At 39.3% G+C, this 72,089-nt stretch overlaps 2 protein-coding genes across 2 annotated transcripts; one reads left to right on the top strand and one right to left on the bottom strand.

The window, feature by feature from the left end:
• Positions 1-34,462: 34,462 nt before the first annotated feature.
• Positions 34,463-37,456, bottom strand: LOC104101546 (polygalacturonase-like). The gene is made up of 4 exons (XM_009609020.4): positions 36,968-37,456; positions 36,142-36,431; positions 35,368-35,596; positions 34,463-34,931 (listed from the first exon to the last, which is right to left on the bottom strand). The coding sequence occupies exons 1-4, from the start codon at positions 37,421-37,423 to the stop codon at positions 34,707-34,709; spliced, it is 1,200 nt and encodes a 399-aa protein (XP_009607315.1). The 5' UTR covers positions 37,424-37,456; the 3' UTR covers positions 34,463-34,706.
• A 5,480-nt stretch (positions 37,457-42,936) lies between these two features.
• Positions 42,937-43,644, top strand: LOC138893869 (uncharacterized). The gene has a single exon (XM_070178536.1). The coding sequence runs from the start codon at positions 42,937-42,939 to the stop codon at positions 43,642-43,644; it is 708 nt and encodes a 235-aa protein (XP_070034637.1).
• Positions 43,645-72,089: the final 28,445 nt, after the last annotated feature.

Below are 72,089 nucleotides of genomic sequence, written 5' to 3'. Positions count from 1 at the left end.
CTACGCGCTAAGATGACCACCAAATGAAACTGTCAGATCATGCACATTTAGTGCAGAAGTATAGCATGAATACGTAAATCAATGCGTACCCAGTAAGTTTCTAGCCTAACCCCGGAGAAGTAGTGACGAGGGGTCCACATCGAAACTTACTAGTGGTCCAATAAATAAAATGCAGGAATAATAAGCAGGCATGAAATACAAAATGATCAATAGAATAAGGAACAATAGATAATGAAGTCCGATAATAAATATTATCAGTTTAAATATCCCCAAGTGCCACATGATATCTCAACAAATAAGAACCATCAATTAGATATCTGATCTCAAGTCATAAAGAGAATATCATGTAATTTCCAAGTTTAATTGAGAGGATCCTATAGTGGTTATTCAGACTCCTAGATATTTTACGCATGAATTATGCTGAGGTCGTTCGGCCCGATCCATATAGTCGTTTACATACACTGCCGAGGTCGTACGGCCCGATCCATCGATGCATCTCATATTTATACATATACTGTCGAGGCGTTCGGCCCGATCCCCAAAAAGAGAAGGAACTTACTAAATTACGGGCTACATGTTTGCAATATAAAAATGGGAACATATAGTAATTATGACTTTTACCAATTTTCGAATATCTTGCCAACAACTCAAGGTAATGAGATTCGATCTAACATGATCTTTAATCATATTTCATTTATCAGTCTTAGGAAATTATACAAACAAGTTGAATTCAGATAATACAAATATTGCATTTTAAAGTCTAAGTCTACCCGGACATAAATATGATATTAGCTACGTACGGACTCTCGTCACCTCGTACGTACCTGACCCCCACAACAATTAGCACATAACAAGTACACACCTACAGGGTAGTTTCCCCCTCACAAGGTTAAACAGGAGACTTACCTCGCTCCGAAGTTCTATAACCGGCTCTAATGCCGCTCTAACACCTCAACCAAAGACCATCGATCCGAAGCTAGTCAAACAACGTGCAAATCAATCAAAATATACTCCAATGCTTATAATTTAATAATTTATAACAAATTCTCAACTCCGCTCGAAAAGTCGACAAAGTCAACCCTCAGGGCCACGTGCCTTGATTCCGAAATTTTTGAAGATAAGCATTACCCATAACGCCACAAACTCAAATATATAAGTATTCCCAATTCCATGTCCAATTTCGTGGTCAAACTCAAAAAATACCAATTCTAGGTCTTCTACCAAAAATCTCACATTTTTCACTTAAATTCTTAAATTTACAAGCCTAAATTCGTGTATTTAATTAACAACGTGTATAAATCAGTTACCTCATGATTGATGATGAAAATAGCGCCCAAATATTGCTCCAAAGTTGGCTCCCATGGAAGAAATGAAGTTAAAATTAGCCAAACCTCGATTTCAAAACAACATTGCCCTGCCCGACCTTCCTCACGAACGCGGCAAGTCCCTCGCGTTCGCGAAGTACTACCAGCTTTTGCTTCCTAATTCCTCTATGCGAACAAGAGACATGGACCACGAACACAAAGCTTTACCAGCCTGCCCATTGCGAACGTGGTTGCACATTCGCGAACGCGAAGACCAATTCCCCCACCAAGCCAGCTTCTTCATCGCGAACGCGATCGTGGAAGCGCAAACGCGAAGCCTTGCTGTCCAGAACTTTGTGAACGCAAAAAAAAATCCCAGCAGCCCATGCCCTTCTACGCGAAGAACCAAACCAGACACCAGCAACGGGAAAAACAAAACATGGAGAAGTGATCTGAAACCATTCCGGAACTCACCCGAGGCTTCCGGACCCCGTTGGATCACACCAACAAGTCCTAATACCTTATCCAAAGGCTCAAAATGCCACAGATGGCATCCAAATCATAAATCGACGATCAAAATCCTTCTTTCAACTTTCAAACATTGAAACTTCGCCGAAATCGTCTGAATCATATCTAATCATTCCAGAATGACGCCAAACTTTACGTACAAGTCATGAATCACCGATGCGAACCTATTCCAAGGCTCGGAACCCCAAACGGACATCTATAACACAAAAGTTCACACTTTAAAATGGCTACTTTCCTTAATAAAAGTTGAAATACTCTCGGACCACCCGATACTCAACCCAAACATTCACCCAAGTCAAAAATCATCGTACGAATCTATTGGAACCTTCAAATCTCGATTTCGAGGTCGTTTACTCAAAAGTCAAACTTGGTCAACTCTTTCAACTTAAAGCTTTCGAATTGAGAATTTTCCTTCGGAATCAACTGTGAACTTCCCGAAATTCCGACCAAACGTAAAAGTCAACATGAAGAGAAACTACTCAAGGCCTCAAACTGCCGAACGACGCGCTAGAGCTCAAAATGATCGGTCGGGTCGTTACACAATCATGTGTTAAATTCTCTAATTAGCTTTATTGGCCCTCATAATTCTATAACACATAAATGATAAAAGTTTTATTCATATGTAGGAATATAAAAATTGAGAGTAACTCAAATAACGAGCCATAGTAATGCAATTTAATGGTACATCGTGACAATGAATTTTATTTTAACATTTCTTTGGGGAAAAAATAGCCACAATTTGTATCTTCACTTGTCATTGGCCTTCATGTATTAGATCTATGTCTTTCAAATTTGAAAGTAATTTTTTGTTTAATTGTGAAGGAATAATATTTTAAGTTACAATACTTATGAATTTTATTATTTCTTTTTACTTTTTGGGAGGTAAAATGTGCAGTTTGTTAGTAGTTTTTAAGAAATTATAATTTTAATTACTTAAAACTTAGGTGTGGTTGATTTATATCTCATAACATTAAAACTATTGTAGTATTTATATTTGTAAAAACATGCTAGATATTTTATTTTCAATGAGTTTATTTAATATTTTTTAATTTTATTAGTTTAAATATACTTTTATATTTTTTGTGTTAATATGCTATTTTATTAATTTATAAATTAATAAATTTAAAGATCCATGGGGCTTACACCCCGTGCCTTGGAGATTCATCACGACCCCAAATCTTCCATCGTGTGATGTCGTGATGACACTTAGTCTCTAAGACTAGGTAAGCCTAATATGCATGGAGAAATAACAGAAATAATAATAGAACTTCAAATTTAAACCAACTCTCAAAATAGATAGTTTGAAAACATTTTTTCCGAAATAGCTACACGCACTTTAGCACATCTTATGTCATCGCATGGCTTCAAGTAATTCTCTTACTAGCAACACGCACATAAATCCCACCTCATGTTGTCGCATGCACATTAACCCTTATCCTTATACCGTCGCATGCGCATCAATATCACAACACAATAACAACTCGCACCACAAGTACCCATATGCCATATCTTGCCAAATGAATAAACAATTCCAATGTTTCCACAATAAATAGCCCATGGCTCAACCAATGTTTACAAAAATCTCAACAATAACAAAATAATGATGAATAGCTCAAAGTGATAACGATATCTCAACAATTAATATTTTTGCCTCAAAGTGATAATGACTTTTACAACTTCAACGCTAATAGCTAAATAAGAGATGTTCCGTGAATTAACAACTTCAAGTAAAGTAACTCAACAATTAAGTAATTAACAAGGCAATAAGGAAATAGTCACTTCGACTAAGCATGTTAGGAAAAATAACAAGTAAGATATGGAGCAAGTGTTACCAATGTCAAATAAATCATGTAAGGATAGATTAACACGTGTAAGGGCAGATTAACAATGAAATATATAACATGTTATGACAATTCGATTAAAGGCATGATAAGAGTCAAAATAGCCTAAACCGGTCAAATACCACATATAGCCCATGTACTCACTTGTCACCTTGCGTACACGGCTTTACATATCACAAATAGCACGATCAACCCAAATCCTAAGGGGTAGTTCCCCCACACAAAGTTAGACAAGATACTTACCTCAAACAAGCTAACTCAATCAACTAGTTAGCCTTTCCCACAAATATCCAACTCCGGACGGCTCGAATCTAGCCAAAAAAACTTAATACCACTAATAAAAACTGTAGGAAACTATTCAGGATAATAAAGTTGCAAACTTTAAAGAAAATCAAAAAGTCAACCCCGAGCTCGCATTTCGTAACTCGACTAAACTTATAAAATCAGAATACCCATTCAATAAGGAGTTTAACCATACTAAAATTATCTAATTTCGACCTCAAATCGACCTTCAAATCCTCAAATTATAGCTTAGGAATTTTTCACAAAATTCCCCAATTTTTCCAACTCAAAAGACTAATTAAATGATAAAATCAATGGTGGATTCATGTATAATAATCAAATTTGAGTCAAAATCACTTATTCCCATCAACTCCTTGAAAATCTCTTTCAAAATCGCCCAAAACCGAGGTCTCTAACTCAAAGGATGAAAAATGGAACAAAACCCTCGGTTTGCCCCTTTTCTTCCTAGTGATTCTGCATCTGCGGACCAACAGCCGCTTTTGCGGCACCGTACCTGCGGAAAGTCCATCACAGATGCGGATTTTCATTACGCCCAGGCAAATCCTCTTTTGCGATCAGGAACCGCTTCTGCGTCACGCCTCTGCGGAAAAGTGACCGCTTCTGCGGTACAACACCAAAATCCAAATTCTTCATCTGGGGTGCCTCTCCCACTTTTGCGGATGAGCATCTGCGCGTCTTCATCCGCACCTGCAGAATTGGTGCTCCAGGCAAAGTCTTGCTTTTGCGGCTCTGAAGTGCGCAGGTGCGATTGCATCAGACTCAACAGTTCTTCAGCAATCAACTAAGTCCAACATCGTTCCAGATTCAATCTAAATCACATCCGGGGCCCCCGCCACCCTGTCAAAACATCCCATCAAGTTCCAAAACACATAATGAACCTACTCTAGGCCTAAAATCACATCAAACAACATCCAATATACGAATCACACCCAATTTCAAACCTATTGAATCCATGAATATTCAAATTCTAAAACTAATGCCGATTCATACCAAACCAACTCTGATTGACCTCAAATTTTGCACACTTAATTGACACAACTGACCTATTCCAACTTTTGAAAGTGGAATCCGACCTCGATATAATAAAGTTAATCTCGGTCAAACTTCTCAACCTTCCAATTCTTCAACTTTCAAATTTTCGTCAATTTAAGCCAAAACAACCTATGGACCTCTAAATCAATATCCGGACACACTCCCGAGTCCAAAATCACCATATGAATCTATCAGAACCAACAAAACTCTATTCCAGAGTCGTCTACACAAAAGTCAAACTCTGGTTAACTCTTTCATCTTAAGCTTCCAACTTTGGAACTAAATATTCCAATTCACTTCGAAACTCACATGAAACCAAACCAACCACCCCGCAAGTTATAATACAATATAACATAAAGGAGAAAATAAATCACGGAATGGGGCAAAAATAGTCAAAACGACCAGTCGGATCATTACATCCTCCCCATCTTAAGACAAACGTTCATTTTCGAACAAGTATAGAGACATACCTGAAGTGGTGAAAAGATGAGGATAACGACTACGCATATCATGATCGGTCTCTCGAATCGCCTCCTCAAGTGGTTGAGCCCTCCACTAAACCTTTACTGAAGCAATGTTCTTTGACCTCAACTTTCGGACTTGCCTGTCCAAGATGGCCACCGGCTCCTCAACATAAGTTAAATCCTAATCCAATTGGACTGAGCTAAAATTTAAAATATAGGACGGATCACCGTGATACTTCCGGAGCATAGAAACATGGAACACCGAATGAACCGACGATAGGCTAGGTGGTAATGCAAGCTTGTAGGCACCTCCCCCACTCTCTCAAGGATCTCAAAAGGACTGATATACCTAGGGCTCAACTTGCTCTTCTTCGCGAACCTCATCACACCCTTCATGGGTGAAACCTGGAGCAAAACCTCTCTCCAACCATAAATGCTACATCACAAACCTTCCGATCGGCATAACGTTTCTACCTAGACTATGTTGTACGAAGCCGATCCTGGATCAACTTGACATTCTCCAAGGCATCTCGAACCAAATCTCTTCCCACCAATCTAGCCTCTTCCGTCTCAAACCAACCATATGGAGAATGACATCATCTCCCATATAGGGCCTCATAAGGGGCCGTCTGAATACTCAATTGGTAGTTGTTGTTGTAGGCAAACTCTGTGAGCAGCGAGAACTGATCTCAAGAACCCCCGAAATCCATAACACAGACACAAAGCATATCCTTGAAGATCAGAATGGTGCACTCGGACTATCCATCCATCTGGGGGTGAAATGTTGTACTCAACTCAACCCGTGTGCCTAATTCACGTTGTACAACCCTATAGAAGTGTGATGTAAACTACATGCCCAGGTCTGAGATGATTGATACCGGCACACCATAAAGTCGGACAATCTCACAGATACAGATCTGAGCCAGCTCCTCTGAATAATTGGTAGTCACCAACGGAATGAAATAAGCCGACTTGGTCAAACTATCCACAATTATCACGACCCAAACCGATAGGCCGCGACGGGCACCCGGTACCTTACTTAACCGAGTACCAACGTTACATATCATTCTTACCGTACTGTCATTTGCAAATGGGCCAAACGGGCCGTCATGGGTTAACCAGAATAAACATAAGCGAACACTCAATATAGGACGACCTAATCTAATATAAAAACTTATACATGTGACAAAGGGCCTATAAGACCAAAATTACACTGGACATAGGCCGACAAGGCCGTACAATCTTTCACGTACACGACATATGTCTACAAGCCTCTAAGGTTACATAAATGTCATAAAGGTCGGGACAGAGCCCCGCCATACTAATAAACACATGTCCTAATCATACTGACCAATAACAACTCCAGAGAAAATGGAGCGCACCAACATCTTTCGCTGAGTTGATAGCCTTCTTGGAGGACTCTCGACATGTCTATCGAGACATGCGAGACGTAAGTTAAGATAAAGGAGATAACCCAAGACCGAAGTAGGAAAAATAATCTGTATAATATTCTTGAGAAGATTGCACTGTACTCCCTTATAATTGCAAAATCTCACGTTGCTTTGAATTGTTGAAGATCGTATCTTGCTTATGTGATGTTTGTGACTTATGTTTGTAGCACACAAATATTTACGTTTGAATGAATATAAGAATGAGTTTTGTTTTGACTTATGATTCTTAAGAATGAATATATATATATATATATATATATCTCTTTTATTACATGGGTGTGACTCAGGTTATATGTGTCTTTCCTTTATTAAAAGGAAATGTCTCACATTCTTAAGACTTGCCACATAGTATAGTGACTTAAGAGTCACAATTCATGGATTGCTTTTCTGCCACGTGGGGGATGTTTTATCTTAACCACATTCTTTATTTAATCACCCACAACTCCTTAATTAACTAGGTAATGTCCCATTACCCAATAATTAACCAATTACCCACATAATTAAGAATTATCTCAATTTACTTAAAGTACTACTCATTTTTAACACGCTTTATACACCTCACTATTATGGCCATGTGGTATCTTGTATGGTATTAGTCTATAAATACCGGGTACTTTAGCTCGGGCCGTATTTTATCCCAAAATGTCAAACTTTGACAAAATTCATTTTTTTCGATTTGCTTACCCTCTCTCCTTTACGAATTTACTCATCACTTATTTGAAGTAGCAAAATGCTTATAATCTCAAAATAATCTCATTCCCGAACTTACGTCGATTAACTTAAAACGAAACTGTAACGTACGAAAATACGGGATGTAATATCTCATTTTCGAGCTTTCATCAATATACTTATGGCGTACTTTACGTATGAAAACATGGGGTGTAACAACAATCACCCATACAGCATCAAATTTCGTCTGAGTCCATGGGAGCCCAACGACGAAGTCCATGGTAATACGCTCCCATTTCCGCTCGGAAATCTCAAATCTCTAAAGCAAGCCGCCTGGCCTCTGATAGTCATACTTCACTTGCTGACAATTTAGGCACCGAGCTACATACTCCACTATGTATTTTTTCATTCTCCTCCACCAATAGTGCTGCCTCACATCCTGATACATCTTAGCGGCTCCTGGATGAATGGAGTACCGTGAAATGTGGGCCTCCTGTAGAATCAACTCATGTAACCCATCCACATTGGGCATACATAACCGTCCATGCATTAGCAACACGCCGTCATCTCTGATAGAAACCTCATGGGCATCGTTGTGCTGTACCGTGTCATTAAGGACAAGCAAATGGGGGTCGTCATAGTGACGCTCTCTGATGCCCTTATATAAAGAAGATTGAGAATAGTGATATCATAGTCTTTAAGCAACTATAACCTCCTCCACTGTTACAAATTAAGATCTTTCTGTTTGAACAAATTCTGGAGACTCCGGTGGTCGGTATAGACCTCACGTGGGACACCGTACAAATAGTGCCACCAAATCTTCAAGGCATGAACAATAGCTACCAATTCCAAGTAGTGGACTGGATAATTCTCCTAATGAACCTTCAACTGATGAAACACGTAGTCAATCACCTTACCATCCTGCATCAACACCATGCTAAGGCCAACACGTGATGCATCACAATACATGGTGTAAGACCCCAAACCCTTAGGCAACACCAACACTGGGGTTGTACACAAAGCAGTCTTGAGCTTTTGAAAGATCTCCTCACACTCATTAAACCATCTGAAAGGAGAACCCTTATGGGTTAATTTGGTCATAGGTGCAGCAATGGATGAGAAACCCTCTACGAAATGGCGATAATACCCGGGCAAACAAAGGAAACTCTGAATCTCTGTAGCTGAAGACGGTCTGGGCCAACTCTGAACTGCTTCAATCTTCTTTGGATCTACCTTGATCCCCTCACTCAACACCACATGACCCAAAAAATGCCACTAAATCAAACTAGAATTCACACTTTGAGAATTTTGCATACAACTTCTCTTCTCTCAAGGTCTGGAGCAGAATCATCAAATGTTGCTCATGATCCTCCCGCCTGAAGGAGTACACCAAGATGTCGTCAATAAACTCAATGACGAATGAATCAAGATATGGCTGGAATACATTGTCCATCATGTGCAGAAATGCTAATGGGGCATTGGTCAGCCCAAATGACATCACAAGGAACACATAATGACCATACTGAGTCTCAAAGGCAGTCTTCGGAACATCTGGATCCCGAATCTTCAGCTGATGATACCCTAACTGCAAATCAATCTTTGAGAACACTCTGACACCTTATAACTGATCAAATAAGTCATCAATGCATGGCAATGGGTACTTGTGCATCATTGTAACCTTATTCAACTGCCGATAATCAATACACATGCGTATAAAACCATCTATCTTTTTCACAAACAGAACCGGAGCACCCCAAGGTGACACACTAGGCCGAATGAAACCCTTATCAAGAAACTCTTGCAATTTCTCCTTTAACTCCTACAAATTTGCTGGGGCCATACGATATGGTGGAACAGAAATAGGCTGAGTGATCGACAACAAGTCAATACCAAAATTGATATCTCTATCAGGCGGCATGCTCGGAAGATCTGCTGGAAATACATATGGAAAGTCTCTCACTACCGGAACTGACTCAACGGTAGGAGTATAAGCACTGACATCTCTCATAAAGGCTAGATATGCATCACACCATTCTCAACCATCCGATGTGTCACGACCCAACTGGAGGGTCATGACTAGCACTTGGGCCATACTTGCCGAGCACCAACGTACATTTTATCTAACCTTCCTTATTATCTTTAAGGGCTGACAAGATCAATATAAATGGTAGACATGGATCATGAACATCCAACAATGAAATATTATGTCATGAACATACATAACATGGGACGACAAGACTGTCAAGAAACTATATATAAGGTACGACTTCGAACCATCCAACTGGTGATCTACATCTCCTCACGTACAGTGCCTTATACGGTGCCATTTTAATACTGGAATGGTAGCTATTATTGTAGGCGAATTCTATAAGTGCCAGATGGTCATCCCAATTCCCCTTGAAATCTAGAACATATGCTCGTAGCATATCTTCAAGTGTCTGAATAGTATGTTCAGCCTGTTCGTCAGTCTGCGGATGGAATGCAGTGCTGAGATTTACTTGTGTGCCTAAACCCTTCTAAAAAGACCTCCAAAAGTTAGCCGTAAATTGAGCTCCTCGGTCTGATATAATAGATACCGGCACACCATGAAGCCTAACAATCTCCTTGATATACAACTTTGCATAATCTTCAGCCGTGTAAGTTGTCTTAACTGGCAGAAAATGGGCAGATTTTGTAAGTCGATGAACTATCACCCAGATGGAGTTAAACTTATGATAAGAGCGAGGTAATCCAATAATGAAGTCCATATTGATTACCTCCTATTTCCAGGCCGGAATCTCTATATTCTGAATCAATCCACTGGGTTTCTGATGCTCGATCTTTACTTGTTGACAATTAGGACACTGAGCTACAAATTCTGTAATAGACTCCTTCATGTTATCCCACAAATACTGCTCCTTAACGTCATGATACATCTTTGTCGAGCCGGGATGGATAGAATATCGGGACTGATGAATCTCAATCATAATCTTCTCTCGCAACCCTGCCTCACTAGGCACACATAATCGGCCCTGGTATCTCAGTGTCCCATATCCTCCGATCTTGAAAGCTGTAATCTTACACTGCTGAATTCCCTCTCTCAATCTTACTAAGGTAGGATCTTCATATTGCCGTGCTTTTACCTCGGCTACCAAAGATGATTCTGCTGTATTCTATACAGTAACACCTCCGTCATCAGAGTCCAACAATCTGATTCTCATATTGGCCAGCTGGTGAAGCTCTTTGGTCAACCCTTGTCTACCTGCCTCAATATGTATTAAGCTTCCCATTGACTTACGGCTGAGAGCGTCTGCCATAACATTGGCTTTACCGGGATGGTACAATATCTCGACGTCGTAGTTTTTCAATAATTCAAGCCACCTACGCTGCCTCAAATTCAACCCCTTCTACTTGAAGATGTATTGTAAACTCTTGTGATCTGTGTAGATGTCAACATGGACGCCGTATAAGTAGTGTCGCCATATCTTCAAAGCATATATTACTGCAGCCAATTCCAAATCATGGGTCGGGTAATTCTTTTCATGCTTCTTTAATTGTCTTGATGCATAAGCAATCACCTTCCCACGTTGCAGCAATACGCACCCCAAACCTATACCTGAGGCATCATAATATACCACATAACCTTCTGTTCCTTCTGGGAGAGTGAGCACTGGCGCGGATGTCAATCGATTCTTTAGCTCCTAAAAACTATGTTCACAAGCATCAGACCACTGGAACTTGGTAGTTTTCTGTGTTAACTTAGTCAATGGTGCTGATATAGAGGAAAACCCTTCTACAAACCGCCTATAATATCCTGCTAGCCCCAGGAAGCTGCGGACTTCTGACGGTGTTGTAGGTCTCGGCCAATTCTTCACTGCATCGATCTTCTGAGTGTCGACACTAATACCCTCATCAGATATCACATGGCCAAGGAATGCTACTGAGTTCAGCAAGAATTCACATTTAGAGAGCTTAGCATATAACTTATGATCCTGAAGGGTCTGGGCATAAGCCTGAATACGGGAAATATCCATGCCCTCTACCAAGGAGGCTGTTGTGCACTCATTTATCAGATGTGGTCCCAACCCATTCACGAACAGGTGCACCCTATCACTCATCTCGGCCACCATATGGGGAGTATACCTTGCTAAAGAATCAAACTGTATACTATACTCTCGTAAACTCATATTCCCCTGTCGAAGGTTCAAGAACTTATCAGCTCTAGCTCGTCGTATCTCAGCTGGCAAGTAGTGACGAAGAAAGGCCTCAGAAAATTCCTTCCATACGGCTGGAGGAGCGTTCGGACCCCTAGATCTCTCCCAACTATCATACCATAAAATCGCTAAATCCCGTAACCGATAAGAAGCCAACTCTACTGCCTCCGTATCACTAGCATGCATAACCCGCAATGTACAATGAACCTGATTAATAAATGTTTGCGGGTCCTCCTTGGGGTCTGATCCGGTAAACACTGGAGGTTCTAGATTAATAAAATCACGAACTCTCGCACTAACCGGTTTATCAGCAGCATCGGTATTCTACCTCTGAGCCTGAGCAGCTACCAAGCTAGTTAACAACTGCACCGCACTGCGCATATCATGGTCTGTAGTGCCAGACGGAGGAACTGGATGTACTGGGTGCCTCCTAATATCCTCTGGAGGAGACAGAGAGGTATGAGACGGCATCTCACTCTGAGGCTCACTTTGGCCTGCTATGGCTGGAGGCACCTGAATGTTACCCTCTCCCACAGCTGTATCAAGCCGTTTACTAATCGCTTGCTTCCTAGTCGAAGGCATCGCTAAAAGAAAACAAGGTGAATATTAGATATGAACACTTACGACTCAACTCTATGCACGATCTAGATTCAGGAAGAAGGTAACAACCCTAGATGTCACGTAGTCTCCTGATTATAAATGTGGCGCGCTACACATCCATAATCAAATCTCTACTAGACACGACTCATAGACAACCCCTAGGAAAGACTTGCTCTGATACCAAGTTTGTCACGACCCAACTGGAGGGTCATGACTAGCACCCGGGCCATACTTGCCGAGCACCAACGTACATTTTATCTAACCTTCCTTATTATCTTTAAGGGCCGACAAGATCAATATAAATGGTAGACATGGATCATGAACATCCAACAATGAAAGATAATGTCATGAACATACATAACATGGGACGACAAGACTGTCAAGAAACTATATATAAGGTACGAGCTACCATGAGTCGACACCTGTCTATGAGCCTCTAAAGGAACATAAGTTCTACAACATTGCCGGAACAGGGCCCCGACATACCCATAATGTCTATAACAAAAATGCATACCAAGACCACGGCAAGTCCGGAGAAGGGATCTCGCCGATAACCGCTGAACTGGACAGCCTACTGTGGTGGGGTAGCTGCATCTACCCGTCTATCAGGACCTGCAGCACGACATGCAGCATCCACAAATAAAAGGGACGTCAGTACGAATAAAGTACTGAGTATGTAAGGCAGGAAAGCATAAGTAAGAACAGTAATGTAAACAGGGATATGGAATATACAACCTGTGACATCTGGGTACCTCTGAGGGCTACTGACATGAAACACATGATACATACATATATATATATAAACTTTTAAAATATACGCCTTTGTGGGCATCACCATCATCATATCGTACCCGGCCGTAATAAGCTCGGTAAAACGTACCCGGCCATCATAGGGCTCGGTAGAATCATACCCGGCCACGTGGAGCTCGGTAAAACCCAACTGATCAGTGGTTGCATAATAGGTGCCGTACCCGACCAACTATAGCGCGGCTCGGTAGAGTAAAATAGATACATATATATGATGCATGCTGGACTCATTGGAATCACATTTTGAACCTTTCGGAGTGACGTAAGGTCGGTATCCTTCGTACACGTTATTAGGATTAACTCTTCATCAAGAATCTTATAAGAATCAGGAACTACCAACAACATTGATAATATAAGAATAAGAGAAGTAACATCAATATCAATCGTTTCATAAGAAGGGCAGCAATGTAAGTACTGCTAGCTTCTAAGAGTAGAGTATCTTTGGGAGCTCGTTCATTACATTATGTACAATCGGAGTCGTGCAAAAGAATGAAGGGGATAGCCTCACATACCTTGTATATACTTCCCAACCTCAAGCTATGCAAATGTCACGACTCCTTAGTCTACAATAAGAGAAATGACACTATCATTATCGTTTAAGCGTCGTAACTATTATGTATCGACCGCAACCTATTTTACGATGAAACGGACAGCACCTCCCCTATTTATATGACTTCACACAAGTCAATACAATCACCAAACAGCCCAAACAACATCATTAATAATCATATTGAGCCTCCCAAAACAGTCCACCAACCAACAACATTACTACCAAGCCTTTCGATATATATTTCACAAGTTCTAGCTTCAACGACTTAGCCGCAACTTGGATAATCTTAAATATATATATATAGAGAGAGAGAGTAAGAGGTTCCTTACCTTTAAACAGAAATAACAACTCCAATTTGACCTTAATTTTCCACGAAATATCTCTCCAATTCTGCCACAAGAACAAGGAAGCGAAACTAGCAATCAATTCGGGTTTTTCGGCACTAGAATTACTTTAGAAGACTTGAAATCACCCAGGGTTGATATTAAAAACTTGAAGGAGTATTTACAGAACATAAAACACTTAAAAAAACCTCCCACACGAGCTGAAACAACACAAAAATCAGCAACAACAAGAAGAACAAGAAACTTACTAGCGCCACGGGATTCCCGACACTTGATTTGTGTTGTTTGCCCTTTGTTTGGGTCTTGGATCATGAGAGAACCTTGAGAGAGTATTTTTAGGGTTCTAAGGTCTGAATATACTAAAAAATAATGATTTAAAACGGGGTTGAGGTATCTTATATATATCCATATGTCGTAAACCGCCTATGTGGGGCCCATAGAGAGCTGCTTGGCGCACTCTCACGAAAACGCGAATATCTCTCTATTCCGAGATCGTATTGACGAACGGTTTAATGTGTTAGAAACTAGTCTCATAGATCTTCAATTTGATAGGTAGATAACCCCATAATTCCAAGTATATTTGGATAAAAATGTAGTAACATTTGACCTAAAGTTTAAGTAAAATTATAAACGTAAGTTGCGACAACTTTTATCGACTTTGTTTCATAACTCGCTTGACTTCAAGACATATGATACGGATATTATATGATTCAAATACATTAAAACATGACCTCTTGGGACAATTAATCACCTCTAGTGTTACCCGAAAATACGGGTTACAACATCCTTGATTTGTTTAACTTCTAATACTTGTTAACCACTCTTATACACCCTTGTATCGTTTAAGACCAATAGGATTAACTTCTTATCATCTCAAAGATAATCTCTTCTTGGATTTACGTCGATTAACTTACGGCGTGATCTAAGGTATGCGAATTTGGGTTGTAACACGATGCACCTTAAGGAAGGACACAACCCTACTAGGAATATAATCCAATGTACACCTCCACTCTAACTATAGCAAATCGAGCATAGCTAGAGTCACCATCTTGGCGCGATAATCCAGAATAGTATGATAGGACGACAACCAGTCCATGCCCATGATAACATCAAAATCAACCATATTGAGAAATAATAGATCAACGCTAGTCTTAAAAGCCTCAGTAACAACTAAACACGATCGATACACATGGTCCACGATAATAGAATCTCCCACAAGCGTGGACACATTCATAGGAAAACTCAATGAATCACGAGATATACCCAAATACGGAGCAAAGTAAGATGATACAAATAAGTAACTGGAGCCTGGATCAAATAAGACGGAAGCATCTCTAAGACAAACTGGAAACAATACATGTGATAACTGTGTCTGATGCGACCGCCTCCGTCCTACTTGGAAAAGCATAGTATCTGGCATGGCATCTCCTCTAGGGTGACCCCTACCCGCCTGACCTCCACCCCTACATGGTTGTGCAGGTGGAGCGACAACTAGAGCAGCAACCACGGCCTGAGAAGATTGTGGACTCGATGGAATATGTGGGGCTCGGGTAGTCTATGGAGGTGCACGCCTCATGAGTCTAAGGCAGTTCCTCACCATATGATGGGTATCACCACACTCAAAACAAGCTCTCAGTGGGTGTGGCTGCTAATACTGGCTCAGGCCTGGTCGGCTGGACTGACTGCTGAAAGTACCCCGTGCAAATGGTGCACTAGACAGTGGCGATGCATAATGGGAAACATGAGACCTGGAAGTAGTTGGAGCACCACTAGAAGCTGGAAGAGATAAATGAACTGGATGGGTCACATAGCCCCTGCCATGATGGGCTGTAGTTGTAGCGTGGCCACCACTAAATCCTCCAGTACCTCGAGGCCTCTTGGCCTCCCTGTCCTCTCTCTCATGGCCCCACGTACCCTCCAATCTCTGTGTGATCTCTACTACCTGCTTATATGTGGTATTTGTCTCTAGCTCTCAAGCCATGCTGAATCTAATACCATAGTTGAGCCCCTCTATGAATCGACGGACTTGCTCTCTGACTGTAGAAACCAAGACAGGTGCTTGTTTGGACAACTCACTGAATCTGACAGCATACTTTGATACTATCATAGTACCCTGGCGCAACTGCTCAAACTCCACGTGCCATGCATCCTGAAGGCTCTAGGGAATAAACTCTCTCAAGAACATCTCTGAAAACAGAGTCCATGTGAGTGAAGCTTCATCGGCTTGGCTACCCTCCTCGTAAGCCCGCCACCATTGATACGTTACTCCTGACAACTGGAATGTAGTAAAAGCAACCTCGCTCATCTACACAATACATATGATGCGGTGAATACAATGGCACTTCTCTAGAAAAACATATGCATCCTCTGTAGCTAGGCCGCTGAAAGTAGGATGATGATTCGTATTGAACCTCTCAAGTCTAAGTTGCTCCTCCTCAGATTCTACTGCCCTAACCTTGGGATGAACCGGAATAACAGACTGTGCTGGCATAACCTCGGTGACCTGATCAATATGGACCCGCTGCTCTGGGGTACGAGCCGCGGGAGTCTAAGCTCCTCCCCCAACCAAAGATGTGGTTGGTTCAAGTAGAATCAACCACACATGAGCTAGAGTACCGAACATGCTCAAGAACTGTGGAAGGGTCTAGTGAAATGCAGGGGTGGCAATAGATGCCTCAGGTGCCTGCCCCCCAACTGGAGCTACTGGTGGCTCCTATGTCGCAGCTCGGACACGTGTTCTGGCTGCACCACATGCCCCTCCTCGGCCTCTTCCCCGGCCCAAGCCTCACGTGGCTCAAGCAGGGGGCGCAGGTGCCTGATCGTCAGATCTAGTTGTGTGTGTCCTCACCATCTATGAGAGAATAGAAAGACAAAGATTAAAAATTTCTAAGTCAACAAATTCACATGATAAGGAATCAAAGAAGTGAAGTTTCCTAACAGTTCCATACCTTCTTGAAGATAAGTATAGACGTCTCCATACCGATACGCAAGACTCTAGTAACCCTGCTTATGACTCGTAACACCTATGAACCTAGAGCTCCGATACCAACTTGTCACGATCCCAAATCTCCCACCGTAGGATGTCGTGATGGCACCCATTCTCTAAGACTAGGTAAGCCTAACATGCATGGAGAAATAACAGAAATAATAGTAGAACTTCAAATTTAAACCAACTAGCTATCATAAAAGAACTCAACAACACTACTGACAATAACTCCCAAAATCTTGTGAGACAGAGTCATAAGCTCTCCATGAATATACTAAAATTTCCCCGATACATCACTGTCTAAGTAAAAAGTAAGTAGTAGAAAAACAAGAACAGAGGGTGACTCTGAGGCCTGCGGATGCCAAGTAGGTATACCTTGAAGTCTCCGAGATGTATAGCCAATCACTGATGCCTAATCTGATGTGAGGTACCTGGATCTGCACAAAAAGATGCGCAGAAACGTAGTATGAGTACAGCACAATGATACCCTGTAAGTATCAAGCCTAACCTCGGTAGAGAAGTGAAAAGTCCGGTTCAAGACACCTACTAGGATAAGAAAATAAGATGAATAAGTGTAGTACCGTCTAATAAGGGAAACGAAGAAAATAAGGCAGTAAAGAAATACAACAAGATCATCTACAACTGAATTTAGAGCAATAAAGGCAACAAGGAAAAAACATATGATAAGAACATAAAGCAAACAATGCGGGCAAATAAAAGTAAAGTAAATGAAAGATAACAAGAATCACAACCGAGGTACTGCCTCGTACTCACGTTTCACAATTTCAATCACAATCTTGCCTTATACCATCGCGTGAGTCTTATATTTAGATAGTTTGAAAACATTTTTCCCGAAATAGCTACATGCAGTTTAGCCCACCTTATGTCGCTGCGTGGCTTCAAGTAATTCCCTTACTATCAACACGCACATAAATCTCACCTTATGCCGACGCATGCACATTAACCCCTATCCTTATACCGCCGCATGCGCATTAATATCACAACAAAAAAACAACTCGCTCCGCAAGTGCCCATATTCCATATCTTGCCAAAAGAATCAACAATTCCAATGTTTCCACAATAAATAGCCATGGCTCAACCACAATGTGTACAAGAATCTCACCAATAACAAAATAATGGTGAATAGCTCAACAAGAACGATTATCAATAATTAACATCTTCGCCTCAAAGTGATAATGGCTTTTACGACTTCAACGCCAATAGCTAAACAAGAGATGTTCCATGAATTAACAACTTCAAGTAAGGTAACTCAACAATTAAGTAATTAACAAGGCAATGACGAAACAATAACTTCAACTAAGCATGTAAGGACAAATGACAAGTAAGATATGGACCAAGTGTTAAAAATGTCAAATGAAACATGTAAGGATAGATTAACACGTGTAAGGGTAGGTTAACAAGGAAAGATATAACATGTTATGACAATTTGATTAAAGGCATAAAAATAGTCTAAATAGCCTAAACCGGTCAAATACCATATATAGCCCGTGTACCCACTCGTCACTTTGTGTACACGGCTTTCACATATCACAAATAGAACGATCAACCCAAATCTTAAAGGGGTAGTTCCCCCACACAAAGCTAGGCAAGATACTTACCTCAAACAAGCTAACTCAATCCACTAGTTAGCCTTTCCCGCGAATATACAACTCTGGAAGGCTCGAATCTAGCCAAAATAACTTAATACCATTAATAAAAATCGTAGGAAACTATTTTGGATAATAAAGTTGAAATCATTAAAGAAAATCAAAAGGTCAAACCTGGGCTCGCGTCTCAGAACCCAACCAAACTTATAAAATCTGAACACCCATTCAATAACGAGTCCAACCATACAAAAATTATCCAATTTTGACCTCAAAGCGACCTTTACATCCTCAAATTATAGCTTAGGAAGTTTTCACAAAATTTCCCAATTTTTCCAACTCAAAACACTAATTAAATGATACAAATAATGATGGATTTATGTATAAAAATTAAATTCGAGTCAAAATCACTTACCTCGATCAACTCCTTGAAAATCTATCAAAAATCACCCAAAAACGAGGTCTCTAACTCAAAAGATGATTAATGGAAAAAAACCCTTGATCTGCCCATTTTTTGCCTAGTGATTCCACATCTGCGAACCGACAACCGCTTTTGCAGCTCCGCACCTGCGAAAAATCCATCGCAGGTTCGACTTTTCATTAAGTCGGTGCATATGCGCTTCTGCGGTCAGGAACTTCTTTTGCGGACATGTGACAGCTTCTGCGGTCCAACACCAAAATCCAAATTCTGCATCTGCGGTGCCTCTCCGGCTTCTGCGGATGCGCACCTACGGAACCTGTGCTCCAGACTAAGTCTCAATTCTGCGGATCTGAGGCCGCTTTTGCGGTGCCGCACCTGCGGCCCAAAGTGCGCAGGTGCGATTGCAGCAGACTCAGCAGTTCTTCGGCAATCAACCAAGTCCAAAATGGTTCCAAAGTCAATCTGATTCACATCTGAGGCCTCCGGGTCCCCGTCCAAACGTGCCATCAAGTTCCAAAATACATAACGAACCTACTTGAGGCCTAAAATAACATCAAACAACATCGAATCTATGAATCACAACCCGTTTCAAACCTATTGAATCCATGAACATTCAAATTCCAAATCTAACGCCGAATCAAACCAAACCAACTCCGATTGACCTCAAATTTTGCACCCAAGTCATAATTGACACAACAGACCTTCACCTTTCAAACTTCTCAACCTTCCAAACCTTCACCTTTCAAACTTCTGCCAATTCAAGCCAAAACAACCTACGGACATCCAAATCAATATTTGGATAATTTCCCAAGTCTAAAATCACCATACAGAGCTATCGAAACCATCAAAACACCATTCCTGAGTCGTCTAGACAAAAGTCAAACTTCGGTTAACTCTTTCAACTTAAGCTTCAAACTTTGAAACTAAATATTCCAATTCACTTCGAAACTCACTCGAAACTAAAACAACCATCCTGGCAAGTCACATAACCACAATATAACATAGAGGAGAAAATAAATAGGGGAACGGGGCTAAAATACTCAAAATGACCGGCCAAGTCAATACAGGATTTTGCCTCGCTCCATATTAAGTAAAATGCCCCGCCCTACGCCCTCACCCTTTAAAACACATATCACAATATTTCACCAAAAAACGTTCGGTTAGAGTCAATTCATAGGCATAAAGATTCTAGTTTTATTTAATCATACTTTAATTCTGAGATTTATATAAGGTAAAATATTAACGATTTTAAAGTCCTAACTATAAGAACTTCTTATTTAATTCAAATAAGGAAAGATTAAATAAGTGAAATTTAATTTAATTTCAAACTCCTAAATATTAGCTAGGAGAATAATCACATTACTATTTCATCTTGTGTGAGCTCTATTCTAAAAGAGTAAAAAACGCGAACGACATTTTGCTATGAAATTTCGTGCTTTTAATATAGTATAAATAGATAAAGTGTATTCAACTAATATAAATCTCATAGCGGAAAAGCTATTTTTTAAGAGTTTAATTTTGATATATTTATACTATAATGAATATTTACATAATCATATTACTTTTTAGGTAATTATAAGTAATTTTTATAATAATTACTTGTTCGTAACCTAGTGAATACGATAATTAACTTGCTTTCACATGTTCAACTACACTGATAATGTAAATAAATCTTTGAGAAAATAAAAAAATAGTCACTTATGTTTGGGACTAGGTTCAAAGTTATCACTTAAATATACTCCTACGCAGTTTTGGTCCTTAAGTTTGTCAAAAGTGAGCACTTTTGATATCTGTCAAATATTTAACACACTCTGCCTATTAGATCTACGAAAACTGCAACCTCAGAACTAGGTGCAGTTTTGCAGTTTCTGTTACTTTTGATATATATCTAGAGTTTGTTGTAGGTTTTGTGGTGATATTTATGCCATTTTTAACATATTTCAGGTATCTAATGTAATTATTTATCACAATTTCTAGGAATTAATAGGATTTTTCTGGTGTTTTTCATAGTTTCCGTCAAATGTACAGACAGAGTTTGTTGTATATTTGACTAAGACAAAAATTGCTCACTTATAGGAAGCTTAAAGGTCGAAAACTACTCACGTTCATATTTAACGAACTACTCAATGCATCCCTAAACATAAAGGGCCATTGTATGGGGTAAAATTGATAAATGGTAGGTGGATGCTCATCGAGTTGACACATGGCAGTAAAGATAGGTAGGATACGATTCAACAAATAGCTGGCACTAATTACGAGCATGTGATAGGCGTTGTGTGCGTTTCAAAGGCACTGGATGTAACGACTCGACCGATCATTTTGCTATCTAGATCCATGTTCTCCTATTTAAGACTTTCTGTATATGCTTTTACTGTTTTATGACTTGCGGGGATGATTGGTTTGATTTTGGAAGGGTTTAGATTGAATTCAGACACTTAGTTCCTTAGTAAAGGCCTAAGGTGGCCAGGTTTCACTTGAATCATCATTTTGAGTAAACAACCTCAGAACTAGGATTTGAAAGTTCCAATAGGTTCATATGATAATTTTTAACTTGGACATGTTTTCGGATCGAGTTTCGGGTGATCGAGGAGCATTTCAGCGCTTATTGTTGAAAGTTGTGTCTTGAAGGTTTTAGAGATTTCTATGTTTGGTTTGAAGTAGACTTTGGTGTTCTCGGTATCCAGTTGAGATTTTGAGCCTTGGAATAGGTTTGTTTGGTGATTTGTGACTTATACATAAAATTTGGCATCATTCCAAATTGTCTAAGTATGATTCGTCATGTTCAAAGCTAGTTGAAGAAGTTTGAAGTTCAAAAGTTGACTAATTTTGTTTGAGGGTACGATTCTTGCTTTCTATGTTCTTTTATAAATTATGAGTCTTTGAGTAGGCCCGTATTATATTTATAAACTTGTTGATGCATTTGGACAAGGTACCGAATGGCTCGGGTGTGTTTGGGACCATCCGGAGTTAAAGTCCAAATTACAGATCTTGCTGGTACTTGTTTCCTTCTTCGCGAACGTGGAGAGTGCCTCGCGTTCGCGATGAAGGATTGGGTCTGGGGGAAATTTTGTACTTCGCGTTTGTGAAAGTTGGGGGCTGTGAAGCTTCGCGTTCGCGAAGAGGGGGCCGCGATCGCGAAAAAGGAGTTGAGGCTGGGGGATGGTAGGCTGGTAGACTTCGCGTTCGCGAAGGGGAGCTCGCGTCGCGGAGGGTAGGCCAGGTTAGCCTTCGCAATCTCGAGGCTCCTATCGTGTTCACCATGAATTTCTGGGAGCAATCTGTTTTTGCCTTCTCGGTCGGGAGGGTATTTTCGCGATCGCGAAGAAGGGTCACTGGGAAGAACACTTATTAAAAATCGGGACTGAGGCTATTTTCTTCAAGTCTCACATTTCTTGGCCGATTTTAGAGCTTCTTGGAGGGGCATTTTTACCTAGCAATTGAAGGTAAGTGATTTCTACCTAATGTGAGTTTAATACATAGTTTATGGGTATATTTTAACATAGAAATTATGAAAATTAGGGGATTACATTGAAAAGCCTATGATTTGGTAAAAATGAGATTTTGCCATGAAATTGATGTTAAAATTGGGTATAAATTATATATTTGAGTTCGTAAGGTCATGGGTAAAATTTATCTACAAAAATTCCCGGAATTCGGGCACGTGGGCCTAGGGGTGACTTATATGAACATTCTAAATTGGATTGAGAAATTACTCTAATAGTTAAATTATAAATTTGTGGGCATATATTGATTAGCTTTTACGACCTTTGTCTAGTTTCGGATTGCTCGGCATTGATTTGGGGCAATTAGTTAGGTTGAATGGACGAGTAGTGAACTTGGAAGCAAGGTAAGTCTCTTGCCTAATCTTATCAGAGAGAATTATCCACGTAGGTACTTAAATTGTTATTTGTTACTAGTTGTGGGTGATACATACGCACGAGGTGAAGAGAGTCCGTACGAAGTTAAAATCATGTTTATGTCCGGGGAGACCTGGGACTTTATCATGCAATATTTATATTATTCGAACTCAACGTGTTAGCTAAGTTACTTACATTTTAATTGAAATGTGTTGGTATAAATAATGCTTTCTTTGTGTGCCATCTTTGTGTTGTAGTTGTTTGACCCATAGTTCGAATAGTTTTTCTATTCCAGTGGATCTGGTCGAATGCCTCGGCAGTATATTTGAGATGGATCTATGGATCTACAGCTCGGTAGTGTATGTACAAGATTATTATTGATCGGGTCGTATGACCTCGACATAACTCGTGCTTAGTATCACTAGGAGTCAGAATATACATGATATTTCCTGCTTGACATGAGATTTGATATTTACTTGATGGTTCTTATTTATTGAGATAGAACATGATATTTGGGAATTTTAAACTGTCATTATTTTAAAAGATCATGTTATTTACCATTTCTCATTCCATTGTTACTGTTGTATTTAATGCCTATTTATAGCTCTTGTACTTTATTTATTGACCACTAGTAAGTATCGATGTCAACCCCTTATCACTACTTCTTCGAGTTTATACAAGCTACTTAATGGGTACGCGTTGATTTAATACTCATGTTACACTTCTGCACTAATTGTGCAGGTACTGAGAGGTACATCTGATAGCTATTCAGGCACGTATCCCTGTTATCTGGAGACTTAATGGTGAGCTGTTCTCCATGCTCTGATCATCAGCACACGGAGTATCCTTCATGTTGTATTTTCATTTCTATCTATTTCATTTCAGGTAGTAGCTATAGTGGTTTGTATATTCTACTAGATTGATCGTGCACTTGTGACACCGGATTTTGGAAATTTCTAATATATGGTTATGATTTTTCCTAGTACTGTCACCCTTTTATTTTATGTTTTACTAATAATAATACATCCATGATTTTTTATGCATTAATTTCCTTGTGCAATAAAATCCATGATTCTAAAAGTAATAAAATAAATACCTAAATGAATAGTTTTCCGTTGGCTTGCCTAACAGCAATGTTGTGCGCCATCACGACATATATAGGAAATTAGGTTATGACAGCTTGGTATTAGAGCACTAGGTTTACATAGGTTTCACAAGTCATGAGCAGGCCTAGAGAGTCTTGAGGATGGATGCGGAGACATTCGTACTTATCTTTGAGAGGCTATAGGGTGTTAGAAAACTTCTCTTTCTCCATCTCCTATCATGCAGTTGATGTTGTGCGAAGTATTTTTCTCTTATTCCATACTCCAACACTGTCATAGTACCCTGGCGCTGCTGCTCAAACTCTACGCGCCATGCATCCTGAAGGGTCTGGGGAACAAACTCCCTCAAGAATAACTCTAAAAACCAAGTCCATGTAAGTGAAGCTGCCTCGACTAGGCTACCCTCCTCGTACACTCGCCACCATTGATATGCCGCTCTGGACAGCTAGAAAGTAGTGAAAGAAATTCAGCTCTTCTCCACAAATACCCATAGTGCGGAGAATACGGTGGCACTCCTCTAGAAAATCATGTGCATTATTTGAAGCCAAACCACTGAAAGTATGAGGGTGATACTTCTTAAACCTATGAAGTCCAGGTTGGTCCACCTCATATGCTGCTGCCCTACCCGCGGGCTGAACTGGAACAACAGGTTGTACTGGTATAACCTCTAGGACCTGATCGACCAGGATCCGCTGCTCTGGGGTATGGGCTGTGGGAGTCTAAGCTCCTCCCCCAGCCTGAGATGGGGCTGGTGCAAGTGGAATCAACTTCGCCTGATCTAAGGTACCGAACATGCTCAAGAACTGTGTGAGGGTCTCCTGATGTGCTGGGGTGACAGCTAGAGCACCTGCCAGAGCAGCAACTAAGGATCCACCCAGCAACTCTGATTGGGGGACATGCACCTGAGGCACAAGTTGCTACCCCAGGACTTTAGGAGACTCTAGCGCAGTTCCTAAGCACATTTGGTACGTTGGCTCAGGGGGGATTGATTCCAGTTGCACAGCTACTTCACAGACCGAAGGAGAAGCTCAGACTCCAGTCGCTCGTACACTAGAAAAGCGGGTCCATATTGGTTAGGCTCCTGATGTCATGCTAGCATAACTTGTTATTCTGGTTCAACCTGAAGTCAGCCTAGGGACATCTGAGGAGGAGCAACTGAGACTTGCGAGGTTCAAGAAGTATCATCCTCCTACTTACATAGGCCTAGCTGCTAAAGAAGCAGTTCTGGTATCGGGAACTGTCTCTTGGGTACGGACCTTGTTTACAGATTGAGCTTCGGACGTAAAAGGTTCCGGTCTTAGGATAGTACTAATCACTCCTTTGGGATAAATCCTAATAAAGGCCATTAGAACCGTTCCATTAACTAACAATGAAGCTGAGTATGAAGCATTGGTTACAACACTTGAATTGCCCCGGGGACTAGGCTCCGAGGTGATTGAAGTAAAATGCGACTCTCAGTTAGTAGTAAATCAGATATATGAAATCTTTGATACCAAAGAGGTATGTATGCAGCAATATTTGAATAAAGTTCAAGTTTTACTTTCTCGATTCAAGGAGTGTTCGGTGATTTATATCCCAAAGGAAGAAAATGTGGAGGCGGGTGCATAGGCCATTTTAGGATCATACATGAAAATGAAAGGAATTAATTCTGGTGCAGTTGTTCAGCTGTTGCATTCAGTCCTAGACGTGGATGGATATTGCAAAGTTAACTCAACCAACCTAATCTAGGAATAGAGAAACGAGTTTATAGAATATTTAAGGCATGGAAAGTTGTCTAAAGATCCTAAAGCCTCCAGGGCACAATAAACAAAAATTGCTCAGTATTGTCTTTTTGATGGACAATTATACAGAAGATCTTTCCAAGGACCGTTGGCTCGATGTTTAGGAACATCAGACGTTGATTATATGATGATAGAAGTTCAAGAAGGGGTTTGTGGAAATCACTCCAGTGGAGATTCATTGGTACTCAAATTAATAAGGGTCGGCTATTATTGGCCCTGGATGGAACATGACGCAAAGGCGTTTGTTCAAAAATGTGATACATCAGCCGGCAGAGCTTCTGCATTTACTGGTGTCACTATGGCCATTCATGAAATTGGGGGATGAATATAGCTGGTCCTTTGCCTCAAGGGCCCGGACATGTAAACTTTCTTTTAGTTTTAACTGATTATTTCACGAAGTGGGTTGAAGCATGTGTTTTCAAAAAGATTGGAGAGTGAGAAGTGATTGATTTCACTTGGGATCATATCATTTGCCGGTTTAGAGTACCAAAACAATTGCTTGTGACAATGGGCCATAATTTATTGGTTCCAAACTTACAGAGCTTTTAGAAGGATTGAAGATCAAAAGTATCACATCTTCCACATATCATCCAAGTGCAAACGGTCAAGAGGAGTCAACCAACAGGGTCATAATTCAAAACCTAAAAAAGAAATTACAGGATGCTAAAGGTAGCTGGCCAGAAGAGTTGTCGGGAGTATTATGGGCATGTCGAACAATGGAAAAGTCAAGCATAGGAGAAACACCTTTTTCCCTTGTATACAATGCAAAAGCTTTGATTCTGATAGAGATTGGCAAACCAACCATAAGGTATTCTCAAGCAAACGAGCAGGGAATGATGAAGCAATGTTGATTAGGTCAAACTTGCTTGAGGAACATTAGAACTTAGCTTATATAGGGATGGTGGCACAAAAGCAAAGGATGGAACGTTACTATAATCACATTGCAAATCTTTGATATTTGTCGGAGATTTTGTATTGCGGAAGGTAACTCAAAGTACTTAGGAAATCAATGCTAGAAAGTTGCGACCAACGTAGGAATGGCCTTACCGAATTTCAACTATAACCGGTAAAGGGTCATAGCAACTGGAAAATCAAGATGGGGTAATATTACCAAGTAATTGGAACGTTACTCAACACAAAAGGTATTATTGTTGAAGATCTTTGATGATACTGAAAGTATGTGCTGCACTCTTTTTTTCCTTCGTTCAGTTTTTGTCCCAATTGAGTTTTTTTGGCAAGGTTTTTAATGAGGCAGCAAAGTAAAGCATACTACGAAGAAGGATCGTTGACAACAACAAGAACTCCAGTGTTTGAATTCTCAAACCTGCATCCAAACACTGGGGGGAACTATTGAATATTAGGACACTAAAGTGTCAATGAAACATGGGACTGTTAGAACCGGAAGTTGTATCTTGAAGAACATAATATTTTGAAAGACCTCAAGTCATGACTGGGGGCTGAATGATCAGCCTCGTAAAAATAAACAATACAAGGTAATCATATGTATTGGCAGCTTTATTTGCTTAAGCGAATTTTTGCTCATGTAAATGTAATTTTGAAAATGGAATGAATAAATTAAAGTCCTTTTATCTTTATCTTATGGCTTGTCCAAATGAAATGTCTGACGATCCGATAGGTTATTTTGAGTAATAGCCCTAATTTCTGTGTTCTGAGACCTCTCACAGCTCCATTTAGTATTAAATGATTTGCGTGCGTGGTCCGTGTCGGCTTTCGGAAAGCTTTTATGTAAGATTTTGAAGAAAACGTAATTTTTGACTTAGAATAGGCTAGAGTTGACCCCGGTCAACATTTTAGGTAAACTACCTCGGATCGGAGTTTTGACAATTCCTGTAAATTCATATCATGTTTTTTTACTTATACACATGTTTGGTTGAGGTCCTGGGTGACCCGAGCGCATTTCAGCGCACTATGTGAAAAATTCAAAAAAGAGTTTTAAAGTTGAAATCTTGAATTTCGATGATTGATTCTTGTTATTTGAAGTAGCGAGTAGGTTTGTAGGATGTTATTATACTTGTGTGTAAGTTTGGTTTGGAGCCCGAGGGGCTCGGGTGAGTTCCGGATGTATTGCGGACTGATTTGGATCAACTGATGCATAGTTGTTGTTGGTGTAAACTTACAGGTCTCGCATTTGCGAAGACCTAATCACAATTGCGAGCCTCACATTTGCGATATCAGGCTCGCAAATGCGAACATGGGCTGGGGGCTGGGACTTCGCATTTGCGAAGTATAGTTTTCTTTTGTGAACATAGCTAGGATCGCATTTATGATCTTTGTGTCGTATTTGTGACACTGTGCATGTAAGAACAACTTCACATTTGTGAACCATTTCCCCCGTTTACGATTGGGGGCTATTCGCAAATGCGATGAATATGTCGTAATTGCAACTTCTGAGGTCTGTTGCTTTGGTCGCATTTGCGATCAGTATTTCACAATTGTGGACATCGCAATTGCGAACAAGAGTTCGCAAGTGCGACATCTGAAATTGGGTAAAGTGTGGGGAAATCGGGACTTAGCTCATTTTACACAATTTCTCAATCCTAAGCTCTTTAGAGGCGACTTTTGAAGAATATTTTCTACCCAAATTCATTAGTAAGAAACATTAACTAGTTTTCAATCAATTCCTATTACTTTTCCATGAATTTTAATATCAAATCTATGAATTTCAAGGTAGAAATTAGGGATTTTGGGAAGAATTTAGGAATTTTATAAAATTGAGATTTAGACCTCTAATTGAGGTCAGATTTCGCAACAAATCACATAATCGGGCTAGGGAGTAAGCGGGTAATCGAGATTTGGTCCGAATCTCAGATTTTGTCCAAGCGGGCTCGAGATTGACTTTTTCAAATATGATCAAAATTGAACCTTTTTCATTTGTGGGTAGTTTCTTAAGTTTATTTTGAATTGTATGAACAATAATTGGTTAGATTCGGTTGGTTTGGAGGCTTGTTCGAAAGGAAAAGTCGTGGTCGATTATTGATTTGGTTGCGGAAAGAGGTAAGTGTTGTGGCTAACTTTGACTTGAAGGAATTAGGACTTGTTTCGTTTATTTGCTACGTGAATTATATGTGGGGACGACGTATATGCAAGGTGATGAGTATATTTGCATTGTTTGGGTTAAAGCATGCGGGTGGAATTTGCCTTAAATGTACTATGTTATTTCATTCACTATATCTTCCATGCCGTAGATAGATCGCCTATTCTTTGACTAGTTACTTTCAAGTTATTTCTTACATTGAATTCTTGAAATATTAGGTGTTGAGAATGAGGAACTTGTAATCAGTTGCTGGCTCTAATTGTAGAATTCAAAACTATTGTTGAAGTGTATGTGCTTCCCACCTTGCTCAATATTTATTGTTGTTGTTGTTGTTGTTGTTGTTGTTTGGTGAGGAAGAGTGAAGAGCACGAAATGTGTTGTCGTACCTCGTTTGCATATTGATATCATTGATTGAGTGATTGTGAGGTTAAAATCACGAAGGGTGATATCGTGCACATGCTTATTTATAATATATGGTGTGGATGAGAGTAAAATCACGAAGGGTGATGTTGTACAATTGGTTGATTTTATTGCTTGACTTAAAAATTGAGATATGAACTTGACTTGATGGTTTTGGTGTTTATTTTGAAAGAGGTTTACTGGATGACTTTTGCTTATAGATTTTGCTTATTGTCCTTTTCTACATGTCCCTACCCTATTGTTACTTTTGATGCTTTATTTGCCATCTTGTTACTTTATGTATATAACTCCACAGGTATTAGTAGGTGTCTTGTCTTAGACTAGTCACTACCTCGTCGGAGTTAGGCTCGACACTTACCGAGTAAACTGAGTCGGTTGTACTCATACTACACATCTGCGTTTCTTGTGTAGATCCCAATGTTTGTCCTAGAGGCGCATAGAGGAGATTGGCCGGATCAGATCTATCTAGGAGACTTGAGGTATAACTACACGACATTTGCAGTCCCTAAAGTCCCATTCCTTATCTTGTTCTACTTTTACCTTGTTTCGAATAGTTGTATTTCATTTCAGACTATCTTTGTAGTATTCTAGTCGCTTATATACTTGTGACTCCGAATTTCTGGGATTAGTATAAACCACGTTACTTATGGATTTATTTCATGTATTTTAGAGGATTTCAGCCTTTAACTATTATTATTATTATTCTGCTTTTAAATTGGTAAAATTGGTTAATTTTTTAGCTAACGTTGGCTTGCCTAGCCAGTGTATATTAGCGCCATCACGGTCCCGTAGTTGGAATTTCGGGTCATGACAATATGATATGGGCTTTTTCATTTGATTGTTACTTAAACAGCAAATGCTAATGCCGGAATGAATAGGATACGCCCTCTTCAAGAGCAGCGTAAATATAAGGGCCCTCTCTTATGAAACCCTCATAGTTAAAGGGTAAAAATCATAAGTATGAATGCCCGGTATTAAAGTTGTCGGATTAAAAAACATTCTGACCTTTATCAAAGGAATATGATGTCTTTGCACAGAAGTTATGCAAAAAGATGTCTTTTATTTCACAAAATGCCGAACTCAATAAAGGTTTCAGGATAATTACAAACAAGAAAATAATACATTAATTTGCTTTGTTAGGAGAATCTAGAGGACGAGAAGTCTCTGCTATATCCTTTGAAGATGTAAGTTGTTCAGCATACGGTCCAGCACCTTCATCCTTGTCCTTATCTTTTTCTTCTTCTTCTTCTTCAGCTTCCTCCTTGGTTTTCGAGGACTTAGAACAAGTGCTCGAAGAGATTGAATCAGTGGGCCAGGTTGGAATGTTTTCGAGGGAGGTTGTCTCTAAATTGAGAGCTTCAGCAATACAATCATCTATGTTTGAGATGCCTTCTATGGAATCCTCCAAAGTCTTCCTCCTCATGTGATAAATTCCATGAGTTTTCTCAAGAAGGAAAGAATCATCTTGGTCCTGGAGTTTGGCTTTGAGCTTTTTGATTTTGGACTGCAGCCGATCATTATCAATCTTCAATATATCATAGGTCCGGCAAAGGTGAGTATTGGTCTTCGCATTTTCACGGTTTTTCTCCATGACCCTTTTGAGCCTTTACTCCATTCTTGCCCTCTTCTCCTCGGCTGCAACAACTTCCTCAGTTTTGGAATGTAAGTTTGCTTCTAGGTTTTTGATTTTTTCCATGTAAGCAGACTCGCATTCAGCTGGCAAAGTCACAGTATCTTGCAGCTCAATCCACTTTATCTTTGACTCGGAAAGCTCAACATTCAACTTACTGGCCTATTTGTTATGAACCATTTCTTGACCAGTTTGCTCCAACCAAGCTTCAAGCTCGCCCATTTAAGCAATCCTTGCCTCTAAAGCCGAGAGGCGCTCAGCAAGTTGGTCCTATTTGGAAATAATTTGATCCCGCTCGGCAGCAAGTTCATCTTTGGCTAGGATCATCTTTTCTAAGACCTCGAAGTCGAGAATATTATCATGTAAAATCGACAATTAAAGTTTTTGAAGATAATGATTATCAAATGAGTAGGGAAAAGAGAAGAATATGTTGATATCTGGGCAGCAAAGTGCATGTGGTTATTGATAAGATATTTCATAGAGAGAGCATCCATCTTTCTCTAGTCCTTGTTTGAAGCCAAAGGCTTCAAGTACTTAGCAATCCCCACAGGCTTGGAAAGTAAGTGGCACTTATTCAAAACCAAAAAGGTAATATTGCGTTTACCATTAGGGTTTCGGATGAGTGCCGTAAAAGCGCTTTCAATGTTCCCATGAGGGGAACATACATCTTCCACTTGTTCAATTGGGACCTGTGGTGATGCAGAAGCTGGTAGTGGGGAAACTGGTGTTGATGTTTGAGGTGGAGGAATATTAGAAGTGGAACCCCTCTAACCAGAAGCAATAACTGGGCATGAAAACGGGATTCAACATTTTCAACCATTTCTGACTCTCTAAAGAGTCCTTCAATACCATATGGTTGAGCATCCAGTTGAGCTGGGGAAGTTCCTCTTTTTTTCTTCTCTGAAGAGAAACCTCTTCATCATTATCCTCGGTTCCCTCTTCGTGAAGGACCACTACTGTCGGTCCTATTGGGGTTTCTTCTATTGGAGGCTTCTCTTGAGTCTCAGCCTTGGATGTACGTCTTCTTTTTGATTTTTTTCCCTTGGGCTGGGGACTCAGGGAAGATAGGCCTTCACCGGAAGCAAGAGCGACATCACGAGCCCTCTTCCGATCAAGGGCTGCTTGAATTTGTTGCTCAGCCATCTTCGGGTCATGAGAAACCTCGACGGTGGGACAGACAGAAGACCCCTTCGGAAGGCCTACATGTTATGAAAAGAAGTCAAAAACTTTATACTGCATAAAGTTGAAGATTAAAAAGAAAAAAGGGAAGTTTTACATACCATGGTTCTTGGCCTTCCAGTTGAATATGTGTGAAATTTCCTTCCACTTATGGGAGTCCGATGTGAAAACGTCTCAAAAATTTTGAACCCATTAGGTTAGGTTTGAAACTGCTGGAGGAGCCCAATGGGTAGTTGAACTAAGAGAAGGAAAAATTAGCAAAAAGGGGAATTTTCTTCAACGCTGTAAAATAGGGATATTCGAAAAACTTACGAGTGTAGTTCCAAGATTTGGCGATAGGAGGTTCTAACACCGGTAGAATGTACCGAGCAATAATGACAGCGAACCTCTCCATGCAAACAATCTCATCAACACCGGTGACGATGGCATGGTGGCAGCGTTTGCTGAGTTTGACCATGCCTCTACGAAAAATCTTTGGGGCGTAGAGGTTGATCAAACGAGCAAGAGTTAGGGTTTCGCCTGTTCGGGTACACAAAAACCAAAGGCAAGCTACCGTTCGCCATATTGATGAACCTACTTGAGCTAAGCAAACTTGGCAATTTTGGCAAAATTCTAAAATGATGGGATCGATTTCCCGACCCATTCTTAAAGTGAAAGGGTACGTGTAAATGTACATGTACCCTGGTTTACTGAAAGTTATCCTTTACACTTCATTAGGGGCTAAAACCTCAATGTTGTTCCAGCCACAATCTACTTTTATAACGGGAATACTAGCATGACGAATGGAAAAAAAGATACCTACTAACATCTCTATTTCTGTCATTTTTAGGGTTAGGGGGTTCCTGCTGAACTTAGAGATTCGTCTCACAATTTTGTTGAGTAAATGTGTTAAGAAGGGAAGAAGTTTATAGGCGTCAGAATGCAAGGCCATCATTACCTAGGTAACTGGCGAAAGTATTTGTCGAATCATGGAATAACACATGTTCGGCTCACTAAATGCAAGGAGGCATGCGCCCTTTCAAGTGTCAAAATCGTTCAGAAATTTTCTCGCCAAGAAAAGGAGTCTTATCTACTTCACGGTAACATAAAGTTTATTAATTACTAGAAAGTAAGGGGACTATCTGTATGGGGTAAAATTGATAAATGACAGGTGGATGTTCATCGAGTTGACACGTGGTAGTAAAGACATGTAGGATATGAGTCAACAAATAGCTGGCACCGGTTACAATCATGTGACCGGTGTTGTGTGGGTTCCGAAGACACTAGTACCGCGAACGCAAGTTTGAAAGGAAGATATCGATTGAAGAAGGTAGCATTCAAGGAGCACCCGTTACAAAGAATCTTTGCATTTATACTCAGCCGTTATGCACCTATCAAGAGGGGTCTTTACTCATATTAAAGAAAAGCTTGAGATGGGAATCTTGTCTCCATAAATTTAGCTATAAATCTAGTAATTTGCACTTATTGTAAGCATGAAATACTTGTATGCCAAAAAGGCTAAACTTACTCTTGTTTTATTAACATTATTTCTGCTTTATACTCTGTTCTTGCTCTTGCTTCCGGAAAAGCTCATTTCACAACCAGACTTGTATTTTGTTCAAGTTTCCTTAATTAATTTATTTATGTTCTTATTTATTTTTTATTCTTGGATCAAATTAATTTATGTATCTATAAACCACGTTACAAATTCAACTGTACCGTTTTACGGGTAAGCAACCATTGTTTGTCATTTCTAAAAATAATTACACCATCAATTCTTATAAATTAAATAAAACCCTTCTTAAACGAACATTAAAAAGGACATTCCTTTAACCAGTGTCAAAACTACTCTTCCATCTCCGGCTGAATAGATGGGTAATCACATGGGGATTAACACTAACGATATATGTAATCCCTGAAAATATTATGCTTCACGTGGCCATCATAAAATGGATTTGAAGGAATAAATGTGACCCACAAAAATAAAACACAATAATTGAATATGCTTTATTATACTGTGAATATGGAAGGGGGAAAAGTCAACGTTATCATCCATGAACTATCTACTACTCCGTATCGTACATATAATCCCCCAATCCTTTCTTGAATATGCTTTTATAATATGAATATCTTCCAGGTAAACAGAAAAGGAAGTGAGATCATGCAATTAAATTAATATTTTTCTTTTCGAAATGATGGAACTATTGCTCATGCACCTAATTTGTACAGTAAACTTAAACATATTAATCCTTTTCAATACTCATTTTCAACAATATAAAGGTAGTAGCGAAAGATAACATGTATAAAAAAATGCAAAAAACTAATAAGAACAATTGATCCCGACTAAGAGCAAAATACAAATTATATCACAGAACGGCAGAATGCTTGAGATTAATGAAATTGAATAGATTAATACATCCATTATATTCTGGGGGAGCAGAGATCGTGCAAGGCCAGGCACGACGTCAACAAGGCTAAAAATCTTGCAACCAGGCTCAAGCAAGTCTAATTAATGGTGTTTTAAAATTAAAATTACTACTGTATAATTTTAATCTCCTATGTAAATATAAATATAATAAGAAATGGAGTTTTCCTCTTCTTTTCTTCAAGTTCGTAAGCAGCTATTTGGTTGTTGTAGACCCGAAGCCTTTCCTCCAGCATTAACACATAAAGATTCAGCTGGATGATCTTTAAAATTAAGATTCACGTCTTGTAGCGTTATCTCATTACATGGATTTGTTTTGCTGCAATCGAATTTTACTGCAACTTCTGTGGCCGATGTCCCATGTATGTCGTGGTACTTTATATCGCTGACCTTAATACCAGAGCCCTGAAAATGTTTAACAAGAAATGAAATGAAATTGTAAGTACTTTATAAAGGATTTAAGTTATATATTCTGATGGGATTAAAATTTTAATTACTTAATATGTAATAGCATATTAGTTACTATTTTTATAAGATTATTTAGTGCTTATCAAAAAATTTACATATAATTACCTAATAAGATAAGTGGTCTGATTGTATACGCCGTCAGAGTATAGAAGTTAAACTCTTTTATATAACATTGATAAATGAGGTAAAATAGTATGCATTGACATCGTAAGAAAATTTACACAATTAGGTCACTTATAAAGTAATTCCAAATAAATATTTACGATAGACATTAATTAATAACATGATAAAAATAATATCTAACCTGCTATTACGGATTAAACTACAATGATAAGACAAAATAGTTCTGCTTTTTGTTTTTTAACTAAGTTACCTGATCAGGACAATTTCCACGATCTGGGCAGTAATTTTGATCTATGATGATGGGATTTTCGACACTATTCATCACCGCGTGTTGAAAAAGAACATCCCTCACGAAGCCATTGCTAGGCCTAGCCCATGTTTTGACCCTCACTCCATTCTGGGTTCTAGTAAATGTTGCCGTTTTAACTGTCACGTTTTGAACTCCTGGCTCTTGCATATCCCAACCTAAGCTCCCAATGCTGCACCAATCCACAATTATTAGAATATTTAATAGACGCAATTTATTATAATAAGTCGATCAATTTATGTACTTTGTAAGTGCACAATATACTATAATTATCAAATATAAGTATGTTTGGTATGACAGAAGCCATATTACAAAAAGTATTTTTGGAAAAATATTTTACTATAAAAGGTTTTGGATGTGTGGTTGGAGAGTGAGAAATATTTTCCGAGAAAAACTTCTATCAAAGACAAGATAATAATATTAGCAAACTAAATGGTGTTTTGATGAAACTAATGAGTATTAAAAATAGATAATAACCTCTAATTATTGGTTAAAGTAGTGAATGAAGTTAAGAGTTGATATAATTGTGAGGAAAAATGAATTTCTTCCAAAAATAAGAAAAGTAATTTTCACGAAAAAGGGGAAAAAGTTGTCCGTGGTAATCAAAAACTATTTACAAGAAAATAATTCCCGTCATACGTACCAAAACACACCTAAAATATATTTAATTTCTAGCTAGCTAGTGATATTATACTAAAAATAGTTTTTTTTTTAGACCTTATTCCGTGGCCGGGGCCGCAGGCAATGTTTTCGATCCACAAGTTGGAGTTGCCAGGACCAATTGAGATACAATCATCGCCAGTTCCAATATGAGAATTCAAGATGGTAACATCAGTCGATGACTGTAAATGAATTCCATCAGTGTTGGGACTATTTCCGGGAGCTGAAATCTTCAATCCTTGTAACTTCGCCTTATGGCACCCATCGAACAAAATGTGGAACATTTGGCTGTCTTGTGAAGTTAATCCACTTATTCCAATGTTGTTTGAGTTGTAGAAAGCTAAAGTCTGCACAAAATATTTTTTTATAGTACGAAGATATGTTAATCAAGAAAAAGAACTAGTAGTATGAAGTATAAAAAGGATATCTATGATTGATTTTACAGAATCAGTATTATCTCTTGCCTTTTAATAAAGGAGTTACTGCGAAAACAATGATTTTGTTATCTAGAAAAAGATTTATTCGAGAATAGTTTAGACTCTAAGTTAAACCACACAAAAATAATTTTAAGTGATAAACACATTTTCTATTCTAGCAAAGATTCTTCCCAGCACTTTCCATTATAACAAAGATTCCGGTACGGTTTTACTACTGGATAAGAGAAGAGCGGGAAGAGAAAAATCAATATATTCCCCGTAAAATGCATGTTTTGAACGAATTCAGTGGTTCAAAGTGAGTGATTCTTTTATAAATAAATATTTTAATTTTTTCTTATATATGTATACGTAATTCAAATTGAAAGTATTATTCATTTGTACACAGAATCTTTTGTTTGTGTTTGTATGTATATTTTGCTGTACTTGGAAAGGAGAAGTAGACATACCGTAGCTCCTTTAGGACAACCTTTGCCGGAGTTTTTGCATGCCCAAAGACGGGCACCTTGTCCATTTAGGGTTCCACCAACGATCGAAAGTCCAGTGACTCGTTCGAATTTAATCCAGCTTCCAGATTTCCCAATAACATTATAGTCAGAGGGAGCTATAAGTGTGCCATCAATACGTATAGTAATGGCATTACTCTTGCATGTTTGACCATAGAAATATGCATTACCAAGCAAGTAACTTCCCTTTGGCACGAAAATGGTGGCAGGGCTAGTAGAAGTACATGCTGCAGTCCATGCACTAAGAAAAGCCTTCGACGAATCGGATTTTCCATCAGACTTTGCTCCGTAGTTTAGGACATTATACATGGAATCTGCTGCTATTGACAAGTTGAAGAAGAAGAGGATGATAATTATGACAAATGGGGAAAGAAAAAAGACGCTCATTTTTCTCATCATGTTGAATTTGAGACAAATAGTGAGAGGCTTGAGTTTGGTATGTGGTGAGGAAATGTAGAATTTGAAAAGGATATTTATAAGAGGGCGAAGGGGGGAGGGGGGGAGGGGTGTGAAGAAGAGCTAATTAAGCCGAAACTGCGTCAATATTACTGTTTTTTTCCATTTGGACGTTTTTTTCCATTTGGACGTTTTTTTCTTTTACAACTATCAAACAAAAGCTAGTATTAACTTTGGTAGCGTATCTTTTTCCTACTTTTTTCTAATCTTTCCCTTTTTCATCATCATGGGTGGGTAGTGGGGTTGAATGTGAATGGTAGTAAGGTATTCCCTCCTTTTCAATTTAGATGTGGTAGTTTGATTCGACACGGAGTTTAAGAAAAAATAATAAGACTTTTGAAACTTGTGGTCTTAAAAGCGGGTAAAACCTTTGTGGGGCCATGACATTTGTGTGGTTATAAAAGCTTCTCATTAAGGGTAAAATGGGTAAAATGAAGAGTTTAAAGTTGAATTATTTTTAAATTTTAAAATGTATCATTTATTTTGGAACAGATTAAAATGGAAAGTAACTCGTTTAATTTGAAACGGTGGAAGTAATTTTTTGTTACAAAATCATTTCCTTTCTTTTCTTTTTTGGAATAAAATTATCTTTATTTAGTTATTGGAGAATGAGGAACTTTAAAACGTAGCACTAGAATGCAATATTATATGCAATCACATGGGAAAGATTTTGCCAATTGCTATTTGCTAGCTGACTCCATATTTTAAGGGGATATCCGGCAGAAAAAGGTTCTCAAATACATGGCCATTAATTTTGGGATCCGTATCCTAATTACCCTTGAATAAATTAAAGCATTTAAAGACAATCTAAAAAAATAGAAGAAGCTATCGAAAATTAAAGTACCGAGAGATTGAAAATAAATCGAAAACTACACGAGGTAAGCCTTTAAGAGATCAAATCGAATTAAACACAGAAAATTATTTATAGTGCCGCCCCAGCTAAAGTGGCAAAGCTAAGGTCTTAGATTCAGTTATACCTCATCAATATGACACCTAAGTTTAATAAAAACTAATAACTGCGCTCAATGTTAGCATCAAATCTATAATATATATATATATATATATATATATATATATATATATATATATATATATCATACACATTTTTATCAATTAACAACGATTATGTATTTTTGTTGTGTTTTTTCCGCCCGATATACAATATCTGAATTGGCTTGACAAATCCTAATTCACATTGCATATGGCCCATTAAAGGAGAGATTGCTTTTTACTAGGATTTGCTTTTTTTATTTTTAGGGCTCGAACCCCAAATATTTGTTTTTTTTTTCTTTCTCGAACCCCAAATATTTGTGGATAACATCCACCGGATCTAATGTTACGAACGGAAAAGAGAATTAAAAAGATTACATAAGCAAAAATAATATTAATATGTTTGATTTTCTTGAGGTTTTGAGAGTGTCCAAATAATTTCTGTATTCCCCATTTGTATTTGGTCAACAGCCAATCAGATGACAACACTTGATATGTCCAAGCAGACATGCTCCTTGTCGAACATTTTTCTGATGCACATGCTTGAGGCTTTCTTGATTTATAAGTTGTGAGTTTCTGTTATTTGTTCAAGTTCTTTTGCAAGTGGATGGAATTTTTTCAATTCGAAAAGATTGTTTCCCTCATCTTTTAATTTGCTTTTAGAGCTGGACAATCAATTTATTCTAGGGAAGCCAACATCATAGCATACTAACAACTTGTTCCTATAATACTCTAGCCTACATAAGAACCTATAAACAACTTTTATATAAAACCTTATATTATTTGAAGTACTTAGAAGTACGTAACACGTTATATCCATGAGAATAAAGCCAAGACTCAAACTCAACTTTTTATGTAGGAACTAGAATATTTTATACAAATGTTTGAAAATTTGGCTTCATGCCACTACAGAGAAGAATGGATACTCATATGTCTATGTTCTCTTACTATTGCAGAATCTTTTTTTTTTCTTTTAATAAACAAGCATTGTGCCTAATTTAAGCCTTCCATTACGCAGGGAATGATGACAATATCACGAAGAAATTAAAAGCTTATACTATTAAAAGTTTGATTTGGTTACTAAAGGGATTTCCTAACCGTTTGAACTTAATTAACATGACTCTCTTACTCGATAAACTGTTACTTTACGTCATTCGGACCTTACTAATCAATCAACGAACTTCTGTTTAATTTCTATATGATTTATGTATCATTCAAGTGGTAGCAGAGTTGATATATTAGTGCTTATAAGTACTTTTGAAGGAAAAAAGAAGCGGACTTTTTGAAGTTAATTAAGAGTAGAGTATATCTTAGTTTCTATCCCCCTTCCCTCCCCCAGCCCTTAAAAATAAAATTAATAAGGAAAAAATGGTAGTTGCTAAGTGTTACCATATCTTTATATGGTTTTTGGACAAAATTATTCAATAATATCTATGATCAATCTCTCAACTAATCCGTGAAACATTTTGTAATGACTCGGCCGCTCGTTTGTGTATTTGAGCCACGTTTTCCTATTTGACACTTTTCGTATGCTTGGTTATTGTTTCGTGGCTTGCGTGGATGGTTAGTTGATTTGGGAAGATTTGGAAGTGAATCGGAACACTTAGTTCCCTTGTTGGAAGCTTAAGTTGTAAGAGTTGACCAAGGTTTGCCTTTTGTGTAAATGACCTCGAATCGGAGTTGACCAAGATTTGACTTTTGTGTAAATGACATAGAAGCTCGGATTATAGCGATTTTTGAGGCAATTTTCACCCACGTGGATTGAATAAATGTTCTTAACTCGGATTTGATTATTATTCATGATTTTATCTTCAATATTGGCATTTGATTGGTGAATCTGAAGAAGGAAACTGGGGTTTTGCAAGAATTTTTGGAAAGTGAATAAATAAAATTTGAATCCCGATTCGGAGTAGGATTTGGATGAAACTTGTATAGTTGGACTCGTATTCGAATGGGTAGTCGAGATTTGAGTTTTTTCGGGTTCCGGGAAGCGGGCACGGATTGACTTTCTGGTCGACTTTGTGTAATTGATTAAAGATTGAGCCTTTATACTTCGTAATTATTTCCTTTAGCATTATTTAAAATCGTGGTGTATTATTTGACTAGATTTGACTCGTTCGTAGGCCGATTTGAGAGGCAAGGAATTCTTGGAGTATTTATTCTTGCTCGTTCGAGGTAAGTATCTTCCCTAGGCTTGGTTTGAGGATATTTTTCCCGATGGCTATGCTCTTTGGTATACGTTGGAGGTGGCGCACGTGTGAGGTGATGATGGTATATGCATGCACCATTGTTATTCATGATCCAGGTAGACTTTAGGCTATTATATGGCTTATTTTTCTATCATGCTTCTTTAATACCGTATTTTCTCCACTTATATGACAATGTGAGATATTATTCGTGCGAGAAATCATGTCTAGGCTATGTGCTTACCTGATATAAGATATGATAGGGTTATTTTTGCTATGTTGAGCTATATTCCTTAATTGTAGTCATATTTTCAGTCATGATATGATATCTACGTGTTATAATCTATGTCTCTGTGCAGCTTTTTATATGTTATCTCACATGTTATTAGTAGGGAAGGATAATTATTCAGCGCACTAAAATCTAGTGATTGAGGTTCCATATTCATAAAAATTCAGGTTTGAAATGATCCATGTTAGTCCTTGTGTGTGATACGTGTTTGAGCTCATTGTAGCACGTTAATACATTCCGTGTGGTATTCTGATTATTGGTACTATGAGATATTGGCATATTGAGACTCAATGGGATTGATAACTGATCTTGGGTCATAGAGCCATGTTGATATTGGTATTAAGGTGATGTTTGCATCAAAGCCCATATTGGGCTGAGTTATATTGATCGTTGACTTTGATCCGATCAGCACCTGGGCTAGGACTTGCCCCTCTAGAGTCAGGTAATAACATGTGAGTACAGGCACATGAGATGTGCTTAGTGAGGGACTTATGTCAGGAACCCATACAGTACTGAGTGTATGTGTGTGTGATGATCCAAGGGTATTGTGCTAGGCACCGTGAGAGTGGTGAGAGTATGATTGAGGTGTACTTGTACCAAGCACTATGAATATGCTGAGATTTTGTATACTTGATGATTAAACTGTCATGTTGTTGACTTGGCATGTATACTTATCACATAGGCATAAAGATGTATTTTCCTCCTGCTAATTGATATGCGATATATCTATTTAACGTTTTAAGCTTGAAATCGCAATTTACTTTGATAAATCTTTGTTTAGGTGATTTTCGTGGAAAGTTGATGCCTTGACTAATATACTTGAAAATCATGTTTATTTCTCCTCTTATTGTGATAGAGTTGAACCTGATGTTATTTGAGCTTCTTTTCCTTTTGCCATTATTATGCTGTTATTGTTGTTGTTAGCTATTAAAAGTGAGTATTGGACCTTACCAAGCTCGTCTCTACTTTCAGGCCGAGGTTAGGCTTGCTACTTATTGAGTACATAGGGTCGGTTGTACTCATACTACATTCTACACTTCATGTGCAGTTCTTGGTGTGACTGATCATAGTGGTTGTAAGTTAGCCGCATCCGTATTTGTTGGAGATTTCGAGGTAGCCCTGCTATTCTATTTGCATGCCTTGAAGTCCCCTATTTTATATCATGTTATTACTCTTCAGTCTTCCAGACAATATTATAATTTGTTCAGACTTTGTATTTAATACTCCATAGAGCTCATGTACTTGGAGACACTAGAGTTAGGGGTGATTTCAGTTGTATCATCATTTGACTTCAGTTATTTATGTTATTCGGCTATTTGAGATTATTTCTTACTGTTGTTGAAGTTTAGTTATTCATATTTATTCTTGTCTTGCATAGCAAGCAGTGTTAGGCGCCATCACGAATCTGGTGGGATTTGAATTGTGACAAGTTGGTATCAGAGCACTAGGTTACATAGGTCTCACGAGTCATGAGCAAGTCTATTAGAGTTTTGAGGATCGATATGGAGACATCTGTACTTGTCTTCGAGGCTATAGGGTTGTTAGGATAACTTCTCTTTCTTGCATTCTTTATTGTACGGGTTTGCTATTCCTAAGTTTGAATCTTTTCTCTTCTATTCTATCACAGATGGTGAGGACACCATCTTCTGGTACTGCTGAGAAAGCGCCAATACCCCAGGTCATGGTCGCGGGAAGGCAGGACCAAGGCAGACGCAGGGGTAGAGCACGCACCACAGTTAGGGGCCCTACTGGGGCAGCCACTATGGAGCCACCAGTTGCTCCCGTTGTGGAGCAGATTCCAGAACATGTTGAGCTGGTGGGACCAACTCAGCTTGCCCATTATTTATTTGTTATTCTAGTTGTTCAGGATGCTCTAGTCCATGTGGTTGGTCTATTCTAGAGTGGCTTTGGCCAGAGCAATTCCTACTACACTAGCTACTTCCTAGGAAGGGGGCGGAGCACAAACTCTTGCTACTTATACCCCAGAGCAAATGGTCCATGGTTATAAAACACTTGGAGTTTTACCAGTTAAGGGAGTTCAGCCTACTATCGCCCCTGAGCCTGAGGGTAGGCCTGCAATATTAGATGATGAGCTGAAGAGGCTAGATAAGTTCACAAAGTTGCATCCTCTTCACTTCAGCGGTAGACCTTCAGAGGATCCCCATGAACTGTTGGATCGTTGTCACGCGATTCTGTGTAATTTGGGACTAGTTGAGTCCAATGGAGTTCACTTCACCGCCTTCCAGATGCAAGGTCTAGCCAAGAGGTTGTTGCAGGTTTATGAGCTAGGAAGACCAGCAGGATCACCTCCTTTTACTTGGGATCAGTTCTCCAGGTTCGTATTGGACAAGTTTGTGCCATGCACCAGGAGAGAGGAGTTGAGGAGGCAGTTTGAGCACCTTCAGCAGGGTCAGATATCAGTTACTGAGTATGAGATGAGGTTTACTGAGCAATCCCGTCATGCTACTATTTTGGTTCCCTCTGAGGAGGAGAGAGTGAGGAGATTCATTGATGGTCTTCACTATAGTATTCACCTTGCTATGGCTAGAGAGAAAGAGACCAGGATTTCATTTCACCAGGTTGTGGAGATAGCATGTCGTGTTAAGCGCATCCACAGTGAGTCTAGAGATATGAGGCAGGGAAGGGACAAGATGTCCCGACAATCAAGTAGCTTCAGTGGTGCCTCATCTAGAGGCTAAGATCGATTTGGGATAGGCCATTTGAGCAGGACAACTTATCATACACCATCACCCAATCGAGGAGCTTCTGTGCAGCCTTCATTTAGTGCACTTCTAGCGTAGATTGCTTAGCGCGTTTCATCTATTCAGGTTTCATCGTTACCAGGTTCTTCTGGGATCCGAATCAGGCCCCGCATTCATTTTCGGTCAGAGGTTGCTATGAGTGTGAACACTTGGGGCACGTTAGGAAATATTGCCCACCTTTTTGTAGAGCTTCAAGGAAGCAGGGAGGTTAGACTATGACTCTTGCACCGATTACTACACCACCCTCTCAGCCAGCTCGGGGTAGAGGTCATCCGGGACGTGGTCGTCCTAGAGGTGGAGCTTAGTGTAATAGAGGTCAGGCTAGATGTTATGCATTCCTTGGAAGCACTGAGGTTATCACTTCTATTATTACATGTATTGTTTCTGAGTGTCACAGAGATGCTTCGGTATTGTTTGATCCTAACTCTAGTTATTTATATGTGTCATCATACTTTATTGATCATGTGTGGTCACTATATGTGATTTTCAAACGAGAGTGGACTTGCTATTATTAGATATGGTGGACTTTGATATGATCTTGGGTATGGACTATTTATCTCCATACCATGTTATTCTTGATTGTCACGCTAAGACCGTGTCATTGGCTATGCCAGCATTGCCACCGTTGAAATGGAGGGGTTCTCTTGGTCATACTCCTAGCAGAGCAATCTCATTTTTGAAGGCTCAACGGATAGTGGAGAAGGGGGTTTTGGCGTATCTAGAATTTTTCCGAGATGTTAGTTCTGATACTCCTACTGTAGAGTCAGTTCCAGTAGTGAGAGATATTAGTTCTAGAATTTTTCCGAGATGTATTTCGTGCAGACCTACCGGGCATGTCACCCGATAGGGATATTAATTTTAGCATTGATTTGGCACTAGTCACTCAGCCTATCTCTATTCCTCCGTATTGTATGGATCCAGCCGAGTTGAAGGAATTAAAGAACAATTGCAAGTGTTACTGAATAAGGGGTTCATCAGGCCTAGTGTTTCACCTTAGGGTGCGCCAGCGATGTTTGTAAAGAAGAAAGATGGGTCTTTGAGGATGTGTATTGACTACATATAGTTAAACAAGGTTACCATCAAGAACAAGTATCCACTGCCATGCATTGATGATTTATTTGATCAGCTGCAGAGTGATACGGTGTTCTCAAAGATTAACTTGAGATCAGGGTATCACCAGTTAAAGATTTGGGCTTCAGACATCCCTAAGATGACTTTTAGGACTCGTTATAGGCATTATGAGTTTTTAGTGATGTCTTTTGGCTTGACCAATGCCCCGTCAGCTTTCATGCATTTGATGAATAGTGTGTTTTAGCCTTATTTTAATTCTTTTGTTATTGTGTTCATTGATGATATCTTTATATACTCCCATAGCAGGAAGAAGCAGAACAACGTTTGAGGATTGTGCTTCAGACTTTAAAGTAGAAGAAATTGTATGCTAAGTTCTTTAAGTGTGAGTTTTGGCTAGATTCAGTGACATTCTTGGGCCACATGGTGTCTAGTGATGGGATCAAGGTGAATTCAAAGAAAATTGAGGTAGTTCAGAGTTGGCCCAGACATTCTACCGCTATAAAGATCAGGAGTTTCTTAGATTTGGAAGGCTACTACCATCGCTTTGTAGAGGGATTTTAATGTATTGCAGCTCCATTGACCAAGTTTACTTAGAAGGGCGCTCCATTGAAATGGTCAGACGAGTGTGAGGAGAGCTTTCAGAAGCTCAAGACTGCTTTGACTATAGTTTCAGTTTTATCATTGCCCTCAGGATCGGGGATGTACATTGTCTTTGTGATGCTTCACGCATTGACCTTGGGTATGTGTTAATGCAGGATGTTAGGGTGATTGCTTATGCATCGCACCAATTGAAGACCCGCGAGAAGAATTATATGGTACATGATTTGAAGTTGGTAACTATTATGAAGGCATTTAAGATTTGAAGGTATTACTTATACGGTGTGTCTTGTGAGGTTTACACGGATCATCAGAGTAATCGGCATTTGTTTAAGCAGAAAGATTTGAACTTGAGGCAATGGAGGTGATTGGAGTTGTTGAAGGATTATGATTTCACTATCTTGTATAATTTAGGTAAGGCTAATGTAGTAGCATATTCCTTGAGCATAAAGGCAGAGAGTATGGGGAGTTTGACATTTATTCTAGCTTTGGAGAGGCCTTTGGATGTGGATGTTCAGGCTTAGGCCAATAGGTTCGTGAGGTTGAATATTTCAGAGCCCAACAGAGTTCTTGCTTATGTTGTTATGCGGTCGTCTTTGTTTGAGCGCATCAAAGCTCGTCAGTATGATGATCCCCATTTTCTTGTCCTTGAGGACACAGTGCAGCGAGATAGTGCTAAGGAGGTAACTATTGGTAATTATGGTGTATTGCAACTTCAAGGTCAGATTTGTGTTCCTAATGTGAATGATTTGAGGGAAGGCTCATAGTTTGCGGTATTCTATTCACCCAGGTGCTACGAAGATGTACCGTGATATGAAGCATCATTATTGGTGGCGGAGGATGAAGAAGGACATTGTTGGATATGTTGCGCGGTGTTTGAATTGCTAGCAGGTTATGTGTGAGTATCAGATATCGGGTGGTTTGCTTCAGAGGTTAGAGATACTAGAGTGGAAGTGGGAGCATATTACCATGGACTTTGTGGTAGGGTTGCCATGGACTTTGAGGAGATTCGACGCAGTTTGGGTCATTGTGGGCAGACTCACCAATTCTGCGCAATTCATTCCGGTCATGACTTACTACATTTTAGGCAGTTTGCTAAGATCTACATCAGAGAGATTGTCCGCCTACATGGTGTGCCTGTGTCTATCATATCAGATCAAGGCACTCAGTTATATTTCACTTTTGGAGAGCCGTTCAGCATGAGCTAGGCATGCAGTTGAGCACTGTATTTCACCCTCAGATGATTGGACAGTCCGAGCAGACCATTCAGATTTTGGAGGATATGTTGAGGGCCTGCGTAACTGATTTTAGAGGCCAATGGGATATGATACTTCCATTAGTGGACTTTGCATACAACAACTATCAGTCGAGCATCCAGATGGATCCGTATGAGGCCTTACATGGGACTCGCTATTGTTCTGTGGTTGGTTGGTATAAGACTAATTAGGCTTGATTGTTGGGCACAGATTTGGTTCGTGATGCTATGGAGAATGTGAAATTGATTCAGGAGCGGCTTCATACAATGCAATCCAAGCAAAAGAGTTATGCTGATAAGAAGGTTCGTGATGTGACATTCATGGAGGGTGAGAAAGTTCATCTTCGAGTTTCTCTTATGAAGGGCGTGATGAGATTTGGGAAGAAGAGCTAGTTGAGCCCTCGATATATTAGTTCCTTTGAGGTGTTAGAGAGAGTTGGTGAGGTGACCTACAGAATTGCTTTGCCACCCAGCTTGTCGGGCTTGTACTGTGGTTGCCAGAGAAATAGGATTACAGGCTCAACGGGGCTAACTAAGATACATCACAATTAGATGAGTAAACCATATATCTGGCTCAACAAAGAAATGCCTATATCACTTCTTAGACGAACAAGACTGCTATTTCGCTTTACAAACACACAAGGCAAGTTCTAGACATCAACTGACATGCACAGAATATCAATAAAATCCTCACACACACATTGGCACATAACGTACTTAGGACCGGATCTATCCCGACTCTCTAGTTAAAGCGGTTAAGCAACATCAAAATCAAATAATTTTAGGCTCTTATCCAAGAGTCAAGAACTGAGCCTAGGTGTCACGACTAAGGTACTCACTGCTCTCAAGGCACAACATAATTAATAACAGTTATATCCATTTAACACCACAACACAAGACTTCCCTATTCCTAACAAAAAAAAAACTAACTACACCTGGTTCAAGCAGAACCCTTGGAAAAGAGCCGCGACACAAAGAAAACCCAAGGGGGAATTGTTACACTACCTAAGAAAAACAAAATAAAGATGAAAGAATGTTTTTTTTCCGATCTTAATCCCTAAGAAAAACAAAATAAAGATGAAAGAATCTTTTTTTTCCGACCTTAATCCCTCAAGAAGACAGTCGAGGAAATGCATCATTGGGAAAAGTCAAAAAACAAATTCAAATAAAACAAAAGAAAACAAACACAGATGTAAATATTTACAACCCCTCCCCACTTTAAATTGTGGTATGTCGCCATGACACACAAATAAAAAGCAAGAGGTAAAGGAAACTCCCCTAAATCATCTAGTCGGGGTCTGAATCGAAATCGGGATTTCCTTTGCACGCCCGACCTAGTGCACACATCCATTCCGAGAGCTTCTTTTCTGCCTTTTTTGGGTACACCCCACACTTATCATACTTACTCTCTCCAGTTCACTCCTTTAGGGCCCCCATTTCTCCTTCCATCTTGAAGATCACTCTTTTCTCCCCCACTTTAAGCATGAGCTGCTTCCTGAATGTTCTCAGATAGTTGTGCCCTGTTATCGTATAGCTGAGCCATAGGTTTCTATTTCAGCCTTTAGATGCTTATAGTCAGCTTACGCTTAATCAACCAAACAGAACGGTTTCTAGGTGAGATTTGTTATATAGATAAAGATAGCACCACAAATACTAAAAGGTATCACGACACAAAATTCCACCGGAACAGTGATGGAACTTGACACATCTTGCGAGGCAAGCCAACAACAAATATGTGGAAATAAACTTCAACAACGGTATGAATAATCTCAAATAGTCAAATAACATAAATAACTGAAGTCAAATGATGATACAACTGAAACTACCCCAAAATATGGTGTTGCCGAGTACATGATCACTATAGACTATTAAATACAAAGTCTAAACAAAATATAATACTTTATGAAAGATGGAACAATAATAACATGATATAAAAGAAGGGACTTCAAGGCCTGCGAATGGAACAACAATGCTACCTCGAAATCTCCAATAAAATCGGATGCGACTCACCGCAACTACCACAATTAATAATACCTGGATCTGCACATGAAGTGTTTAGTATAGTATGAGTAAAACCAACTCAATGCACCCAATAAGTAGCAAGCCTAACCTTGGGCTAAAAGCAATGACGAGCTTAGCAAGGTCCAATACTCACTTCAACGGCAAACAATAACATAACAGTAGAATAATAGCAAAAGGAAAAACTTCTCAAATAATATTAGGTTCAAATATATCACAATAAGAGGTGAAATAAGTACTCTTTTCAAGTATATAAATCAAGGCATCAATGTTTCACGGAAATCACCTAAACAGGGATTTACCAAAGTAAACTGCGATTTCAAGCGGTAAACATCAAATACCAATTAGCATGAGGAAAATACATCTCTATGACTGCAAGATAAGTGCACATGCCAAGTCAACAACATCATAGTTTAATCATCAAGTACACAAAATCACAGCACATTCATAGCGCCTAGCACAAGTACCCCTCAATCATATTTTCAGTACTCTCACGGTACCTGGAACAATGTCCTTGGATCATCACACACACACACACACACACATACTCAGCACTATAAGGATGCCTGAAATAAGTCCCTCACTAAGAACATCTTGTGTGTCTGCACTCACAGGTTAATACCCGACTTCAGAGGGACGGATCCTAGCCCAAGACTGATCGGATCAAAGTCAACGATCAATATCACCCAAGCCAATATGGGGCCTTGACACAAGCGTCACCTCAATACCAATAATCAGAATACCGCATGGAATGTACCAACGTGCCACAACTCAGCTCAAACTCATGTCATACACAATGACACTAACAACATATGAGATAACATAACAAAAGGTGCATATAGACAGAGATATAACACACATATATCATATCATAACTTACAATATGACTGTAGTTAAGGCAAATAACTCAACATAGCAAAAATATACCTATCATGTCTCAAACAGGTAAGCACATAGCCTAGGCATGATTTCTAGCATGGATAATATCTCACGTAGTCATACAAGTGGAGGAAAAACGATATCAAAGAATCATGATAGCAAAACAAGGCATATAATAGCCTAAAGTGTAATTGGATCATAAATAATCACGATTCATGCATATACGCTCGTCACCCCCAACATATAATAAATATCATAGCTATCGGAGAAAATACCCTCAAACCAAGCCTAGGTAAGATCCTTACCTCGAACGAGTGTGAATTGATGGTAGGCTAGGAGCTCGTGTTTTAGCTACATTTTGCACTCTAATTACTATACTTTGATTGTATTTGAGCCTAATTGTTAGTACTTTGTACTTATTACGTGTGTTTTATTGTGTTGGATGTAATTTAGAGTAAAGAAGAAAGTTTGGAGCTAAGATGAATGATTTGGAGCTTTGAAAAAGAAGAAAGTTTGGAGCTAAGATGAATGATTTGGAGCTTTGAAGTCTGAGTAGAAGCCCAAAAAATTAAGCCAGGATCACGTTTGGGGATCGAGGACCAAGTCAGGATGTCGAAAAGTGAGAAAAATAGATTACACTGAGAAAACTGCACTACCGCATTGAAAATTAATTTCATAAATAAATATTTATGTGTTTGGACATAAGCAATGTAAATAAATAGTTAATATATATGTTTACCCGCAAAACGGTATAGTTAAATTTATACGTGATTTCTAGACAAGTGAATTAATTCAATCATGAAATAACAAGATAATTGAAGAGATATATAACACTTAGTCTTGATAGGAAGACGAAATAACAAAAATAAAGACTCTGGTAGTGAAGCCTCCGGGCGCAACAATAATAAGAACAAGAACATAAAATAAGAAGATATAATTGAATAGAGCTTTGAGTAGATTGTAATATTAGTTTACCAGAAAATTCATGTGCTTATAATGATAACATAGCTCACTATTTATAGCTTACATTTAGGAAAGGAGGTCCTAGGATCGTGTCCTTCTTTAATGTCAATAACGAGGGGCATTGATGAAGATGTAACAGTGAGCATAAATGCCAAATTCCTTGTAACAGGCAATGTACTTAATGTTGTGGAATATTCTCCATTAAATACTACCGGGAGTATTTATTGCATCCTTATGAGCGTTATTCTTTCCGGTGACACGGGACTGTTGCCTTCGGTTTTGGCTATCCCCCATCTTAAGTTCCACGTGTCCTTCTTTTGGGCGGCCACGTAGCGTAGCATATTTTACCCTATACAGATAGACCCACTGCTTTCCGATGACATAACTTTTTTTCACCGGGAAGTTGGTAAAAATACTCCTTTGGCGGGAATTACTATGATCCCCTCTGAAGGCTTCTAACGGTTGATTAGACGCACGTCTCTCCGCATTTAATGCCCCGACCACGCGTTATCCCATGATTCAGCACAACCTTTGCCGATTATCGAGGTAATCATGGTCGTGAATTTAGTTGCCTAAACTTTTACTTATACGCATCAACCTTCTCCCCTTATACTCCATAATTTTCCAAGTTTCTAAAACCTTTCTTGCTATTAATAAACCTTTCTTTAACCCCCTTCAAACAAAAAAGGCTTTTCTTTCATCCAAATGGCTTCTTCTTCAAAGAACATTAGCTTTTCAAAGGGCAAGAACAAAGCCGAGGATGTTGCTCCTCCAACGGTGGATTCCATCGAAGTCTTGTTACAATAAAAGTCTTCGAAGAGAAATTCCCTTCGGCTCTCCCTCGCACATGGGCTGCTGGTAGATATCCTTCTTCCATCCGTTCTTCTAGTATTCCTGATGTGAAGCAAGACTGTCACTTCCATGATTTGTATATTTTTGCTCCTGATCTATCGGAGCGAGTGACCCTTCCCAAGGAGGGTTTTACATATTTTTACACGTATCCCTTTACTTTGGGTGCGTTCTCTTTGAGTGGAGAGCTTGACTCCATTATTACAAAGTTTTGCCTCCGCTATCAGGTATGCTTGGCACAAGTAAGTCCTTCTGTGTGGAGGACGATTGCATGTCTTCGACGCTAGTGCCAAGAGATGGGAGAGGAGCTATCTTTAGCTCATGTAATGAATCTTTATTCCCCCAAAATCTTTCGCGAGGGAATGATAAATTTCAGCAAACATGGCCACCATGCTCTGTTATCTAGCATGGATGATGACAAAGATCATGGGTGGATGGAACAGTTTGTTGCAGTTCCCACCAATGACATCATTCTGTCAATGACTTCTTCCTTTCCTAAAGCATGGAACCGGACTCGTAAGCTCCTTGTTTAATATTTCTTTTATTAGGTATTCTTCTATACCCGTATTGATCCTCCATCTTTCGCCCATTTCAGCAACTCGATGGGCCCCACCAATGGTTGAAGGCTTGAACCAGTGGGTCTAGAAGATCTTGGATGTCACTACGCCTGAAACCCGCATGTGGAAAGAACTAGCCCTTAAATACGGGTGGAAGGCCAAAAATCATGGTAACTCAGACTCACCTTGTTTCAATTTTTTATGTGAATAAATTGATTGACCCCTTCTATCTTTTCTCTAAAATCAGGTCTACCTGCGGGTTCTGTTGTTGTCTCTGAGGAGGACATTTTGGCTGATCCCGCTAACGCGGCAAGGCTGCTCCAGGAGGTGCTTACTCGAATAGGTGTCACCAGGCCTGCTTCGGGCACAAGTGTTTCTTTACGGAGTCCTCAGCCGGAGGACAAACAACCAAAAAGAAGACGCTCCTCTGCGGCCGGGGAAAAGAATAAGAGGGCAAAGACTGTTTCCCACGAGTCATCTCCGGTAGTTGTGGTGACTAGTGACGAGCTCGAAACACACACCTAAATTATGCTCGCTAATCAAATATAGTATAGTATAATATCGTATCCACAGGGATTAGATTTAAATAGTATTCTCGTAGTTTCTAGCTTGGTTGCTATCCAAGATGATCAACAGTTGAGATTTATAAGATGTCTAACTAAATTTAACTAAGATTCCTAAGCTATTCTCTAATGACAATCGAAATAAAGATAAGCAAGGAAGTTATCAGTGGGAGAAAATAGGGGTTGATAAAATAAGTTCAAGATATTTATTTGAGATCTAACTCTAGATAATTCACTTCTAATATTCAAGTGAGTCTCTTGAATTCACTCAATTATTAGTTCAAACGTTCATTAAAAACTCCTCTCTCGATTAAGTATTAGACTTACGATATGAACCAATTTAAGCACGTGAAGATATGCAAGAATGCGTAGTGGATTGGTCTTTAGGAAAATCTCGTTCGATTATTCTCCTAAGAAGGTTTTATCAATGATTCAACTAGCCTCTTTCGATTACTAAGAATAATTAATGAACTCAACCAACAATATAATGCAAAGATATCACAAGTTATGCCTCTCTCGATGACATGAACAAGTGAATATAGATGCAGCAGTTAAATCATCCAAAAATGCTTCAATACATAAAACTAGAGTTATAATCCATAAAAAATCATCAATACACCAAATCCATCAAACCCTAAAGATAACTTCTCCATAGATATGGAGAAATTCATCACAAATAAAGTCAAAGTGTAGGAAAATATAAATTCAATCCAACCTCGTGTCTTGAGTGAGGAAAGATTGATGAAATCCTTATGCTCGTATTCTTTCAACTCCTCCTTAGCCTCCTTAGGTCGAATATGTGTCAAAATTCCAGAAAATAACGTTTTCCTATGTATTTATAGAAAGTAGGGTCGGGCCCAAACAGAATCACCTTTTCCTAGCCGAAATAGGACATTTACTCTATAAATATTTTACAGGTACGCTGCATGGGGCGACGCGCCATGTGTGGCATTCGTGAGAAAATCCAGAGAGCTAAGTTCTGACAAACAACAGGAAATTGCACACCTGCGGCGCCCCACTCGCCCCGACAGTGGGGATTTCTCAGAGTACAGATCAAACTTCGATATTTGACGTCCAGACTTGGTCCTCGACCTCAGAACACGACCCCAGCTTAATTCCTTGGGGTTTTACTCAGACTTCAAAGCTCCAAGTAGCTCGAATTAGCTCCGCAACATTGACATCACTTGGAATCACTCCTACAAGGCATAAAACACATAATCAGTGCAAAGCACTATAAATTAAAACTCAAAACGAGTAAAGTGCAGTGAGTTAGAGTGCAATAAGCGACTAAAATACGCAATTATAGCCTACCATCAACACTCCACACTTAAACCATTGCTCTTCCTCGACCAATCCAACTACACTTCACATAGAACATAACCTTTTTCAACAATTCTCATAACTCATCACACCAAGAACATTTAAAACAGATTAAGTACAATAACGTAACATCCTAGCCTCAAGATTGACTTAAAAGCACCATGCATTTTTTATAACCCGCTCACTTACTCTAACACAGAGGTCAAGCATTACCTCTCCTTCATGAATCAAGTGCCCTCACACAATAATAGAGAGTAGTTCCCCACACAATGAAATTTAAGAACAATCACTACTAAATATCCGGTAAAAACCAACCAAAACAACCGACCAATTTTGGTCGGTAATGGCCAATAACCGTCCAAAACATGACTATTTACATGTGGATGGTAGTTTAGGGGTCGGAAAGGATACTATTCTATGGGAATCGAATCGGGAGTATGTACTGTGGCAGGATACTATTCTACCACTAGATCATTGGTGCATTTTGTTTTAAGACTGTCTTTTATTTGATTTATACTCTTTAATTGTATTTTCGCACGAAAATAACTGACCAAAGTTGGTCAGTTTTATTAAAAAATAAAATTACTAACCAAAGTTGGTCAGTTATTTAAAATGACCGGCCGAATAAACCGACCAACTTTGGTCGGTTTTTTTAATATTAATTTTTATTTATTTTAATTAAAAAACTGACCAAAGTTGGTCAGTTTCTTGAAAAAATAAATTTTGCAGGACTCAAAAATAGTTTCCCGTATTTTTGCGCCAAAGAAAACCGACCAAAGTTGGTCGGTTTCGTAAAAAAAAGTTAAAAAATAAAATATTTTGAAAAACCGACCAACTTTGGTCGATTTTTTGGCCTGGTTTTTTGACCGACCAAAGTTGGTCGGTAGACCTTGGTTGGTTTTTGCCGAATTTCTAGTAGTTAATTAGAAACTCAAGAGAGAAAGAATTCACCCACTCTCAGAAATAACATTCGTATGCCACAAAAGACATACCATAGGCTTGCCCATAGTGTACTACTCTACTAATAGAGCTCATTCAATCATGGATCAAGTAGGACTTTAATTGGTTGTAATGTAGGTTGCAGGATGGGTAGGATACAGTTGGATATAAGAGTGACTACACCTCCCTAAGCACTTTAATACATACATTTCATTATTCAAAATCCCACACTTATGTCAAGCCATAACTCCACCTTCCCATCAATATACATTAACTCCCTACTTCTTTAATCACAATTACATCAAGTTACCACTATCAAGGAACATTTTTCACAATCATACACTTATTTGTTTTTTTCTTTCCTTTTCAATTCAAGTGGCTCTTACTTTTTTCAAAACATTGAACCTTTCTCCTTATTTCGATAGTTCCACTCAAAAGCCTACCCAACCACCCCACACTTCAACTTTTACAAAGTTCATAACAAATTCAAGTGCTCACGAGAGGTATAAGATTCAAATAGATGATGAATTCATACAAATGGTTAGGGCTTGTAATGTGGTTGCCAAAGAAACAGGATTACAGATTTAAAGGGGTTAACTACGATACATAATAATTAGGTGGGTAAAAGCATATAACTGGCTCAACAAAAAAAAATACCTAAATAACTTCCAAGACTGAATAAAACTACTATTTCGCTTTGCAAACACACGAGGCAAGTTCTAGAAATCAAATGCAATGCACAGAATAACACAAAACCTCACACACACATGGCACATAACTCACTCAGGAGCGGACTATCAAGATGCTCTAGTCAAAGAAGTTAAGCAAAGTTAAGATCATATAATTTAAGGTACTTATACAAGAGTCAAAAACTGAGCCTAAGCATCACAACTAAAGCAGTTTTCGTATCTTTATGGAAAAAGATATGGATTTCTCTTCTAAACTTGTCCGTTATAGCTGAGGAGAAATTTTATCAAGGAATTTTCTGGTCATCTCCTCTCATGTTCTAATCGATCCCGTGGGTAAGCTTCGAAGCCACTACTTTGCATCATCTTTGAGTATGAATGGGAATGCACTTAAGTACACTGCATCTTGTGACACACCATTGTATTGAAAGGTATTCGTAATATCCTCGAAGTCCATCAGATGTGTATCTGTATCTTCGTTCATCTTTCCTCTGAAGACACAATAATTCTAAAGAGTTTGAAGCAACCCTTATTTCAATTCGAAATTATTAGCTGCAATTGCAGGTGGTCTCACACTTGATAAGCCTTGATTGTAGACCGGTCTAGCATAATCGCCCAATGATCTCCTAGACATGGGAGCTATATTTCCGAACTGGTCTTTATCCAAGGGTTGATTTTGAGCAATTCTCCGACCCCTCTCTTCTTCATAAATAATCTGTGCATCTATAATAGTTGTTTCCTCAGCATCTGGTGCAACTTTTTCTCGTTGTTGGGCTGCCTCCCTTGTAGCCAAATCTAAATTATCATCACCGTTTCTAGCCATAGTTTCTTTGGTTGAGGATTGCCCAACCTTTTCTGAAGTCTCAGTGAGATTTCTTTCCTTGGCTTTCACAATTGCTTTTCTATCTCTGGCTCGTATGGTAACACTTTTTTGCAAAAGCTTGAGTCATGCACCAATTTAACCTGCAGCCTGCGCACAGTCAACGAACACCAACCGTAAAAGGAGAAAAATAAAATTAAATAAAAAGAAAAAATAAATTCCTGAATTAGCACTACAAACTATTTCAAACACTATTGATTGCCAATCCTCGGCAACAACGCCAAAATTTGACGAGCTCGAAACACACACCTAAATTATGCTCGCTAATCAAATATAATATAGTATAATATCATATCCACATGGATTGGATTTATATAGTATTCTCATAGTTTCTAGCTTGTTTGCTATCCAAGATGATCAACAGTTGAGATTTATAAGATATCTAACTAAATTTAACTAAGAGTCCTAAGCTATTGACTAATGACAATCGAAATAAAAATAAGCAAGGAAGTTATCAATAGGAGAAAATAAGGGTTGATAAGATAGGTGCAAGATAATTGTTTGGGATCTAACTCTAGATAATTCACTTCTAATGTTCAAGCGAGTCTCTCGAATTCACTCAATTATTAGTTCAAACGTTCAGTAAAATCTCCTCTCTCGATTAAGTATTAGCCTTACGAGATGAACCAATTTAAGCACGTGAAGATATGCAAGAATGCATAGTGGATTGATCTTCAGGAAAACCTCTTTTGATTATTCTCCTAAGTAGGTTTAATCAATGATTCAACTAGCCTCTTTTGATTACCAAGAAGAATTAATGAACTCAACCAACAATATAATGTAAAGATATCACAAGTTATGCCTCTCTCGATTACATGAACAAGTGAATGTAGATGAAGTAGTTAAATCATCCAAAAATGCTTCAATACATAAAACTAGAGTTATAATCCACAAACAATCATCAATACAACAAATCCATCAAACCCTAAAGAGAACTACTCCATAGATATGGAGAAATTCATCACAAATAAAGTTAAAGTATAGAAAAACATAAAATCAATCCAAACTCGTGTTTTGAGTGAGGAAGGAATGATAAAATCCTTATGCTCGTGTTTTTAGGGAGGAGAAGATGGTCGAGTTAGCCTCCAATTGATATTCGAAATGTTACAGGCTCAACAAGCCGCTATAGCACAACTACAAAATCAGCACCGAACACCGAGTAGGATCGAACCAGAAGTCGTCCATAGGACCGAGCCTGTGCCGGAAAGGTCGAACGCCAACGAATCAGGGATTGACCCCGCCATTATGAAAATGCTCGAGGAGCTCACTAAACGGATTGAATCGGTATAAAAGAAAATCGAAGCAAATGACAAGGAAGTAGAGACATACAACTCCCGGGTTGACCAAATACCGGGGGCACCGCCGATTCTAAAGGGTATGGATTCAAAACAATTCGTACAGAAGCCTTTCCCTCCAAGTGCGGCTCCGAAACCCATTCCAAAGAATTTCCGAATGCCAAAAATTCCTAAGTACAATGGGACCACCGACCCTAATGAGCATGTCACTTCTTATACATGCGCAATAAAAGGGAATGACTTGGAAGACAATGAGATTGAATCTGTTCTACTAAAGAAATTTAGAGAAACCTTATCGAAAGGAGCAACGATATGGTACCACAATTTGCCGCCTAATTCCATCGATTCCTTCGCTATGCTTGCAAACTCCATCATAAATGCACATGCCGGACCAATAAAGGTTGCGACTAGAAAGTCAAACCTCTTCAAGGCGAAACAAAAAGACAACGAAATGTTGAGGGAATTTGTATCTCGGTTCTAGATGGAATGCATGGAACTACCACCAGTCACAGATGATTGGGTTGTTTAAGCCTTTACTCAAGGTTTGAACGAACGAAGTTCGGTGGCATCACGACAGCTAAAGCAAAATTTAATTGAATATCCAGTGGTAACTTGTGCAGATGTACATAATCGGTACCGGTCAAAGATCAGGGTCGAGGATGATCAATTAGGGACTCCTTCCGGTTCCTTTATCCAAACAGGCCCATCGGTAGAACTCAAAGGGATATCGACAGAGAACCTCGGTCTAATAGAGATCGATACCAACCATACAACACAGATCGTAGGAACAACGGCCCGGGATGCAATCCCATCCAAAATGATCGAAGGAACGATCGAGGATAGAGCTCTCGAGGGCTCATGAGCAAAAGTGGATTCGATAAATATGCCGATCCCACATAAGCACCACGATTATCAGAATACAACTCCAGCATCGACACATTATGTATTGTGTCAGCCATTGGGAGAATCAAAGATACTAGATGGCCCAGACCCCTACAAACTGATCCATCCCAAAGAAACCCCAATCAAATATGCAAATACCATGGTACATATGGTCATAGAACCGAAGACTACATGCAACTAAAGGAATTCTTGAGCGACCGAGCTAAGAACCATTTCAGAGACAGGGATGCAAACAGGAAAAATGAGCAAGAAGAAACACAGCACGTGATTCACATGATCGTTGGTGGGGTCGATATTCCACAAGGGCCCGTGTTCAAATTCACTAAAGTATCAATCATCGGGGAAAAACGAACTCGAGACTATGTGCCCGAAGGCACTTTATCATTCAATGATGAGGAAGCAAAAGGGATCTCACAGCCCCACAATGATGCTTTGGTAATCTCTATCCTTATGAATAAAATTTAGGTTAAACGCGTTTTAATTGATCCAGGAAGCTCGGCAACTATTATTCGATTGAGGGTCGTGGAGCAGCTCGGCCTACAAGATCATATCATACCCGCATTTCGGATTCTCAATGGCTTCAACATGGCGATGAAACAACTAAAGGTTAAATCATTCTACTAATAAATGTAGCTGGAACTATTCAAGAAACAAAGTTCCATGTGATCTAGGGCGATATGAGATACAACGCACTGCTCGGAAGACCTTGGATTCATAACATGAGGGCGGTCCCCTCAACCCTTCACCAAACGCTGAAGTTCCCAACACCGGATGGAGTAAAAACGGTGTATGGGGGACATCATGTTGCCAAAGAGATGTTCGCGGTCGACGAAGTATTACCGGTATCAGCACTTTTGTCAATAAAGGGATCGGATTCCAAAGGAAAACAGGAAGCTAAATAGCAACCACAGTCGAAGCAGGGAACGGATGAGGATGATGACTACTGGACCCCTCGATCCTTCATAATCCCAGAGGATTCTGACACCACCAAATCGACAGTCGAAGAGCTGGAGCAAGTCATACTGATCGAGCATCTACCCGATCGAAAGGTATACCTAGGTACGGGGTTAACCCCTGAGATCAGGGAAAAAATCATTAAATTTCTTATCAATAATATGGATTGTTTTGCTTGGTCCCACCTATATATGACAGGGATCCCGCCGGAAATAACTACACATTGACTGAGCTTGGACCCGAAGTTCCACCCGGTAAATCAAAAGAGAAGGGCCCAGTCCGAGGTAAAACATGCAATTATTAAGGACGAGGTAGCCAAAATTCTCAAAATAGGATCCATCCGGGAAGTAAAATATCTTGAATGGTTAGCAAACGTAGTCGTAGTCTCTAAAAAGGGAAATAAACTTAGAATGTGCGTAGACTATAAAGATTTAAACAAAGCATGTCCTAAAGACTTTTTTCCTCTGCCGAATATCGATCGTATGACCGATGCCACGGCCGGCCATGAGATCCTTAGTTTTCTCGATGCCTACTCCTGGTACAATAAAATACAAATGAACCGGGAGGATCAGGAAAAGACATCGTTCATCACTAAGTACGACACCTATTATTATAATGTAATGCCGTTTGGACTAAAAAATGCTGGTGCCACTTATCAACACTTAGTAAATCGAATGTTCGAAGAACAAATAGGTAAATCAATGGAGGTTTATATTGACGATATGCTAGTTAAGTCCCTTCGAGCAGAGGACCATTTGATATATTTGTAGGAGACCTTCGATATACTAAGGAAATACTACATTAAACCCAACCCAGAGAAATATGCATTCGGGGTTGGCTCGGGCAAGTTTCTCGGCTTTATGGTATCAAATCGGTGGATCGAAATCAACCCCGATAAGATCAAGGCAATCGAATACATCATAGTCGTGGACAATGTTAAGGCCGTACAAAGATTAACAGGGCGCATAACCGCCCTAGGCTGATTCATCTAGAGGTCTTCAGATAGAAGTCATAGGTTCTTCTCACTACTCAAAAAGAAGAACAATTTTGCATGGACCCCGGAATGCCAACAAGCATTGGAAGAATTAAAATGGTACCTCTCGAGCTCGCCACTGCTTCATACTCTGAAAGCAGATGAGCAACTCTACTTGTACTTAGCAGTCTCGAAAATCGCGGTAAGTAGTGTCATAGTTCGAAAAGAGCAAGGTACGTAATATCATGTTTACTATGTTAGTCGAACTTTAGGTGAGGCCGAGACCCGGTACCCACACTTAGAAAAATTAGCGCTTTCCCTAATAAACGCCTCTAGGAAATTAAAACCATATTTTCAGTGTCACCCGATCTATGTGGTGACTACTTATCCCCTTCGCAATATTTTGCATAAGCCCGAACCTTTGGGCCGATTGGCCAAATGGGCCGTCGAGATCAGTGGGTAAGATATCGAGTATCGACCCCAAACGACGATCAAGTCTCAAATCTCAGAGGACTTCGTGGCTGACTTTACGCTAACCCTCTTACCCGAGGTCAAAAAGGAACTATTATTAAAGTCGGGTACATCATCGGGGGTGTGGACCCTCTTCACAGACGACACTTCAAACGTGAAGGGGTCCATGCTAGGCATCATTTTGAAGCCTCCCACGATTAATACAATTAGACTAGCTATCAAAATGTCCAAGTTAACTAATAATGAAGCCGAGTATGAGACCATTATTGCAGGTCTCGAGCTAGATAAAGGTTTGGGAGCAGAGGTCATCGAGGCCAAATGTGACTCCCTGCTTGTGGTAAACCAAGTCAACAGAACCTTTGAGGTTCGAGAAGATCGAATGCAGAGGTACTTGGACAAACTACAGGTAACTCTCCATCGGTTTAAAGAATGGACCCTACAATATGTGCCTCGAGAACAAAACAGTGAGGCCGATGCCCTTGCGAATTTGGGGTCATCATTCGAAGACAACGAGATTAGCTCGGGGACTGTCGTACAACTTTTAAGGTCAGTAATCGAAGAAGGCCACGCTGAAATCAACTCCATAAGTCTGACCTGGGATTGGAGGAACAAATATATTGAGTACCTAAAGAACTAGAAGATTCCATCGGATCCTAAGGAATTGAGGACTCTACGTACAAAGGACGCACTATTCACATTGGTCGAAGATGGAACACTATATAGAAGGATGCTCGATGGACCAGTGGCAATATGTTTGGGACCAAAAGACACCGACTACGTCCTACGAGAAATCCACAAGGGCACCTGTGGAAATCATTCTTGTGCCGAATAATTGGTTCACAAAGTCATCAGAGAAGAATACTATTGGGCCGATATAGAAAAGGACACAAAAGAGTTTGTTCGAAAGTGCGACAAATATCAAAGGTATGCGCCGATGATTCACCAACCCAGAGAGCAACTCCACTTAGTCTTATCCCCATGGCCATTCATGAAATAGGGAATGGATATCATTGGCCCTCTACCATCGGCCCCAGGTAAAGCTAAATTTATTTATTTTTATGACTGACTATTTCTCTAAGTGGGTTGAAGCACAAGCTTTTGAGAAAATTAGAGAGAAAGAAGTCATAGACTTCATCTGGGACCACATTATATGCCGATTCGGGATGCCTGCCGAGATCGTATGCGACAATGGAAAGCAAATCCTCGGCAGCAAAGTGACAAATTTTCTCCAAGCTCACAAAATAAAACGGATCATGTCAACGCCATATCATCCTAGTGGGAACGAAAAGGCCGAATCGACAAACAAGACCATCATTCAAAATCTAAAGAAAAGATTGAACGATGCTAAGGGAAAATGGAGAGAAATATTGTCCGAAGTTCTTTGGGCGTATCAAACAACATCAAAATCCAGTACGGGGGCAACGATATGCAACGAAAGAGTCAAATCACGAGGATATGAATATAAGCCTCAAATTGCTAGATGAAAAACAGGAAGCCACCCTTGTTCGAATGGCCGCACAGAAACAACGGATCGAAAGGTACTTCAATCGACGAGCCAATCTTCGACACTTTAAAATCGGGGACTTGGTTCTGAGGAAGGTCACCCTCAATACTCGAGACCCAAACGAAGGAAAACTTGGACCGAACTAGGAGGACTGTATCAGGTCCTTGGTACCATCGGAAAGGGATCCTCCAAAATTGGCACGATGAACGGCGAACAATTACCAAACAATTGGAACATATCACTCCTAAAACGATATTACTGCTAAGATACGACCTTCTCCCTTTTCGTTTATATTTTATACTAACCTTTTGCAGGCGTTTAATCAAAGACACCAAAGGATTTTTCAAACACAAAGTCCTTAGGTATGAAAGCATGCATTGCACTTTTTTTCCCTTAGACCGATTTTTGTCCCAAATGGGTTTTTCCGGTGAGGTTTTTAACGAGACAACCATTGTTCATGCTAACTTAGAGCAATTCAATAGTATCCGAGGCTCCTTTACAATCAACCTCGAATACTGAGGGGCATCACCCTCGGATAGTTACAAGGCAAATACTTCATGTCGACAAGGTCTCGATAGGAAAAGGACCAAACGATGAAATGAACTGTGTCCATGTAGATTACTCGAGCCTTAATGCCAAAACATGTACGCATGTATAATCTATTGAAAGAAGTATATTTCCTTACCAGATGCTCCATGCCTTAGAGAAATTTATAATTTACAATTTCATACTTATTATCTATTGTGGAAACTGGCTTAAGGGCCTATCACAACTGAAGTTTAAACAATTTACCCTATACTCGGGGACTGCCGTCCAAAAAATCGACATGAACGAATTACTAAACCTCGAAATCGTAAGACCTTAAAAAGTCAATCCTCGATTTAATAAGCCATGGCCACCCCACTCGGGGACTGACACTTCTAACGAGTTTGAAGTATAGCAGGGAAACAAGCCTAAGGGGAAAATCCCAAACTAAAGGCTACGACCAAAATAACATGTTCGGAGACGTCTGAATTTCGTTATAAAATAGGCCTTCAAATATTCTCATAAACCGATTAAAAAAGGAAACACCCGGCTGAATTACTAAGGGTCTCGATAATATCGACCCTCGAAAAACACTAATGGGTAGCGAATTGTTCAAACTCCCGGACAATGTTGTGCTAAGGCAGAACAAAGCAAAGGATTTCTATAATACCAATCCTCGAAAAATCTAATGGGTACAAATTTATCTCGTGCTAAGGCATGACAAATTTTTATTTTTTAAGCCAAAAAAGCGGAAAAGCCATTCTTTTGAGTCTATATCGGCCTAATTCAAGAACCTAAGGGCTATTTTATTTTTTGAGTTCGAGAAATCATCCTTACCCAACTAAAACCTAAGTGTCATTCTACTTTGAGTTCGAGAAAGTACTCACTCGATTTTAAAGACTATACTGGTCCGACTTCGGTCTAGTTGCCTAAAGACCCAACCTTGTGAGAAAAATCTCCATACGGCATGAAGGCATGAATGAAATAGAATTTTCACGAGGCAGGAAATAGAAAAAAGACAAGTCAAAGAGAAAAAATATCTTTTATCTATACGAAAATATTTACAATGACCGATCAGGGTCCCGCACAAAAAAATAATCAAAGAAGAAAAAAGCATAAGATTCCTATTTTCCTCAGGGGCAGCTTCTTCTCCATCGAGGTCCTCCCCATTCTCGGACTCGCTCTTACTGCCATAATCATCATCATCATCGGAAAAGGCCAGCGCTCTAGCATCAGCTTCATGCTTTTTAGCCTTTATTATCTCATCGGTAAGATCGAAACCTCGAGCATGGATCTCCTCGAGGGTTTCCCTCCAAGATTAGCATTTGACGAGTTCAGCAATCCAATGTGCTCGAGTTAGAGCGGTCTCGGCTCCCTCTCTCGCTTGGACTTGAGCAGCTTTAGCATCAGCCCGGTAGATGGCCACGATCGCCTCTGCCTCGGCCTTTGCCTTTTCGGCTTCAGATTTGGCCTTTGCAAGTTCGAAAGCCAATCGAGCCTCGATTTATTTTCTTTACCTGAGCTGAGCTCTTCTCCTTCATGCATCGAAGTTGACTTTCGACCAACGAAAATTGGGCTCGAGCAACCTCTTTTTCAGTAGTAAAGCGGTCCATACTTTCTTTCCACTCCAAGGTCTCCGCCTTCATCATGTCGTCCTTCTCGCAGAATTGCTCGATCCTCCAGATCTTTTGCTGTAGCTGTGAGATTGAAATATTAACCACCGTTCCCGAATCGAGCCCATGAGCTTTTAATATTTTCATTACCTGCTCGATCAAGTCGGTCTGATCTTGGTAAGCCTTGGCCAACTCGGCTCGGAGGTCCTTGATCTCCTCTTCTTTTCACCCACTGAGAAGTTTAAAGGCATTTCTCTCCACCGTGAGCCCTTGGAGGTCGGCCTCACATCAGCTCAACTCTGTTCGGGACTTTGAAATTGCCTCCTGATAGAGCGCTAAAGCCTATACGGATAAAAGAAAGGAAATTAGACAGGAAGAGAAGAAATAAACTAAGTATGATATCGACAAAGAGAGTCGAGATTCACCCGATTCAAGGCTTATTGAGCCTCATCGAAGAGACTCAATGCTTCATTCAGGTCGGTAGCATCCTCGACCCCAATAAAGTAACCACGGAAAGGGTCCTCCCCTCCATGAGCGCCATCTACTTCGGGAGTCCTCATAGCTTGGGCCTCCCGAATTGCCTCCTAGGAAAACACAGGGAGAATCGGCAAGTCTCCAATATCTATTGCCCCAAGTGATCCACTTAGGGCGTTCTCCTCGCTACGAAAGGGCCTCGGAGCCGTCCCCTTCAGACATACCTACCTTTTGCTCATCTCGGCGGGAGGCATCTTCGATCTTCGATGACTCGGGGACTTTGTCCGAGTCCTTTTCCAAGACCCCCTCGGCTCGAGGCGGAAACTTTTCAACCACCACCGATTCTGTGGCCTTTGGGGCCTCGATGGTTTTCTTCACTCGGGCCACCAGTTCCAAGCCATCGTCTTCATCTTCTTCTTCTTCCTCCCTTAGCTATTGAATCACATCCGCAGGTAGGGAAACGATGTCTTTCTTTGGCTTACAAATCAGATTCTTCTTAGGCTTTGGATCCTCGGAGGTTGAGGTCCTTTTCCTCTTCTTATCCTTCACCGGCTTCGAAACCGGGGTCGAAGTGTTACACCCTGTAGTATTGTATGTTGGATTTATCATAAAATAATTGACATCAGTTCAAGGACAAGATTATTTTGAGGTTATAAGTATTATGTGCTACATTTCGCATTTCCGTACGTTAAAGTTTCGTCGTCAGTTAATCGACATAAGTTCGGGAATGAGATTATTTTGAGATTATAAGTATTTTACTATTTCAAACAAGTCATAAGTAAATTCGTAAAGGTGAGAGAGTAAGAAAATCGAAGAAAATGAGTTTCATCAAAGTTTGTCATTTTGGAATAAAATACGGTCTAAGCTATAATACCCGGTATTTATGGACTAGTGCCATACAAGGTACCACATGACCATAATAGTAAGGTATATAAAGTATGTTAAAAGTGAGTAGTATTTTAATTAAGTTGAGATAATTCTTAATTATGTGGGTAATTTATTAATTATTGGGTAATGAGATATTACCTAATTAATTAGGGAATTATTGTATAAAGATTAAATTTCTCAACGTGGTAGCCCACCCTTCAAACTAAGTGACTCATAAATCAAATTGAAAGGTGGCAAACTAATGTTATAAACACAAGTTACTACATTCTTCATTACGTGTAAAACATATACTTAGAAGAATTGTAACCATTCTGCTTCATTTGGTCTTTAGATGTTCAAGTGATTCAATTATAATGTTCTTTCTATTACAAAGAAATGTTAGAATGTATTAAGAGAATACATAACATTTTCCCACTACAACACCAAAATAACACACGATGGAGCACTTGATTTCATAGCATCTTAAGAAACGTGAGATTTTGCGATTCTAAGGGAATACGGTAAAATCTTTCCCAAGAATATCATACGGATTTTTCCTACTCCAGGTATGATAAGGATATCCCTTCTTTCTTTTTGGCATGATTTATACGATACAAATGAAACGAGCAAACGCACAACTTTCATAAATGACTCTATTCATAGAAGTACTAGGGTGCCTATGTTATTGATTCCCCATGTGAATTATTATTATATCTTCTATTCATGGGTCTCAGAAAAATACGTAGTTGATAAAATTTATCCGAAAGGCATATTGATCTTATGACATTCTGAGGAATCTTACTGATGTATTTCTTATGCATTTCATGCATTTATACATGCACATTGACCCATGACCAGATGGCGTTATATACGCGTATATTATATGTATATGGGATATGGGAAAAGGTTACGGCGTTATATACGCACCACCACCTGATCAGCTGGTATACATTGATGATTTGCCCACAGTGGCCGAGATGATATGATGTTATGAACACATATACCTATGCATGGTATGAGATTTATACGTATATGCATGACATTGTAAATATGAAATGATTCACAGAGTTATTCAGACTTATATGTTGAGTCTTTTACTCCATGTTTCTCTTATGTCTATTATTTACTGATTGTCATTCCTTACATACTCGGTACATTATTTCTATTGATGTCCCTTTACCTGGGGACACTGCGTTTCATGCCCGCAGGTCCCGAATGACAGGTTGAGAGTCCTCCAAGTAGGCTATCAGCTCAGTAGAAGGTGTTGGTGTGCTTCATTTGCTCCGTAGTTGCTTATTTGGTCAGCATGATTTGGTCATGTATTGATTAGTATGACGGGGCCCTGTCCCGACCTTTATGGTGTTTATCTAGTCTTAGAGGCTTGTAGACATATGTAATGTACGTGAAAGTTTTTATGGCCTTGTCGGCCTATGTTCAGTGTACGAGTGATCTTGTCGACCTTATAGGCCCGTATATCATATGTATAAGTTTGTATTACATGTTGGATATTCCAATGTTGAGTGTTTCCTCATGTTTTATTCTACTTGCCTCACGAAAGCCTCTCCGGCTCATTTATCTATGATAGTATGATACGAAAGATACGTTACGTTGGTATTCGGTTGAGTAAGGTATCGGGTGCCCGTCGCGGCCCATCTGTTTGGGTCGTGACAAAAGTGGTATCAGAGCAGTTCTATCCTAGGAAGTCTACAAACCGTGTCTAGTAGAGTCTTGTTTATGGGTGTGTTGTGCACCACACTTATAAGCAGGAGGATACAGGGCATTTAGGATTGTCTCTCTTTCTTCTTACTCTAGATCGTATGGTAGAGCTCAGTTGTAAGAACTCAATTTACTAAACTCTATCTTATTCATAATACAACGATACCTACATCTAGAAAGACAGTTGGTAAAAGATTGCATGTGGATGTGGAAGAGTTGAGTCATAGGAACTCTATTTTGCATAATGCTTATGATGAGTAAATATGAGGTCTTCAGCAGAACATGTGTGTACTAAGACGTGTAAGCTTCTTGATAAGGAGCGTTAAGGCAAGAATATCTACCCATATAGTGAAAATCAATGAGAGATTCAGAAGGTAGATACAAGTTTCAACAAGTAAAAGAAGCAAGGTGAAGAAGGGTGCGAGGCGTCCAGTTAATGAAGATTATCAGTATTTACAATTCAGGCAGAGGAATATAAGCATTCCGAGTTACCTTCAACAATAACAGATGTATGTACAATCAGCTACACCCATCTCAGTTATACCCTATGGGAGCTGACAAATATAGTTTAAGAGAAGGATGGGATATCAGGATCAAGCTGGGGTTAGAGTAACCCAAAATTTTGGATGGATTGTTAGCATTAGTTGAAATTTCATAAGGATATTGCAAATATGCTAATAGATCTCCTTGTGAGACACCCAAATAGTGCACTCTAAAGTAGTACAGCTAGATATGAGTACTACAAAGATAGGCATTGGAAGCCTGGGAGGGATAAATATTATCTTAGTATGACTCCCGTCCCTAGTAGAAAGAGAATGTTAGGCAACCTGAAGAGCTAGTGGATGGAGCAAGGGGAGCTAAAAGCAAAAGAATGTCTTGTTGATGTTTTCAGAATAAAGTGATAAACAGAAATGTTAGCAGGGAAATAAGAAGAGAGTTAATAAAGCATTATGAGTAAGATGTGATACATGGATGACAACGGTAGATAAAAAAAATGATAGTATTACAGTGTCTATAGTCAAGTGAAGGAAATGGCGAGAGGTGACAGGCCTTGAGACAACGAAAGAGTATAGGCCATAATGTCATACCCTCATTTCGAGAAATAAGTTCATGACTCTAACGTGATTACCAAAAGGAAAGGTTAGACCCCAGAATAATAGAAATCAGTATGGGCTGGTGAATAAGATAAACTAAACATGAATTAGGGACTGAGTGATTTGATAATAGTCGACATCATGAGAATTTCAGAGATTGCATTCCGGCGAAAATAGAATGGACGATAGAAGAATAACCTTTAAAGGTCATTCAGGGAGACGCTTCCCTAAAGCAAGCAATGTGAGAAAAATTAAGCTTAAGGGACTATGTGTGCCAGTTACACTAAGTGTCACCCTTGTGAGTAAGGAATTTTGTTATCCTTGGTATAGAAGGATTATCGCAAGGTGAGTAAGGGCCATCGATGATGTGAAAAGACGCCAAAGATGAAGAGGTAAAATATTTATAGGTAGATCGTCATAACTCTAAATCTTAGTACTCCCATAAAGGGGGGAATATAGGGGGATGTGACATTAAGTCAAAATTAAGTGGTTCTAGTAACTATGGAATGGTAAAGGAAGAATGCAATAAATGAGAAAGGAACGAGATTGCATTTATTCAAATCCCACAAATATGCTACGATTCCAGAATATTATGCAAACATGATGTCAAGGAGAGGAAGTAAGGGTTCATGTCCGAAATGTTATTGATAAATAAGGAACCAGTGCGAGACATAAGTTAAGACAAAGGAAATAACCCAAGAAAGATTACACGAAATATTGATATGAGAATGGGCCAACGAGTAGTTAGTAGTTGATTCAGGAAGAGCCTAGTTATGGCTAGACAAGAGGATATAGACAAATCAACAGTTCATGCAAGATAAACATAGTAAACCCCAACATGGGGAATTCAGTCTCGCAAATATGACATCGTGACCCTTGAGAAATATTCAGATAGGAGTTGGGTAGTTAAAGGTACCGTATGAGTGTTACGGAAATAAAAGAGAGTGCCACTGGGAAGACAGTCAAAATATCAGTTCAGAAGCAACCCTACAAGAACAAGGGCGTGGAGGTAAGTAACTACGGATAATTATAGGCGAGGAAGGACATCAAAAATTCCGTCGAGTATACGATGTAATGAGCTCGGAGCTTTACAAGAGTCAGAGGGTCCTCACTAAGTACTACAACGAAAGACTAGCTGAGAAAATAAGGAAGAAGGCTTCAATCTAAGCACAGTGACCTAAAGAGGAAATGGTCTTGTAACAGAGTCTCGCAACAATATTGTATGCACTCTATGAGAAAGTGGCACCTATCGTGGCTAATGAGCAGGAAGAAGAAAAAAATAAATCAAAAGATAACATTCAAGATCATATGGGTTGTATGGAATTCCAATATGTGTGGGCACTAAGATAAGCTAAGTATTCATGCAACAAGTGGCAGGACGACTAGGAAAAGCAATTGCTTGCATTTAAAGAAAGTTGAGAAGGAACAAAAGGAATTATTCGATCAATGATCCAGAGTTAGTTACGTTATGAACGCACTTAAGATTTTTGAATATTATCCATGCAGCATATATGTTGACAATCATACAGCCGTACAAGACTCTAGTGTAAGTTAAAATAAAGAATTGGGTCCATGTCATAGACAAAGGATTGAATTGTTAGAAGATTGTATCCTGGATATTCCATAGCGTCCATGAAAGGCTAAAGTAATACCATGAGCCGCAGATCGGAAGATAACTTAAGCCTACATAAGGGCTGATCAGAGGGAAGAGGAAACTAAAGAATTACATCAACTAAGTATATCAGGAGTCTGATTACTGGACCCAGAAAATTATAGAAATCGTGATTGAGAATATTACAGGATCACTCTTAATATCAGAGGTGCAAGAGAGATAGTACAACAACCATATTCTATAACGACTCTACGAGAAAGCCAGTTAGAAGAGTACCAGCCTCATAAGAAGTCAGTATGAAGCTCCCACCGGATTGTGTATGCACCAGAGGTGCAAGTATTATAATCGAGCTTCAAGTTATGGATGTGAATTATACATGTGTGGAAGGGAGTTCATGAAAGAGATATAAGATGTGATCCGAGATTTTAAGGTAAGTAAGGTAAAGGTGAACAACGTACAAGATACTCACATGCAGAAGGGTGTGTAAAGTCCATACTTCAGATGGAAGGCTAGAAGCACGGGATTCAGTATCCAGGAATGATAGCGGCGTCGTTAGTAGCATATCTTCCAGCCTATGATTTCTAGGTATCGAGAGGTCTATTTAAGAGAGTAAAGAAGAGTTAGAGATGATGTGATGTCTCGCTTGATGTTCCAGAATGACATAAGGAAATCTATGGTGCAAGCAAGTTGAAGGAGGGTTGTGAGTTGTATAAACATATATGTGTAGGTCGCAAGATAAAGTATGGTAGAGCGACAAGGTTTTAGGAAGACATTAGTAAGGATAAGGAAAGGCGAGTGAGAAGGTGACAAGAATGGATAAGTCCTCGGAATTAAGCCCATGAAAACAAGAGAGCTGATAGTTTCTCTAAGTTATAGAAAGCTCAGTATAGCCTGAATGAACTCAAAGGAGTCTAAGACTAATAACATTTAGAAGAGATGGAATGCCGCACTGGTAATAGAATAAGGGTGTAATTATGTTAGATAAAGGATGACATTTGGGCCTTCGATTGAGTAATGATTTGAAGAATAAAAAAGAGAAAAGGGGATTTCATGAATTGTACAAGATTAAAATATCCACATAAGGTGAATCACATTGGGATGCTATGAAATACGATTATGGAAGTATGGTAGAAAATTACTTCAAATGTTCCTCGATGCAATGTGAGCCCTAGTGATTATGCAAGAGGTCAAGTTATCAGTGATAGACTGTAGATCAATATTGAGATGAATCAACAATGAATGGTTAAAAGTTACAAAGCATGAGATGAGATTAGGCTGTCATTCTTAAGATGAACAGCAATGAGGTAGCATTAAAGGACTTAGATTTATACATATGGGATAAGCAACGAGAGTAACCTGGAGTTTGGTAGTAAATCGAAGTAAGAGTTATGGTATAGTATGACCTACTTAGATGTAGTAAATCTATAGACGCCCAGATGGACAAGTTGTCATAATTCTATATATGTTCACAAAGTAAGGCCTCGAGATTGTTTAAAAACTGGAGAAAAGAGGAGGGAAGAGTCGCATAGGCACACATACAAAGTCAGAGTCGTACAAGCTGCATGACAGAAGGTAGAAACAATTACGAGTTGGAAGAATTCCGACCACAGGCCATGGTGTGGGAAATGGGCCTAAATGTGGGAATGCCCTAGACTTTGGATTTATTCATAGAACAGTTGCCTAGATGGCAAGGATAATAGTAAAACTATTCGTAAGAGCTATTCGGTTACGAAATCGATAAGTGCATCAGCCAACATTTAAGGACGAATGTTCCAAAGGGGGGAATGATGTTACACCCCGTAG

The sequence above is a fragment of the Nicotiana tomentosiformis genome, chromosome 6 (genome assembly GCF_000390325.3).
Source record: "Nicotiana tomentosiformis chromosome 6, ASM39032v3, whole genome shotgun sequence".
Taxonomy (NCBI): Eukaryota; Viridiplantae; Streptophyta; class Magnoliopsida; order Solanales; family Solanaceae; genus Nicotiana; species Nicotiana tomentosiformis.
This window is presented reverse-complemented; position numbering and strand designations above follow the sequence as displayed.

What these genes read in the sequence shown, in the direction of transcription:
- LOC104101546 (XM_009609020.4), bottom strand. Translation starts at nt 37,423, where the DNA reads ATGATGAGAAAAATGAGCGTCTTTTTTCTTTCCCCATTTGTCATAATT. An exon ending in GTTGTCCTAAAGGAGCTACG is followed by an intron (nt 36,432 to 36,967) that starts GTATGTCTACTT and finishes TATTTTGTGCAG; the next exon opens with ACTTTAGCTTTCTACAACTC. An exon ending in GTGGAAATTGTCCTGATCAG is followed by an intron (nt 34,932 to 35,367) that starts GTAACTTAGTTA and finishes AAACATTTTCAG; the next exon opens with GGCTCTGGTATTAAGGTCAG.
- LOC138893869 (XM_070178536.1), top strand. Translation starts at nt 42,937, where the DNA reads ATGGTCCATGGTTATAAAACACTTGGAGTTTTACCAGTTAAGGGAGTT.